The 65,296-nt window shown below is 44.0% G+C and overlaps 4 protein-coding genes across 5 annotated transcripts; 1 reads left to right on the top strand and 3 right to left on the bottom strand.

Annotated features, from left to right (window-relative positions):
• Positions 1-7,456: 7,456 nt before the first annotated feature.
• LOC108942486 (tripartite motif-containing protein 46-like) lies at positions 7,457-8,392 on the bottom strand. The gene is made up of 2 exons (XM_029248515.1): positions 8,302-8,392; positions 7,457-7,889 (listed from the first exon to the last, which is right to left on the bottom strand). Exons 1-2 carry the CDS (start codon positions 8,352-8,354, stop codon positions 7,457-7,459), a joined length of 486 nt encoding a protein of 161 aa, XP_029104348.1. The 5' UTR covers positions 8,355-8,392.
• A 1,124-nt stretch (positions 8,393-9,516) lies between these two features.
• On the bottom strand, positions 9,517-25,434 carry LOC108942474 (tripartite motif-containing protein 46-like). The gene is made up of 10 exons (XM_018765872.2): positions 25,394-25,434; positions 20,248-20,497; positions 19,752-19,902; positions 19,246-19,444; positions 15,790-15,936; positions 15,006-15,101; positions 13,340-13,593; positions 13,010-13,131; positions 10,695-11,009; positions 9,517-10,147 (listed from the first exon to the last, which is right to left on the bottom strand). Exons 1-10 carry the CDS (start codon positions 25,415-25,417, stop codon positions 9,855-9,857), a joined length of 1,851 nt encoding a protein of 616 aa, XP_018621388.1. The 5' UTR covers positions 25,418-25,434; the 3' UTR covers positions 9,517-9,854.
• A 6,660-nt stretch (positions 25,435-32,094) lies between these two features.
• On the top strand, positions 32,095-35,278 carry LOC108942471 (protein S100-A1-like). The gene is made up of 3 exons (XM_018765867.1): positions 32,095-32,189; positions 34,685-34,834; positions 35,022-35,278. Exons 2-3 carry the CDS (start codon positions 34,694-34,696, stop codon positions 35,184-35,186), a joined length of 306 nt encoding a protein of 101 aa, XP_018621383.1. The 5' UTR covers positions 32,095-32,189; positions 34,685-34,693; the 3' UTR covers positions 35,187-35,278.
• Positions 35,279-55,548: 20,270 nt separating this feature from the next.
• Positions 55,549-64,851, bottom strand: chrna11 (cholinergic receptor, nicotinic, alpha 11). 2 transcript variants are annotated; one of them, XM_018765891.2, is made up of 11 exons: positions 64,803-64,851; positions 64,526-64,633; positions 62,976-63,115; positions 62,602-62,646; positions 62,229-62,338; positions 61,340-61,419; positions 59,299-59,466; positions 58,642-58,836; positions 57,923-58,009; positions 57,599-57,708; positions 55,549-56,579 (listed from the first exon to the last, which is right to left on the bottom strand). In XM_018765891.2, the coding sequence occupies exons 2-11, from the start codon at positions 64,575-64,577 to the stop codon at positions 55,869-55,871; spliced, it is 1,698 nt and encodes a 565-aa protein (XP_018621407.2). In that variant the 5' UTR covers positions 64,578-64,633; positions 64,803-64,851; the 3' UTR covers positions 55,549-55,868. The 2 variants fall into 2 exon arrangements, with proteins under 2 accessions (XP_018621407.2, XP_018621405.2); XM_018765889.2 differs by lacking the exon at positions 64,803-64,851 and having other exon boundaries at positions 64,526-64,725.
• Between the last annotated feature and the right edge of the window lie 445 nt (positions 64,852-65,296).

Genomic DNA, 65,296 nt, shown 5'->3' with positions numbered 1-65,296 from the left:
TTAAAGGTAATCAAGTTTAAATCCTGCAAAATACACACATGTGAGCTTTGAATTCATTTTGGCACACAGAACTCGGAGGTATCTGTGAGCAACTTCAGATATTTCAGGTTTTTTTCTTACTTTTCCATCTGAGTCAGGAATGAACTCATCCGATTCCGTCTCAGATCCGTCAACCTCGGTAAAATGGGCCATGCAGGTTAGTAGGTGGATGTGGATCCACCGGACAGTGTCCATTTACATTTGTTCATTTAGCTGAAGCTTTTCTCCAGAGCAACTTATTCTGTTATGCTTCTTATGAAAGTTTATTCATTTTTACTGCAGTCATTTATGGCAAGTACCTTGATCAAGGGTACTACAAAAGGAGGTGAGATCTGAGGGTGGTTCTAACCACTACGCCCCCTGCTGCCCAGTGGTGTCATGGCTGATCCAGGCCAAACACTCATTATGCTTTTAATTCCAGACGCCCTTTGTCTCCCAGTGACTCTGTGAGTCACCAGCTCTTACTGCCCCAAACAGCATTTGACCATTTGAACCTTCATGCAGTAGAGGGGGACCGATCAAGTGCTGGTTCAATAACGTCACCTTACAGTTTGCACTCATTTCGGATACAGGTTGTTTAATCCGTTGTACATCAGCGTTTATACCCTTGCATTTCCCTCCGTTCTGTACCCTGATGTTCCTACTTTAGTGTTTCAGTTCAGCCAGTTTGTTTAAATGTTTCAGTTTAACCAGTTGAACTTCTTTTGACGCCGCAAAACCTTCACCCTGAATATCGGTTTATTTACCTATAGGCCTTTTACAGCTCTGTGTGGGCTGAATCGGTGCTGCAGAAAGAAAAAAAAAAACCCTCTCAAGTTTTCCAAGCCTGCTACAGCAACCTTCAGATTTTAATTTTGTGACTTCAGCAGTGCGCTGCTGGCTTCCCACACACTTTTCAAGCATTTCAAACTCGAAAACAATAATTCTTACCAACACTTTTTTTTTATGTGATTCACTTTTTACAGTAGGTTTCTATAGCAGGGTATTTTCCCACACCATGACAGCTCGGAATAGACAGATGCGGATGTTTCGACAACTAATCATCATTTTGGGTTGATATTAATGAATTATTCCGGAATTGTCAAATGGCACACTCATCAATTTAAAAATGAAATAGTAAAGTTACTGCTCCCATTAATATGCAGTAAGTTAAAGAGAAATGAAAAGATGGGGGGGCAGTGGCACAGCAGGTTTGACCAGGTCCTGCTCTGTGGTGGGTCTGGGGTTCAAGTCCCACTTGGGGTGCCTTGTGATGGACTGGCATCCTGTCCTGGGTGTGTCCCCTCCCCCTCCAGCCTTTCACCCTGTGTTGCTGGGTTAGGCTCTGGCTCCCTGAAAACCCATGTGGGACAAGCAGTTTCAGACAATGTGTGTGTGGAAAGATGGGCAAACACACTGGAGCTGAGCAAAGTAAATACTTTAACTTGTGCAAGACATGCATTTTGTAAAGTTGCCTTCATCAGTGTGCCTGTACATACCATGCAGAGACTGTGTGACTTGTTCACACACACACACACATTTTCAGAACCGCTTGTCCCTTACGGGGTCACGGGGAACCGGAGCCTACCCGGCAACACAGGGCGTAAGGCCGGAGGGGGAAGGGGACACACCCAGGACAGGACGCCAGACTGCCGCAAGGCACCCCAAGCGGGACTTGAACCCCAGACCCACCGAAGAGCAGGACTGCGGTCCAACCCACTGCACCACCACACCCCCCACTGTGTGACTTGTTCATTACCATTTTATTATTGCTCAGTGCGCTCAGTGAAGATACTATATATATCATTACACTGTTTTTTTGTAATCTACACACACACACATTATCTGAAACCACTTGTCCCATACAGGGTCACAGGGAGCCAGAGCCTAACCTGGCAACACAGGGCAAGGGGCTGGAGGGGGAGGGGACACACCCAGGAGAGGACACCAGTCCATCACAAGGAACCCCAAGCAAGACTCGAACCCCAGACCCACCGGAGAGCAGGACCTGGTTCAACCCACTGAGCCACCACACCCCATTTTTGTAATCTCCTTCTTAATTAATTAACTAAGCTCTTCATTAACGGTTTTAAATTTTTTTGACGTCCGCTTTAAATACTTACTATTTTCCAGCTATTGTCTTTTCAATCATTGTCACTGCCTTGTTCTATTATTATTATTATGATTATTGTTATTATTGTGCTCATAATCCTTTTATTACTCTCCTTACGTTTTGTATTACAGTCACCGTTTTACTTTTAGTCTCAATTGTTGGTCCAAGAAGAATAATGTCATAACCTGTCACTTGAACACCGACGAAGGCAATTTACCGAAATGTGTTTTTGTTGTTCAGATTGAAAGTATTAATCTCACTAAGTTCAAGTGTGCTAGCTCATCTTTTCTCCCTAATTTATTTTATAATAATCTTTATCATTACTTGCAGGTACGGGAGGTGTGGCAGCGCAGGGGGTTTGGTCGGGTCCTGCTCTCTGGTGGGTCTGGGGTTCAAGTCCCGCTTGGGGTGCCTTGCAACAGCCTGGCGTCCCATCCTGGGTGTGTCCCCTCCCCCTCCTGCCCTATGCCCTGCGCTTCCGGGTTAGGTTCTGGCTTCCCGCGATCCCGCTTGGGACGAGTGGTTGCAGCCAATCTGTGTGTGTGTCATTACCTGCAAGTGAAGTCTTGTGTTCATTATATTTGGGTGACATGTTTTGTTCTGTTTTCAAGTAAGCGAAGTGAACTGGGAGGGGAAATGAGGCTAAGCACTTCCTCGGCTGCACTGGGCCTTGTCGCTCTGTCGCTCCACACCTGTCAAACTGCTCTACCCAGCAGCAGCAGCAGCAGCAGCAGCAGCAGCAACCAGTCGGACCCTCGTCCCGCTCATCCAGAATTGCTCTGCTTGCCCAACCTTTGCTGTCACAGCACTGCGGGAATGAAATCAAGACCTGTTTCACAATATATGAGTCACTTCCAGTAGTCCGGTCCAAATTCAACATTCACCTCTACCTCATTGCATGATTTACTGTGAACTTTTACACTGTTCACAATAAGTATGTGGCAATAGGGGTTTTATGAGACGCGAGCCAACGGAATGAGCAAAAAGGTGCTTAATAACAACACCAAAGTTTTATATCGTAGAACATAAAATTGTTGCGTTAACCCGTTCTTGCATATCGGTTTATTGCGTCTCAGAAGAAATAATTTGATCGCGGAAACTCCCGCTTAGCGACACGCGTTGACACTTCGAGTGGAGAAACAGCGACATCTTGCGGCGGCTTCTGGAATCGACTTGTGCGCTCGAACCTAGGCTGTACTGTATGTACTCTGATTACCCCGGTACTTTACACCGCCTTTTTACTGTACTTTGCTTATTCAGTTCCGTCATAAATGTACATCTAATTTCACTCAATGTGTGTGTGTGTGACTGGTTTTCTGTTTAGCACTTTCTCTCATTTAAATTAAATTAATACAACTTTAAAATGTATTAACCTTTTCCTGATTCCTAACTGTAATTGTGCAAGAATGTAAATTAAAAGTTATATTCTAATATTATAAAAGTGTAAAACAAAGTGTATTTTCTTACTTTTTTTTTTTTTTCAGCCAGTGCGTAACTCCTCAATTTATGTAATGTTGTGGATAATGGTAAGAATCACTTTGTCATCTTCTGCAGTTATTACATTTTTCATTTTGGTCTATTTTGGTTTGAAATATGAAGTGGAACCTCATGACACTTCTGTGATGCACTGAGGTATTGAATGGAAATGGAAAATGGAATATTATCAATGCAGTGTGTTTTTATACGAACTTCAGCAAGACCTCAAACTTCTTATTTGCACATTTTTACCATATCATAAATGCAAGTTAATTTTTACTTTCACTTTCATGTCTTTATATATAAAGATGTAGACTTTCTGTTTAATATTGGTATGCTGAATTTATATTGTTCTGATGTACAGGTATTATATTTACAAATACAGCCTGGAAATTGAAGTATTTATAACTGAAAGCTTATTTGACTCATTTCTACAAAAATGTATTTGGACTGCATTCCATCTGTATGTCAGTAAATACATTTAGCGTGTAACTGTTAAACAGGGTAAAATTAAGAGAATTAAAACTACTTTCAGGAAGTGGAAATTAAAGTAATCCATTTGTGGTAGTTATACTTACTGGTGTTTGACCAAATTATACTGCAACAGTTAATTTTCACTTTGGTTCCTTTTTTTCTTTTTCGTAACAATGTTTCTGCTTATATTTCGATATTGTATATGTTAATGTTTATATTTTGTTGATTTTTATTTGTCATTTTCTCTGGATGATGGCAAGACAATGCATGTGCTATAACTGCTAATGTTTGCCCTATAACTATTTTACAGTATCACGGTAAGTAAAGGGGGGACACACACATTTGTACTTTTTAATGCTTGTATTTCATTTTACAGTCATTACTTGAGTATATTAATGTCTAAATTAGATAAAACAGTCCAAAAGTCATTCAAGTAGTTTGTAACTTGCTAAATAGCCAAAATGAGTTAAGAAGTTATGAGGTTTAAAGCTACTTTTAAAAAAATACAAAATCCAACTGAAGCACAGACAGAAAACTATGATGGCAGTTTTAAAGCTCAGTCAATTAATTCCACTAATCTGGCTGAAAATATATTTCAAACTTCTGCAAGTTCAGTAAAAAAATGAAATGTTGCACACACACGTGCACAAAAAAGTATGCATACAACTGAATACACATACACATCTGCAATCAAAAATATAGAGGTGACACACAAGCCCCCTTTTTCTGAATATCAAAATAAAGCCAATTGCAATCGATTATATAATGCAACATTTTACACATTTCCTAGAGCGTAATTTAAAAAAAAAAAAAAAACTTTTACAAGCAAATAATTTACAGTGCCACTTCTGGAAACTATTGTATGCACTTTCTTAGGGTCTTATGCAAATCAGTGTAAATATACTGTATCGGCCCTTTCACTGTGCTAGTGTTTTTATGTTGCAAACATTTCGTAAAATGTATATATACCAGTTTTGAAGAAATTACCTTACATTACAATAAGTTAAATACATCTTAATGATAATATTTTAAATGTTATATTTTCATCATCGAAAGTTAAATGCAGTTAAATTACAATAGACTACAACTTATTGCTCTGAAATAGGGGTCCCATACTACGAAAAAAGGACTACAATGGTTTATGAAAACATATACACGTACTCTAGTACCTTGTGTTATGAATGTCAGTTACGGTTGTCGGAAATACTGAGATTTCCCAGTTTATTTCTTTTAAATTTTGTTTTCTTCACCCTTCAGCTGAGAGAAGTTCCCAGCATCACACAGCTTTTTCAGACGGATTTCATTAAGAGTATTTTAAGTTTATTATATCTATACCCAGACATATTTTCCGACCCTTTCCGAGGACACCTTTTTTTATTTACGGTGATTAAGTACACTTTTGTGTTGCCTCATGCTAGTAAAACATGATAAAAATAAATCTGTGTCCCATCAGTGCTGTACTTTGTCTCACACCTGATGTCTGCAGGACACAGAAACACCGAAACCCCGTACTATAGGAGCTGTGGATGAAAACAGAATAAATAAAAGTTTTGCAGTCATTTTTTTTCCACTTTATCTGACCTTTATTAATATAAGCTAAACAATGAATAAATTGACAAGCTGTATTATTAAGCTTCTGTCACTGATTGTGACGGTAGAGGCTACACAGCACCTCTTACAGCAAAGTGTGTGTGTTCCTTCCCGAGAGAAAGACACGGGCAGGGATCTTTTGAACTTTCTGACTTTATATTTGTATCTGTGAGTCAAATTATCACATCTGTTTATCTGTTCATCTATTTAGTCAAATTATCACTTAATATTTACATCTGTGAGTCAAATTGTCTCTATGCAGGACCCCACCTCACAACCTAAGCTTCCTGGATAAACTCCAGCTGTCAATAAGCAGTTATCAGCAAGCAATGAAAATACAAGCTGCAAATAATATATTTAGTTAGAAATATTATAGAATATGTTAGTATTATCATTGCCGTGCACACAAATACCCTTATTTTTGTATTTTAAGTAATTTTACATTATCTCTTTTTCATCGAGGAACCACATATTTCTTTCCATAATAAATAATGGTAATTCAAACCCTTCACACCAGGAACCTAAAGGCACGATTTCACAGAACTAATTAAACATGTTACGAGGGGGATGGCTGTATAAATTTGATTATAATGATAAAAGAACTGATTTGTGTAAGAAAAAAACAAATCCCATATCTAAAAAGGAAACGCTCTTATCATCACATTGAATGGATTAAATACTCAGTTAATCATTCCAGCTGTTAATATTATTGAAGATTAGTTCATTCCAAGGTTAACCATGTATAATATTATTATTAACGGTTACACTGGGTCCTCAGTTTATGAATTCCATGTTCATCTGTCACCCATCCGGTGCAGAAGTGCTGTGTTCGACACCCTATCCTGGAAACACAGGGTTGTGTTGCAGGGAAGGCTGTACATGGACCCACATTCCCACACTGTCTGGGTGCATTTTACTGCCAGCTAATTGCTGGACATGAGAGTGCAAGTGACATCCAGCCAGGAACAAAAAATTTTTGAAAATAGATGAGAAAAGGTAATTACACACATTGTCTGAAGCCGCTTGTCCCAAGTGGGGTCGCGGTGAGCCGAAGCCTAACCCGGCAACGCAGGGGGCAAGGCTGGAGGGGGAGGGGCCACACCCAGGATGGGACGCCAGTCCGTCACAGGGCACCCCAAGTGGGACTCGAACCCCTGACCCACTGGAGAGCAGACCCTGGCCAACCCCCCCCGTGAAAAGCTAATTAAATAAATAAAAATGCAACTATTGAAAATTTACTATTTGAACCTTCATATCATCAGGATTCCGTGAATTTTGTCTGACACCTTTTCTCAACTTACGCTGCATGAGAAACTTTACAATTCTTCACACATTTTATAGCAAGTTATACATACAGGATAAGCACTTTACTCAAGGGGACTACAGCAGGAGGGGAATTCAAACCAGCAGCCTTCAGGTTTAAGGTGATAGCCCAGCTAATTCTAAAATGCTAACTAAGGTACTTATTGGTCTAGATTTAATTGGTTGGAAAAATGCCAACAAACGGCCACAAAAGTTAAAAAAAAAAAAGAAGAAAAAAAAAAAGGTAAACTTGACTGGATATGAAATACGATCAACTTGAATACAAATTATTCTACTTAAAATATAAAAATTAACAGTGAAAATTGCTTATTGTAATTCCATATAGTTGAATATTGCACCAAATACAAATAAAAAGCATGCAAAAATTGTGAATAACGGCAAAAATGTATAATAATATTAATAATAATAATAATAATAGAAAAACTTTGAGGTATTTCTAGTCAAAACCCTTCACTATTTGTCTCATTTACTGAAGCCGGGCACCTTACAATGGATGGTGACCTTCCTGGCTGGAGCCTGCTCTGCACTGCGGCTCGCCACCATCTCCTGCAGCTGTAGAGCACCTCCGCCGATGAAACAGAAAGCTGGGCAAATGGGGCCGGAGCAATCGACCGGCCCATCCCACAGGGGGCGGAGTGACTGTGCATCGTAGTAGATGACACGGCCTTTGTCAAAGTCCAGGCACAGGCCTAGTCGAGGGGGCAAGGGGAGAGCAAGGGTGTGGTTGACAGTGGAGGACGGTGCCCCGGAGGGTTGTGCGCCAGGACTGCTGGGGCTGCTGAGGCAAGCCTGGGGCAGAAAGAGCTTGCCCTGTCCCACGGTGAGGAAACAGAAAGGAGGTGGGCCGTCCAGGGTGTCCTCGGCTCCGCTGTCGTGGCCGCTGTCTGGGTCGTAGCTGGAGAAAAGGAGCAGCAAACAGGAAGGAAAGGAGGTGAGCTGGGGAGGCAAGGACCACCTCTCTGTGGAGGTTGCTCAGGTAACAAAGATCAGCAACCTGTGCGACAGTTACAGTTACCAAGAGCGGTGGACGAACAGGCGCTTACGTTCCAAGCAGAGCAAGGTAAAAGAAACATAACTGATAACATAACTGATGAAGGAAAAAAGAACAATTCAACAGGGGTGTTCAGTTTCAAGTTCAACTGCTTTTTATAGAGTGTTATTCTCAGCAGGTGAGGCAGATCATTGACAAATAAAGGAAGAAATGCCCAAGTTGGTGAAGTAAGCCAATAGGCAGCTGAGGAGAAGAAAACAAAAAGCTCCCAGCCACAATGAAGAGGAGAAAAATAAAGCACTGGGGGTCCAAGTACCAGTGGCTGCCCACTCCTCCGTGGTCTTCAGAGCACAACCATCTCACTCTCATTCCACATGACCTGCACCGAGCCACCCCTGTCCTCTGCGTATCTCACCGTGGGCTGGGCACATCCTGTGGCAAGAGGAACCACTCCTGCAGTTTGGCCTCCAGTCCCACCCCCACCTATGCAGTGAACGAGAGACCAATCAGAAACCACTTCCCCCACAATGTTGGTTCCAGTCCCAAACTCAGTCTGAAAATTTCGTGGGAGGAAGCTGTTGCTGCCTTGTAAACATTATATGGTTCACCAAGCACTGATCATACATGAGGGCCCATGACGTTACTCTGCTGCACAGCATTCTTTCTTTTTTATGCAGTTTAAAGTGCAGAACATATTTTGGTCGAAGTAAAACTAGAATTTCACTAATTTAAGGAACTATTTACTGTCAGTAATAGTAATGTTTAGATTATGTATTTCTTGCCATATTCAGAAAAATTTTTCCAAAAATGTGTGTTTTGTGAGCTGCCTCATAAGAGTTTTACTCAGTAAACCGGCAAAATCCTTTTTCCAGGCTGGGTCTCGTCCCAGTGTTGCCGGAAAAAAGAGTCCGAACTGTGCATCGCTTTAGGAGGAAAGCATCTGCAAAATTAATAAATGTAAATGGAAACACTGTACATACAGAAGGGCCCGGCTAATGTACACCGATCAGTCAAAACATAAAACTCACTGACAGGTGAAGTGAATAACATTGATTATCTCGTTACAATGGAACCTGTCAAGGGGTGGGATATATTAGGCAGCAAGTGAACAGTCAGTCTTGAACTTTATGTGTTGGAAGCAGACGAAATAGGCAAGAGTAAAGATCAGAGAGACTTTGACATTGGCCAAGAGATGGCAGCAGGATGCACTATGGTTAGAAGGGAAGCCTGGGGAGGCAGTGTGATGCTCTGGGCAACGTTCTGCTGGGAAACCTTGGGTCTTGGTGCTCATGTGGATGTTACTTTGACACGTACCTCCTACCTAAAGATTGTTGCAGACCACGTACAACCCTTCATGGCAACAATATTCCCTGATGGCAGTGGCCCTTTTAGCAGGGTAATGCGTCCTGGCACACTGCAAAAATTGTTCAGGAATGGTTTGAGGAACATGACAAAGAGTTCAAGGTGCTGACTTGGCCTCCAAATTCCCCAGATCTCAATCCGATCGAGCATCTGTGGGATGTGCTGGAGAAACAAGTCCGATCTATGGAGGCCCAACCTCACCACTTACAGGACTTAAAGGATCTGCTGCTAACATCTTGGTGCCAGATACCACAGGACACCTTCAGAGGTCTTGTGGAGTCCATGCCTCGACAGGTCAGAGCCATTTTGGCAGCATGAGGGGGACCTTCACAATATTAGGCAGGTGGTTTTTGTGTTTTGGCTGACTGGTGTTTTCATGCGAATAAAAGTACTTCCTGAAGATGTTCTATTTTCACATGATCAGCTAACACTCCAACACTCTGACCACTTTCTCACTCAAATTATGACACCGATGAAGCTGGTATTGTTTAAAAAAATCTTCCAAACTTACTGTTTAGCCCATGAAAGTACCTTCTTCCCGTTCTCCTTCCAAAGCAGAGCTCCACTTACCTTCACTAGGTATGATCCAGGATCAACAGAACATGCCCAGTAGTGTCTTCCCTGGGTGATGGCCACACTGCCCACCAGCAGGTCAGCGGTCAGGGCACAGGAAGTGAGGGTGTGGTCTGCAGCCTGCAGAAGGGAGAGGCCTGGGACGCTGCGGACACAGCGCCGCTCCTTGCTGAACACCAAGCGGTCGGAGTGCAGTGCCCAGCGGGCATCTAGGCTGAAGCTCAGCACTGACAGGGTAGCAACAGGAATGGGGCAGTTGGGCAAACGTGTGGGTTCAGGTGGACGAAAGCATAAGGGGTCGATTGAAAACGAGAGGCGGGGACAGACGAGGGATGACAGGGACCAAGAGAGTGAGGACAACAGGATGAGGGAGGAGTGATGGTGGCAATCAGGACGGTAAGAGAGGGTGACAGAGGTAGAAAGGATTGAAATGAGATATTAGAAGAAGAAACAATAAAGCATAGAATTCAGAAGGTCAGCGGCACAGTGGCGCAGCGGGTAAAGCCGGTGCCTCGCAGTTCTCGGGTGTGTGTTTTTTCAGGTGCAGGTTTAAATCTGGCTCATGGAATTACGTGTTCTCCTCACGGTCGCAGTTCAGACGCGTGGAATGAGGCAATGCTGAAGCACGAAAACCGCGAGAGCGGCCGCTGCGAGTCGAGTAGGACTCCTTTGCGCTTTCCTTACACGATAGCTGGACTCCAACGGAGCGAAGGATCCGAATTTTCCGCTGCGCTGAACCAAAGCGATGTTTATTAGGCGATCCGTTTCACTCACCAGGCGCCGGAGGGGTGTGCAGGTAGACCTCCTCGCTGTACTCCCCGAATCCAGCCTTGTTGCGGCCCCTCACCCTCAGCGCATACACACACCCCGCTTCCCGGATATTGAGGACGACGCTGGTTCCGTCCACGTCCTCCAGCCTCTGCCAGGCATGGGGACCCCGCCAGCTGGCACCTCTGATTCCACCGTCCCGCCTCTGAAACTCCACAGCGTAGCGAGAAGCGGGGGCAGAGCTCTGGGGCATGCGCCAGCACAGGAAGAGCTGGTCGTAGGCCAGGGTGCGCTGGGTGTCAATCACAGGGGCCAGCGGAGCTGACGGGGTAAAACAACAACTGTTGGCTGAGCATGACCTGTTCTCAGCATTACAGCGGCTGTCGGTGGGTATGAATGCTCATCGCTTGTCATCACAAAGCTGTAACGCTCAATCGTGAGTCACTACCTGCAGCCCGTGGCGGTGTGATAAGATGATTTTTTTCTAGAAGTCCTAATAGAAATAAAATTAGAAGTAAATGATGATTGGAAACGCGAAATAAAGGGTACGAGTACTTTGCACCACAAAGATTAGACCCGATCGGCACAAGAACATTAAGCGTAGAAGTCCAGCAGTAAACTGCGTTACTCCAGCAGTGACTCAATTCACTCGCCTTAGCTGTAATTTACATTTAAATTCACATTTATTTATTTATCAGATGCTTTTCTCCAAAGTGACTTCCAATGAACTCTACTTGTTATCAGCCCACACACCTTATTCACCAAGGTGATTTACACTGCTAGATACACTACTTACACTGGGTCAATCATCCATTAATCAGTGGAACACACTCTCTCTGTCTCTCACACACTATGGGTGAACTTGGACAGCATGTCTTTGGAGTGTGGGAGGAAACCAGAGCACCCAAAGACTTACACTGCTAGATATACTACTTACAATGGGTCACTCATCCATACATCAGCAGAACACACTCTCTCTGTGTCACTCACACACTATGAGTGAACCTGAACAGCATGTGTTTGGACATGTTTTTGTAATAAATCTGAACGTCCATGAACATTTTCTTCTTTCATGGGATGATGGAGCTATACACTTGAACCTTGTGTTACAAACAGCTCACACACACACACACACACACACACACACACACACACAATTTCCAGAACCGCTTGTCCCATACGGGGTCGCGAGGAACCGGAGCCTACCCGGTAACACAGGGCGTAGGGCCGGAGGGGGAGGGGACACACCCAGGACAGGATGCCAGTCCGTCGCAAGGCACCCCAAGCGGGACTCGAACCCCAGACCCACTGGAAAGCAGGACCGTGGTCCAACCTACTGTGCCACCACACCCCCTTTGTTACAAACATCCAATTTATGAATTTTCAAAGATACAGGCATTTCACATTTTACTTATTTACATATCCTTCACTGTTTTACGTGCGAACATTGGCCTGAATTTCTGCTTTCTGCCATGAAATTCTAGCGAAATGCAATCAGGTGGCAATGGGGGGGGGGGGGGGGGGGCTGCTCCACAAATTTTTATTGAGAATACTTTCCACTGATTAAAATTATATCCAAGACTTTTACAGAAATTGCCCAGGGAACAGATACAGGTTTAAGTGTGTTATTACACTTTCTTGACCGGAAGCTAAAAGTTACCAAAAACAAACGTGAGAAGCATTTATATGATGGATCTTTCGCATCCCTGTTGCTGGATGTGGTTCTTCTGCACAGAGCAGAACACGGTGAACAGAAGGTTGTGGAGACTTTTTTTTTTGACATCTTAATCTTGGATTGAACTTTAATATTGCTTCATGCTAACGAAACAGAATAAAATAAACTGGCGCCCCATCTATGCTATGTCCTGCCTCGAGCCCAGTGTCCGCAGTATAGGGGAACGGTGAAACGCTACATGAGCTGTTGAAAGAATAAAATAGATAAATAATAAATAACAAATAGAATAAATAAAGTCCGACAGCTAATTTTCTGTTCATTTTAGATTTATGTTATGGTTTTAACAGAACCTAAACTAAGAGATAAATCAAGGGATTAAGTTACACTAAGATTTTATAGATTGTGAAGGGTGTTCTTCGTCATTCTTTTATTATTCCGAGACGTCTAGTTTGACTTTCTATACTTCAACACTTCCTCAATTCTTGCAACCTCGGGTTTGGAGATGCTGTTTCGGCACGAAAGCATTTGCACTGACACATATGGAAAAAAAAAACTGAAAAAGCGGTAGAAAATAAGGCATTTTCCACAAGAGACCTCAACAGCATCACAGAAGGGGAAATAAAGTGCTCTGCTACATCAGTCTCACCTGCGATGAATTCCATGTCGCTGAGGAGCTTGAGCTCACGGGTTACATCTAACTGGAAGTGTCGCAGGAATGGATCAGGAGACAAGGAAAAGCCCTGCAGAGATTCGATGGCCTTCAGCAGCCTATCAGAGTGAAGAGGAGGGTGGAGACCTGAGCAATTACCGCAAAGCAATAAACTAAGCAAGTTACCCATCTAGCGTCAGTTGGGAATTGGGGATTTGGGAACGTTTATTAAATTCTCCAACTGCGACACGCCGAAAATATGACTCGGGGATCCAGAGGTTCCCCTGGCAGAGATGTGTATGGAGCGACAGTGCGGCTAAGGCCCACCTGCTGTGGGTGGGGAGGGCAGCCTGTAGGAAGCAGGGTGGGTCGGTCTCCTTCAGCAGCTCCTGGGAGAAGGCCAGCAGGCCGGCGTGTTCCAGAAGGCTCCACCGCTCAGCCAGCTGAGCAGCCAGGGCCCGCCCTCGCTTCAGCCGCATTCCGTCCACCACTTGCTGTAGCTCCGTCTTCCTCTCTGCCAGCGCCACCCCCAGCTCCTCCATACACCGAGTGAGGTGCTCCAGCGCTGACGCACTGTTCAGCTGCGAGGGGGAGGAGAATATGGACTAAAAACTACCGGAAAACAGAATTCTATGAAAAACTGCTCTCTCCAAGGATTCTCAAGAAGCCTTTATGTATAAAAGACAGGTAGACACCTTGTGTGATCAACAAATCAAGTGCAGTTACCCCCGAGATACACCTGCTGGAGATACATACACACACACACACACACACACACAATGTCTACAACTGCTTGTCCCTAGCAGGGTCGCGGCAAAACGGAGCCCAACCCAGCATCACAGGGCGCAAAGCAGAAGGGGGAGGGGACACATCTTGGATGGCACCCCAAACTGGACTCGAACCGGTCTGCATTAAAGCTTTAATTAATCTTAACATCATGTGCATGTATGTGTTGTTTGAGAAGGTTTGTTAAGTGTATGGTACATAACAGCTACAAATGGCCTTAACAATCACAGGTAGACAGTCATACAGTAATGTAGAGGAACTGATTTGTTATACAGACACACCTATACTTGCGTAAATCTGGAATTATGTAAATAATTCCCCGCATCCGCATTATTTACGGGTAGCACTTTTATTTCACACAAAACATCTGAAATACGTTAAGCGCAAGTCGGCGTAGCCAGACAAGGTAGAAAGCTGCATCTTCCCAGTTCCCACGAGTTTTGAGCCCTTAACACATCTACTCTCATTAGTGTAGTGCTTTTTTTCCCCCCCATATTTTTAACCCTTCTCATTATTCACAATGACTGGTGGTAAATGTGCTCTTGAAGGAAAACGAGAAGCGTCTCGCAAGCGTACGGCAATCGATTTGGAGATGAAATCGAAAATAATAAGGAAGTATGAAGGTGGACAAAGATTATGGTCTATAGCACGGGAACCAAGTTTAGCCGTATCGACTATAAATACGATAGTGAAAGATGCTGCAAGTATAAAGGAGCATGTGAAACGAACAGCTAGCATGAAAACAGCAATAATAACGAAGAAACGTCAAGGTGCAATAAGTGAGGTGGAAAAATTCTTAATGTTATTATGATGAATGGTGGGGGAGGAGGGGGAATCTGACATACGTAACTTTCGACTTACGTAACGGGTTAAAGAACGGTCTATTTGCGCAAGTCGAGGGATGTCTGTAATGTGTTATGATAAAGTAATTTTGTCCCTTTGGATGGGATTTGGTTATAGTTTAGCTTAAATGGAGGTTGGTTTTGAGACTCGGGAATGCATGAAAAAATCAGCTTTTGAAACTAATGGTCAGTCCATCTTTGAGTTATGAGATTTCACCTCATGGAGGGATTTTCAGGAATCCATTAGCTTCGAAAGCTGGAAGACTGATGTCGGAAGACTGTGCATGGAAGCCAAATGTCTGATGGGTTGAGAAAAAAGAGAAAAACTAGAAAGTCTCTGCATGACAAGTATTTTGCACTTTTACCTCTGTCTGTGCAATTGCATTCTTCAGCTGGTTGAGCTGGGTGTGCACTGTTTCCTGGCTGGACAGGACGTAGTTCAGTCCTTTTGTGATTTTGTCCTGAATGATAAAAAAGCTCACGTTTAATATGCAGAAAGAACACTTTTTCAGCATTTTACAGTAAACACAAGTGACCGGCCCAAAAGACACTATAATCAGCGACTCCCAACTACACTCAGTATGGTGGGATCATTCACATACCAATACTCTCCAGATGCCACCCGAAGCTGAGAGGGGATGACTACCCACTACCGCCAGTGGATAAGCCACCTGGACCATGACTTCTGTCATCATGAACTAGTTCTGTGCTGCTTGGTGGACTAGACTTTTAGCTACAGAAATTTCCACACAGGTCTACTGTAATGACATGAGGATACCTAGGAGGGGTGAGCAGCCACTGGTTCTTGGACCCCCAGGGGTTTATTCTTCTCCCCTTCATTGTGCCTAGGAGTTTGTTGTTTTCCTCTCCTCAACTGCCGGTCATCTTGACCAACTGAGCCATACACAATCACTGTTTCTCTGACTGTCCTGCTTTATAGGCTGTTTAATGCTTTGTTTCATTCTGCTGAGAATAGCTCTCGATAAAAATAAATTCAAATTCAAAGCGGCTGCACAACATAACGCAGAATCTCCATACTGCCAGCTGCACACGATCATGAGGTTTTGCCCTTTTGCTCAGGGGAATGACTGGGGTCCATACTGCCCATAGCAATAAGGCACTTCCACTGTGAGAGGGGACACTCCTCACCCTGAGACTCTGGTAAATCTGGCTGACAGCAGTGATCCTGTGGCCAGCATGAGCACGCCGCAGCTTGCAAAGAGAGCAAAGAAGCTGTTGGCAGGACTTGCAGTAAAAGTGCAGGCGCTCCTGGTCATGCTCCGCACAAGTCAGCATCTAGGGAGACAGAGGATTGCAGAGGGACAAGATGGAGAGATTGAACAAAAAGGAGAGAGGCAAGGAAACGAGGTGGAGAACGAGGAGACGACTTGTGAGGGAAACTACCGAGAGGTCAATAATTAGGGCGGCACTGAGTGGTGTAAAAGGACATGAGTTCGATGCCCACTCAGTCTGTGTGGAGTTTGCATGTTCTCCCTGTGTCTGTGTGGGTTTCCTCCAGGTGCTCTGGTTTCTTCCCACAGTCCAAAGCCCATAGAGTGTGAGTGACAGAGAGAGTGTTCCACTGATGTATGGATGAGTGACCCAGTGGAAGTAGTGTATCTAGCAGTGTAAGTCACTGCTGTGAATAAGGTGTGTGGGCTGACAACACTACATAGAGTTCATTGGAAGTCCCTTTGGAGGAAAGTGTCTGCTAAGTAAATGGAATTACTCTGAAGGAGCTACGGCACTTAGTGTCAGAGAGTACATCAGGCAACTACTGTATATCATTTGTTCTGCATAATCAAGGAAAAGCCAAGCAAAAAAGAAAGCCTCGATGAAGAAAAGCCATCTCAAAGCAAATCTGAAAGCTGTCAGACTACACAAGTGTCCAGTTAATAAGTGGGGAAAATCTGACATCTTTGTGCATAACACAAGGTGCTTTGTGTGGTGCAAAAGTTATTAGTACTGAAAAAAACACCATGCCCACAATGATGTACACTTTGTAGGAAATCAAACATTGAAGCAGCTCAGAAAGAAAAAGTCTTGGAGTAGCCCAGTCAAAATCCTGACCTCAAACCCATCAAGGATTTGTGAAATGTTTTCCAAACTGCACTACAGGCACATTCCAAAGAGCTTCCACAAGCTGGAGCAGATCTATGAAACCGGGTCCAACATTACTCCAGTCCAATGAGCTCAACTGGCAAATACCAACTGACCCAAAGCTGTTGTTGAGACTGAGGGTGGCTCAACAAGAGATTAACGGGAAAAGTCCAAATATTTATGTCAGCAGAACATTTAAGTTTTGGCCTTTGTTTATGATCTGCAAAGAAACAAAGAATTTTGGCTTCAGATATTTTCCATTTAAGGATGTGACTGTGGCACAAACAGTAATGGAACAAAGAAGCAGCTGTCTTTTTAGAAATTCAACACCTTTTCAAAGTGTTTAAAGGGTCTGAATGACAAACTGCATTTTTACAGATGTTACACAACTATCACACTCACAGTTTGTCATTCACTGCTTTGGTGGGCAAAGATTTTCTGTTTGCTCTTGTACCTTTGTCATTAAAAAACACTACCTGAGAAAACATAACATTTGCAATCAAGCAACATTTGAAAATGCTTACAGGGTGTGAATATTTCGTCAAGGCACACATATGTGTTAAACTGGTTCGTCAATGGTGGCAGCAGTTAGTGAATATTGCAGTATGCGGCACTCTGGATTCAGATGGGCGAAGGACACGCAGGCAACATTCATTGTGAATGTTTATTAGAACAGCAGCATACAAAAAAATAATGTGCTCAGTCTAAGGACCCCTTTCCTCAAGAACCTAGGCCTCAAGCCAGCCAGCACGCCCAGCCTACTTAGCACCCACCAAACTTTCTCTCTTTATACTGGCAAACACAATTACCCCATTATTTTCCCCATAAGTCCCTCCAATGGTTGAACACTTATTTACATCTTACCCACAATCCAACTATTTACAATAAACAAATTTTCCCACTCAAACACACAGTAATGCGGGTCGTTACATTGCCCCCCCCGTCAAAAAAATAGCAGCATCCCCGCTGCGACCTGCCCCATAAATGTCCCACTGTCCGGTGCTGTCTCAAACGTGCCTCTGGTCGGTAGTGCAGGTCCCGGACGCTCAGTGCTGGTGGTCGGGGCAGGGACAGAGTACCCTGTCATGGCAGCGCGCCTGGGGGCCGAAACGGCCATCCTTGTCCCTTGTCCACCCGGCCTCAGTCCCCGCACAGCTCATTCACATGCACGTAGCCAAGCTTGGTGGTGCCTACGTGGTTTTCGTTGACCCCCCCCGCACTCTCCACAGCTACCCCACCTTTTGTGGACAGTCAGGTCAACTCTCCACCACCGCTCTGTACTGCTCCAGCTCTACCATCGGTGGCAAACATCCCTCTTGCGTGCCTGGCCACCTTGCCGCACCTTTCGACACTCGGTTACTTTTCAGCGGAGGACCCGGGCAGGCCAACCTGCTTACTACTCATGCCCCTGCCGCCTTGCCGCACGTTGAGTCCGCCGCGATGCTCATGAAACCGGCTGCACAGCACTTCTGTTTTTGTGGCGCTATCTCTCGCTCTGCCGCATTGCCCTTTTTTAAGAAAGCTCATCAGGGCTTCATGCAGGCTGGGCGCTATCTTCATGAAAGGGGCGAAATCTTCAACGGTGAGCAAATTTGCGTTTGACGGTTCGCTCACCTCGGCTACAAAGCCTTGCCTGTCCGTAGAGGAGGTACGCTATTCCGCACCATCCAGCACGTCGTCCGATCCCTCCAGGAAAATGTTGCTCTCTGCGGGGCAACTGTCCCCAGCACACGTGCTTGGCGGCGGTTCACTGCCTCCTTCTGCTGCTTGGGTACCCTGGCACACTGAGACCCCACTCGACCTGCTCGGCCCTCTCCGGCAGCACCTCGCAGCTCTTCTCCGCTGTCTTCGCCATAATGTGCGCTTCCTCAGGGTCCCCCTGGATACCTGTGCTCCATAACAACTCCTCTGCCTCCACCTACACCTTTTCAGGCTCTTCTTTCACCGTGCCGGCTTCTTTTTCGCGCTGATTTCCCCTCGAATCCAGCCTCTATCGTCCTGCTCTATCCCACTTCTAACACCAATGTAGCATACAGCACTATGGGCTTGCATGGGGCGAAGAAGAAAGCACAGGCAGTGCTCATGATGAACATTTATTGGAACACCAGCACACAGGGAAATAATGCTCTCAGTCCAAGGACCCCTTTTCCTCAAGGACCTACACCTCAAGCCAGTCCCCCCCCCAGGGCTTCCTCCCTTCTTATTGGCAAATGCAGTCACCGCATTATATTCCCTCTAAGTCCCCCCCACTGGTTGAACACTTATTTACATTTTTCCCATAATCCAACTCTTTACAATAAACATTTTCCCGCTCAAACACACAGTAACGCGAGTTGTTACAATATGCTGAAGCGTATTACTGCGCTGGAATGTTTTTAATGCAGGTTTCATTGCAGAGTTAACCGAACAAATGTTGAATGGAACACTTCCTCCTGATACACAAACACACGTCTTACTTTCTTAACGCAACTTAGCCTCCAAACATCGTGTGGATTTACATCTCACCTTGGGCCTGAAGGAAAGTGTGGGGGGGACCCGCTCATGCTGGGCACGAGGTGTCCCCCAGGGGTGATACAGCTTGAAGCACTCGTTGCAGAAATTTGCCCTACAGTCTGCGCAGCCCTTGGTGGACTCCAGCGCCTGGGGTGGCTTGCAGAACTGGCACATGATGGCTATTCCCCCTAGATTCACTGCATTCCTGTACCTGGCACAAGCAAACTACACTTAGTGTGTGTATTAAAAAAACATGGAAAAAATGTAACTGTTGTTCTCTTCCAAAGACATTTGAAGCTGATGCATGTAAAAGATCCCAAAGATGGTTCCGAAGGTGCTTCTGGTGTCTGTACTAGTCAAGCCTTTCTTTACCTAACTGGATCAATAATATATAGAGGTCTACATGAGGAAAGTGAAGTCAACGGTTTAAAGTAGGTGACCAAATGTGAACTCCTGAGGACGGGTCAAGCAGTGTTCTACCAAAGATAAAGCCCGGACAGCAGTGTGACTGGGGGTACCTCTCTACAATGCGCTCCAAAGCAAGGTTTCGGAGGCAGTCAGCCAGTCCACGCTCCCCCAGCTCCACGTCCTTCTGACACAGCGGGCAGGGAAACAGAACCATCAGGGGTGGGGGTTCCTTTCGCCTGCGGCCAGGATATGTCCCGCTTCCTAGGACAGAAGAAAACTGGAAAAACACTTAAAGCCTACAGGACTTCCAGACTAACCTAACACTAAGATGCCCAAAACAGTCAACCTGACCCAGTGGAACTTGTCCCACCTAACCAGAAAATACACACAGACACAAACACACATACACGCATAGACATGCACACACTTATACATACACCAAACAGCCACAACATTAAAACCACTGACAGGTGAAGTGAATAACACTGATTTTCTCGCTACAGTTGTACCTGTCAAGGGGTGGGATACAGCGTTACCTTGGCGAGTAACGAAATGTTTGCACCAGAAAAGCCGAGCTTGGTGATCATCTAATGAAGAAACACACACCTGCTCGGAGAACACGGTCAGTGCGATCCAATTTGGGAATGGGCCTCCGAGCTTGTCGGGGTGAGCGGGTGTTGGGAGTGGAAGCAGGCGAGTTGGGTTCAGGTGAAAGGTCTGAATAGCCGTTTTGGACAAGAAGCTGAGAGGCGCACTGCAGGCAGACATTATGCTGGCAGGGCAAGAGGATGGGTTGCTTCACCAGCCCTTTACACAGCGGGCACTGCAGCTCCTGCTCCATGCTCCTCATGGCAGTCTGGATGCAGAGATGGAGAAAAGAAGAACAGTATAGGGAAAGTGAGGCCAGGAAAGAGAAATGACAATGGATGACCACAAGTGCCAGCCCTGCAAACATATTACTCCTATTTTAATTAGTGAATCACCAACTCCTTCTTGATGAAGCATATTTCACTACTGACGTCTACAAACACCGGTTCCTCATGTTGCAGATATCTGAGATACACATTTTCAAACATACAAATATTTCCCAGTTTATTTATATATTTTAATTCTATTTTCTTAACTGTTATAATGTTTAAAATTCTCTGCCTCTGTGTGAAAATGACATGCGTTTCCACATGACGTGAATAGTTTCCAGCAAAACACACCGAAACACAACAGAAACACAATGTCACTGTTCAGCCACCTTAACTCCGCAGGCTTCTGCTACCTGCAACTTGTGTCTGAGGTTCCTGAGTATCAGTAAAAGCATAGCAAGGTGAGGAGCATTGCTAAAGTTAATGTAATGTACAAGAAAGCAGTCATATAAAGCGGGGTTTGTAGGGAGGATGTATTTTTAAATATTATAGAAGTAGCTTTAGTTTTAATGTAGCTTAAATTTCATAAAAATGTTAAAATGAAAAGTTCTAAAAAGCATTTTAATTACTATAGCTATATCCAACATTTTTACCCCTAAATAAATGGGACAATCAGGGGGCACGGTGGCACAGTGGGCTTGGCTGGGTCCTGCCCTCTGGCAGGTCTGGGTTTCAAGTCCTGCTTGTGGTGCCTTGTGACGGACTGGCGTCCCATCCTGGGTGTACCCCCGCCCCCCCCCCCCCCAGCATTACACCCTGTTTTGCCGGGTTAGGCTCCGGCTGACCGCGACCCCCGCTTGGGACAAGCGGCTTCAGCCAATGCGTGTGTGTGTGTATGTAAATGGGACATGGGACATCTTTCTTTATTAAGCTTTCATTGAGTTATTCTGTTTGTTATACAAACCCAATTCCAAAAAAGTTGGGACAGAATGGAAAATGCAATAACATCCAAAAAGGAGTGATTTGTAAATGCATATTGACTTGTACTGAAACAAAAACAGGATAAAGAAAAGGTATTGAGGATGTGACTGTGGAATAAGGTTGAAAGTGGCCCAAAAGCTAATGAATGTCAGACATGATTATGGGACTAATCTGTCAAATTGCATGGAATAGGAGGTTGTGGAAATGATGTATCCTTTAGTTGAGTTCAATGTTTTAGTTAATTTAAAACAATGCTTCCAGGATGCAACAGACCACTGCGGCCCTGCACCGGACAAGTGGCTATTAATAATGGATGGAAAGTGTTACAGTGCATTTTTAAATGTATTATTGTCTGTTTTTCAGGACCTAATCAGTTAATAAGTGGTAGGATGTCTGTATTCTTCAGCTTTTATTGATTGTGGGTTAGTGGTACGAGTGACTTTAGAGTTACAAACAAAATGAGTTACAAACAGACTGACGGTCCCAGTTGTATTCCTAAGTTAAGGACCAGTGTTTCTTCTCACCTGCACTCGTATTTTTTCAAATATGATTGTATCTTCTGTTTAATAGACTTTCTCAGTATATGCACTGTCATCTTTGGTATATCTTTTTAGAATCTGCAGGTAACAATAAACAAAAATAATGCAAAATGAGAAAAATTGATTTGAAATGTAAAAACCCACAACCATCTCTCTCCGACAGGACAGAGAAGCGCAGGACACACTTTCAAACCAGGTGATCAAAATCAGAAGAACTTAACTATCTCCAAACTTCCTCTCATGGACCTGGGGCATTATTAAATAAGGAAAAAAAAAAAAAAAAAAAAACACACACAATTACATTCATTCCGAAAAACTCAGTATTTTTTATTGATCGAATTAAATCCAATTAAAACACTTGCGAATACACATCTCTACATGATTTCTCAATAAAATCATCACAATACCAACACATATACAAAATCCTCATCTCTTCCATAAAAAATGCCATGGCATGAAGAATAACAGAAACAACAAAAAATTATCACCCGAACATAAATAAAATACACAACAAAACATGACACACCCTCTATATAACCACCCAGAGGCGTGGCTACGTGGTGGCCGTGGGTGGCCGGTTCCCTGTCTGAAGCTCGGCCACCCCTCCGGCCACCCCTGTTGCGCAAAGCACTCTGACCACACTGCTGACAGGTGACTTTTTTTCGCCGCTCAAGCTTTTATGACGCACATAGTGTTCGGTGCGGCGTTATTAGGCTGAAGAGCTGCGAACCGCCCGCACCGGAACAAACGTCTGTCTGGTTGTGTGTGTGTGTGTGTGTGTGTGTGTGTGTTGGAGGGAGGAGTAAGAGCGGGAAAATTCAATTTTGGTACCGTTACTCCAGCCAAGTCCGATGCAAGTGAGCAACTCAAGAGGATATGGTGATCAGGAGTAAAAACAGTGTTATTTTAGCTACATTCTCTACTGTCCATCGTGAAAGTAACTTTCCAAGTTTATTACTTCGATGTTTCATCATGAGAAACAAATCAAACGTTAGCTTACCATTATTAACTTAGCTAATATAACTTAAGTTACTCCAACTACGAGCTAACTCATTTTTAATGTTAACACATGACGTCACCACATCATCATCATGCTTAAGGTGTAACCGTCTCAAAGACAGGTTTCATACTGAGAGTTTTGGTTCATTTTTTTTTTATTATAAATTTCTTTCATAAGAGTTTGGTCAGTTTTTCAAATCATTCATTTAATCGTGTGATATTAAGAATGTAACTCATTAAAAATGGGTTGTTAAATGTAGAGTTTAATGGATCACGTGATCTGAGTTTACTCGAGAAGGGGAATGTTGAATTGTGGGTAAGATGTTATGGATGCAGAGGAAGGAACTCAAGTTTCTATTCATAAAAATATGAATATTTTTATGTCTTTATTTTTTGTAGTTTTCACGGTGTCTGAATAAATCGTAGAAGACATGGCTATCCTTTCATTGAACCAGTGCAGCTATAAATGAGTCTGTCACAGTTTTTTTGTAGCTATTCATTTTAATAATAATAAAAGTGTTTCTTGATAGGTGTGTGTTTGAGAGCATGAAGGAAAGCAGGGGAGAGGAAGATACTTTGCTTTTTTACAAACTGAGGACTAGTAGTAGCAGTAAAACTGAAAATGACAAAAGGGGCAGGGTAAATGAATGGTAGAGGGAAGAAGCAGGGAAAATGTGTGCTGTTATACAAGGAAGAAGCAGAGATACAGTGGAGAAGAGCTTGTGGAGAAGCTCTACAGACACAACACACATCAGACCAGAATCAGAGATGATGAACAAAAACACTCATGCAGTCACTCATTGCCCACCAGCTATGTAGGTTACATCAATTGTACCTGAAAACAAAAAAAAATTCCAATACCCAATTTGCATCATTAGCATCTAAACATACAAATAATGTAGAATAAGGATCATATTAAATTATATTATAATGTTTTTACAGACATTTCTAAGTACTGGCATCGTAATTTCTTGTGTACATTTTTTAATAAATTCTGTAGAATTTATAGAATTTGTCTGTAGAATTTGTTTTTTGGTACAGCATGTCACAGTCAGTTGTGATTTTTTTTTTGGCCACCCCAATGAAATCACTGGGTCTTATTTGACCACCCCTGAAAAAAAGTTGTGGCTACACCCGTGTCTATGCGTCAAACTGTTACACCAGCATCTTAATCAACAACAAAGATTAAACAAAAACTTATAACACATGAGAAAAACTCTTGAACAAACTCTGTAAATTGCAGCAATAAAAAGCGTGACTAAGATGCGCGATCTATGCTCGCGTCGCGCGGGCCCGTGCAGACACTCGGCGCACGAACGCGCGCGCCACGCGGCCGATGTACAGCGGCGGTCCAGTGAAACTTCAAAGAACCGCTTTAAAAGCCTTTGAAAGCCCGAAAGCCGACACATATCGATCCGTGTGAGCGACGGCCTCGCGCAGAGACGACTTTGCCAATTTTGATCAACTATCCGATCCTCTCCGGCCCATTTTCACTTAGCTCTAATTAATTCATTCCCAGCGACAGCTTCCTCTGAGCGCGTGAAGGGCATCCTTTTCAGTGATGTCTCCTCAAATCATGCAATAATGATCATGATATCCTATGCCAGCTGTGTCAGCCCTGTTTTCTTCTCTACTGTAATATTACGATATATCTGCGCAATAGTGGAGATATTAAATGAGAAATCCAGCGGCTCGTCACGTGTCACGAGTCGAACGCGTCACGACGAGCAGCGACCACGTTTTTGACGGCGGACAACTATAAACAAAGACACGGATGGGATGTGTGGCAGACGGTGACTCTCACACTCCTTTACTTTCCTTTCGTCATCAGTCAGGTGTGTGTATCAGTGTAAAGAAAGGGAATCGATTCAAGGAAATAAAAACGTCTAGTCTATGCTGCTGTGATCGTTCTCATAGTACGAAAAACTGAACACGATTAGGATGATGATGAGGCGGCGCGCCACTACAACCCTGCGGTCCCCCCCCGGTTACTTACTGTGTGGCATCCGGCTCGAAAACCACCAGTGCCCCCCAAAAAACACCCTTATGGTGTGGCGTTGCGAGTGATCGCCGCGCGTGCACAGGTTAAACACGTTCACGCGAAGACCGATAAACAAATAAAAACGCGGAAAACCGGAGGAGCCGTGACCCAGTGTCTGTCCGTGTCTCGCTGTCATTCGGCAATGTCAGCGCCGGCCCGCCGCGGCCCCTTTTTTCCCACAGCACACGGGACGGAAGTACACGCAGCCCGCGCGTCCACGCGTTATCCTGCAGCGCTGCGAGAAGCTCGGCTCCCCGGTGCACGCTCTCCATCTCCGCAACGCGCAGCACGCGCAGCACGCGCCTCACCCCTAGCAGCGCATCGAGCGCCCTTACCTTCGCCTGGCTCCTTGGCGCCATGATGGGAGTGCGCCGCCCGCGCGCTGCTTATGCAGGAATAGTATTGGTGGGGTGGAGTGGGGTGGGGTTCGACGGGAGGAGGAGGAGGATGAGGAAGGGGGGTTATAACGGTCGTCCAGGGATGAGGACAGAGAGCAGGTAGTGAACAGAGTATCACCAGGACTTTTAACTCGGAACGAACGTTCCCTTTATTCAGTCCCTTCTACATGGACATGTGGACATGAAGACAGAATCGCGCGCTCCTGTTTCACTCCAACACTGACATCAGCAGTTACTGAAGTTTATGGACTTGCGTGAACCAGCATTTTCCCCGTCTTCACTGCAGCGCCAAAGCCTGAATGCCGGCCTCTCGTTTCCATAGTAACAAGCATCCTCCTGCGTCCGTAACAAATCCCTCCTTTAAAGACAAAATCCACTGTTGTTACACGGCTGACATCTTTTGCATTTATTTCATTGTTTATTTTTTTCCATTTATGCACTTAAGTCGTACCTTCGATTATATAGTGTAACAAAGGCAACAAAAAAGTTAACAAGGGCTATCAAGGGCTATTTGTGTTCTACAAAGACAACCTGAGTGCAGGACAAAACCTGTACATACGAAGTGGAAAAAAAAAAGTTTTCCAGAGCTGTCTCTTGGTGAAATGCACTTTTGTTCACATTGCTATGTAGAAAAGCATCTGGTAAATGAAGAGATGCAAAATAATTACATTACATGAAAAATTCACTCATTGTCAAGAACAAGGACTGAAGACAGGTAAGTTGTGAGCCCAGTTGCGAGTTGGTCTTTATTCTCGTGAATCGGGTTCAAGGGACAAGGCAAGATCAGGGTCAGGAACAAGCGTGGGTCTTTCCAGGGGTGAACAGGACAAGGAAGGTAATCCAAACTCAGAGGTCAAAAGGAACAGGCAATGGTCAGAAACAGGAACAGTAGAACAGGCAAGGCACTGATGCTGAACCCGCAAGACCACTAGGGCGATTGCAAGAATCCACGTCCAGGCGTGGACGCGGAACCTCTTTTATCCCCGGTCTTCTTGATTGGATGCAGGTGTTGCCGTTTTGCTCGTTCCCGGGGGCATGACACTCACTCCCTCACTCAGTTACTCAGTGTCCTTAACCACTTGTCCAAGTCAAGGTCACAGAAGTCCACAGGCTGTCCTGGGAGGACAGGATGCTAGGCTAGTCAGGGTACACCCTGGACAGGGTACCAGTCCATCCCAGAATTATAATCAGAGTGCGTTTTAAACGTGTCTTCAACTTAAAGAAAAAGTTCCACAATTTTTTTTACTCTAAATGAATGAACAATAATATCATGTCTTTATAAATCAATGTGTTTAATATTGTTGCATAATACATTGTTTTTTTTTTTTATTTGAAATTTAATATGGAGTACATCACCATGATCTTGACACATGTGGTCCTTGAATCAGTACACAATAATTATTTGGACACCCCAACACTAAGTGCGGTACATCTATTTTCAGCCTACACTGCTGTTGGTGGCCATAAAACAAATAGTTTATATGTAGTGCCGAGTAGAAAGCAGTTCACAGTCATAAAAGAGAGAGGTGTTCAGCTTTTTTCACTCACGCATAGTTTTGAAGGCCAGGCAAATGAGAAGGGTGCGGTGTCACAGGAATGTCTGCTTCGGCCAAAAATTCTTGAATGGACATAGCAGTGTGTGAGGGGGTGTTGTCATGGAGATCACATAGCTCCTCTTTTCTATGTATTTTTATTATGGTGGAGATGAGCAATGCATATGTCTGAGCATGCCTTTCTCAACACTGCTATACACCATTGAGTAATGGCTTGTTTCTCAGAGAGGGTAAAAATTCTCCTTTTCACATATCTCCATGTAGCTCATTGCCTCCACATCATCACCTGTAATAGAAAGAGTATGAACTTTCTGATTGGCCTACAGAACTTAGATTTCCCACCGATCACTGCTGACTTATTTCATTACCTGCAATGGTTTTATGTACCATGTAGCACCACAGAATGCCACAGATCAAGAACAGTTTTTCACAGCTCTGTAACAAACACAGGAGTAGCTTTTGCTACATGTATATGTGAGGATCCCAGACATGGTCCTCCTTGATCATGAACTTGATCTCAATGTCATATACCATCAAGGTCCTTCGCATGCTGCTACAGGTCAAGTGGCTTCACACTTTGGTCTATCATCCTGAGGCTAAAGGGCTGGTTGAGCACTCCAACAGAACAATGCTCCAGAGCCCAGTGTAGCAGAACAGTAAGAACTGGGATCAGCTGTCCCACTTTTTAAAGGTTTGTTGTAGGGGAAGAGGCTCAGTCCCCTGCAGTGTACCCTACATTCGAGATCTTCAAAACACCCACTCTACGGGCTCTCATACATCATAAAAGAGACATGGGACACTCTGCTGTTGTAGAACATGTAGCTCAAGTAAGAAATTCAGTGACCGATGCCTGGCAGTTAGTGCAGGAGCACATGCTGCATGTTGGAAAACAGTGTATAATTTACCTGCATAGCCCAGCAGGTTTGCAGTGGAAAAGAAAGTGTTTGTGGAAATTGAACTTTCAGTTCCCAATAATCACACTGGACCATCTACGGTACCTATCAATTACAACATGAGTCAGCTTGAGCACAGCAGGACTGAACATCTATATCATGTGAACCTGAAAAAAATGGACTGAGAGAGACAGAAGAAATACTATTTCAGGATGCTCATGACCCACCTAACAGAAGTGTGGTAAATCACAGCCCAGTAGAGTGACAGGAGTTACTGGGCATCATCAGTGAATTTTAATCTGTGTTTTTTTGACACTTTGGGTTGCACTACTTTATCTCAGACACAATTTGTATCCTCGCGGGGAAGAAATTTACTATTTAAAGCTTTGGGATTCCAGCAGTCCAATGGGAAGCTGTAAAGGAAGAGGTGGAGCCAAGGCTTGCCAGGCCTTGCCGTAATGGAAGAAACCACACACACACACACACACACACACACACACATTTTCAGAACCGCTTGTCCCTTACAGGGTCACGGGGAACCGGAGCCTACCCGGTAACACAGGGCGTAAGGCCGGAGGGGGAGGGGACACACCCAGGACGGGACGCCAGTCCGTCGCAAGGCACCCCAAGCAGGACTCGAACCCCAGACCCACCGGAGAGCAGGACCCGGTCCAACCCACTGCGCCACTGCACCCCCCCTGGAAGAAACCAACAACCCCTAATCCAGACTCATTGTCATGACTCCAAAAATCCAAAACTCACTGGCAGCTGGATATTTTGCAATGACTTCACAGTATGCCACCTTCAAGACTGACACCGATGCACACACCACGCTGTGGGTGGGGGATCTGACTGAATGCTTGGGATGAGTGAACTTTTACACCACCCTGGATCTCACCAAGGGATGCTGGCAGGTGCCCTTGATGCTGAATCCTGAGGAAAGACAGCCTTTTGTACCATCGACAGACCATTGTAATACAGGGTTCTCCTACCCAGACTAAATGGAGCATCTGCAACCTTCCAGCGTTGGACCGACTTGATACTTTGAGCTTGTTGGACCTTTCCAACAGCTTACCTGGATGAGATGATTACCCACAGCAAAACTTGGAAGGATGACCATGGCTGGGTGTCAGCAAAAGTATCCTGCTGCAGGTTACAGAAAAAAGTGTTGGGTCGGGGTTCAAGAAACTCACCATTCTCCCCCTAGTGTGTTATATAGTAATATGAGAAAACACTTATGGACTCATGCTGGATATCAGTATAAACTACCTTCTGCTTGAGGATGTGGAATGAAAGGGCAAAATAACTAAAGGTCAACATTTCTGAAAATGAATAGTGCTCCATTAATCATAAAAACTGAGTCAAACTAATGTGCAATAAAAAATGAAACCCTCAATAACACAGAGGGCATGTTTCAGAACAAAGAGAATGACTGATCATGTTCAGCAGTAACTGATATTATAGTACATTAAATTATGGAGATGTTCTAGGAATACATTACTCACAACAATTTACAGTATTGTCTCAATTTAAATACTGTATTAATCAGGCTATATGTACAGTAACAGCTGTGAGTGTATTTACATATTCTACTGATGTGAATGTGTTCTTAGTATTTATTGAGAGTGTCTATAGATCTATGTGTAATAGATCTATATAGATCTATATGTATTCCTAGTACTTACGGATCTATAATTTTAAAAATGGTTTAAAACAAATGTTTACAACTAGTACAGATTCAGTGTCCTGAAATTTTCATATGTTGCAGCACCTTTTTTGGATAGTTTAGCCAGTACCACTCTGTTAAGTTACTGCTCGGCACACAGAATGCACACAGTTGACCGCCCCAGTGTGAACTGAATAGAAATGGAATGAAATCCCCAATTTACGTGATGCGTATAATCTTTTAAATCTACAAGAATTATCTAATATTCTGATGTAAAACACGGTCACTGTGTCAGCTAAGCTTTCATTACTAAATTGTGCATTCGTTTTCACTTAGTTCTGCACTATGATTAAGAGAAAAGCTTTGATTTGCAAAAAGGTTTAACTGTAATTATTTTCTCATTTTTTAGCACCCAGTTATCTTAATCAGGGGAAACAAAAAATACAAAATCATGGTACAGCCAGCTTGTATTCTCTGCAATTAATGTTGAACTGTTTCGTACAGTGAAGGACTATTATATTCCTTTTGTTTACTACTATCTTTGTTATTGGAATTTACCACCAGATTCTTTTTGGGAGTTGTCTTAACAATAATAGTTACAAAATAACACCTAAAACAGCCTAGATGTGAGACAGAGGGTGCCCTGTATGATGTGATGTACCTTGACAGCTATGAGAGATGAATTGTAACAGTATGTGAACAGGTAATGTCTCTGAACCGTGGACTCATTATTATGCAATCACATATGAACATCACTTAAAAATACTATGGTAAAAAGTTTGAGTTTTTATCATACAGCTGCCGCTACAGCATTCTAATGACAGGTAACCATGTTTTCAGCAGAACTGAGAGGAGATCAAGCAGAAAAGGTATCGGAATCTGATGATTATAATTACGTCAGCTACACAGCCCATAACTATATTTCCATTCGGGCTCCACGTCGTCCTTCAACCTTCGACAACGAGTCTTTCTCAGAGTAGGCAATGAAAATCTAAGCCGAAAAACAGCACATATATTGGAATGAGGAAACTGTGGCATGTTGGGTCTTGCTTTGGAAACCAGGGAGGCTGACATTGATAGAAAGGCATTTTTAATTTTTATTTTCCCTCCCCCCCACAGGACATTTTCTATTGTGTCTTGCAAATGTAACCCTCCATTTATTCTCTTTCTCTCTGTTCTATTGGTATCACCTCTTCTCCGATGCACATATATACACATACACACAGTCTGAAGCCACTTGTCCCAAGTCATGGCGAGCCAGCGCCTAGCCTGGCAACACAGGGCACTGGTCTATTACAAGGCACCCCAAGTGGGACTCGAACCCCAGACCTACCAGGAGAGCAGGACCCCGTCAAACCCACTGAGCCACTAACACCCCCCAGGGCCGCATACATACACACACATCTCTCAGATGATGAGTAGCAGGTTTCTTTCCAGACCATGTTCATCTCTAATATTCCAGCTACAGCACTGATTAAACACACTTCAAAACTCCTGTCCTCGAATCAAACGCACACTATTTTATAATTAAATGGAATTAAATTTCTCACCAACTGGAATGGTTAGGAACTAAGAAATAGCTGGAACTAAAGCAATGATTTTACATTTCATAAATCCTCTCATTTTATTTCTTTCTTTCTCAAGTCATATTCACTGTATATGCAGAAGTGAAGAACAAGTAATTCTCGCACTATTAATGAACTTCCTATAAACAGGTTTATGGAGAGGCGCAGCCTTCAAAAGAGGGAATCAAAGTCTGACACATGGCACTTATTTGCCAGCAGAGGGCGCAACGCTTAACGCGAGAAAACAACATTTAAATAAACTGTACTGTATTATTTAGAGAGAAAACCTGAATATTTACGGGTGATCTGCTGTACCGTTATTATTCCACTGGTTATAAACACACATTTAAGCAATTTTGACCTGGCAAAAAAAGAGATTTTTATTATCAATTTTATTATTAGTATCGTGATGTCGGGGGGCGCAGTGGCGCAATGGGTTGGACCGGGTTCTGCTCTCCGGTGGGTCTGGGGTTCGAGTCCCACTTGGGGTGCCTTGCGACGGACTGGCGTCCCGTCCTGGGTGTGTCCCCTCCCCCTCCGGCCTTACGCCCTATGTTGCCGGGTTAGGCTCCGGTTCCCCGCGACCCCGTATGGGACAAGCGGTTCAGAAAGTGTGTGTGTGTGTGATGTCACTTGCAGTGATGTACCCTGGTATACTTTTCAACAACAGTAATATATGTGGATCCGCCTAACAGGATCAGTCCTTAGTTGTGTGGCTCGTTCAGTGACGTGCAAAGTAATCTAATTATAACGTGTCGTTATTTTTATTTATACTGTTCATCTCCACTGTAGGAAAGGTGAACTGTAAGAGTTACCGCATGCGTTGCTGTGCGAAGGGGCTCCTCACACTCTTTGCGCTGCGTGCGGAGCCAGCTGGGTGCGCGAGGCGACCACCCCGCTGGAGGTGTCCTGCCCACCCTGTCCACGCAGGGAGGGAGGGAGGGAAGGAGGAATGTCCCGCCCAGGGCGGCGCCTCTCTATAAAAGAGTGGCCGCTGCTCTTGCGGCCCGTGCGCGCGCCGTCTCCTCTCAGCAGCCCGGTGTGCGGTCCTGTCCGGTAAGACCCTCCGCCGCCCGCCCGCCCACCCTCCATCCCCTGTCCTCTCGTACCGCTTTCGCTTCTGTTTCGCGTTCACTCGGTACCGCTGTACAGAGGTAGAGAAGAGAAGAAGAGAAGAGAAGAGGGTTTCCAGTTTAGTTAGTTGTGCCCGAAATTTAGCCACAACGATTACCGGACAGTTCGTGACGACTCTCTCTCCACTTCTTCACTTCCACATTCTGGTAAGGGGCTCTGCGCGGGCCTCTGCGCTCCCCTCCCGAGCTCTTCTTTCTTTTCTTTTCTTTCCTTTTCTTTTATTCCGCACTTCTGCTCTGTCCCGCTTTACGCAGCAGTGAGCAGATGTATGTATCCTAGACGCGTCTCCTCTTTCCTCTCGTTTTTACACGTCTTTTCCACGAATCTTCACTTGTACAAGATTCCTTTAACAAGAATGAGTCATCATCTCCGCACACAACTTTTTTTTTTTTTTTTTTTTTTTTTTTTTTTTTTCTTTTGGAAGTACTTTCCCCATCTCCGATCGCACTCTACACTAAGTTGCTAGTCTTGTATGTAAATGTTTGTGAACCCTAAAAACTGTAATCAGGAATCGTATATTCTGGGTTTTAATCATGCATCTACTCGTGCGATGATTGGTGCATAAGTGGAAAGGAACAAAGAAAGTTTAAGAATCACATCTGCGTCTCTTTTTCCTAGGCTAATGTTACAAATTGTATTTTCTCTGAGATGTATGTACGTCGCTTTAGTTTGGAGAAAGTGTCTGCTAAATAAATAAATGTAAGTTACACTACTAAGTAAGGATTTTCTCGATGTTTGGACACACTTCCACCCTTTCGCTCCGCGCTCCGTGTTGATACATCGTGTCGCGGCTCCTACGCGCTTCGTTCGTGTTCCCGAAGTTCGTAGCACAGATTGTGCGCGACTTGCGCGGAGTAGAAAAAAGTGCGCAGTTTGCGCCTCATGTCTCTCTCTAGGGTGTGGTACCGGGCCCATGTTTTACTCCACCGTGTAAAAGTTGTCTGAAGCGCCACTCCTCCAAATTGCTGCGTGTACTTTTCCAGAGGAGCGTGTGTGTGTGTGTGTGTGTGTGTGTGTGTGTGTGTGTGTGTGTGTGTGTGTCTCACTCGATTCAACTGAAAATAGTAATAGAAAACCGTTATTTGGCTCATAGTAACTTACCATGTTGGGTGTCCAGCGCTCCGATTTGTCGCATGTTTCAACAAATAAATTAATGCATCTAAATTAGGTACATATGGCTAAAAATATTTTTCTCATATACATACGGACACATCATGTACAGAAAATAAAACAATTTATAGAACTTACTTTTAATTATGATGACACCCACGTAAATGTTATATAGTCACAGAAGGGTCACACACACACATTTTCTGAACCGCTTGTCCCAGACGGGGTCACGGGAACCGGAGCCTACCCGGCAACACAGGGCATAAGGCCAGAGGGGGAGGGGACACACCCAGGACGGGACGCCAGTCCGCCGCAAGGCACCCCAAGCAGGACTCGAACCCCAGACCCACTGGAGAGCAGGACCCGGTCCAACCCACCGCGCCCCCCACAGAAGGGTCATTGACACTTAAACGACTGAAAACTAAACTTGTTCTCCAAACTGAAGATGGTCAAAGGGGACAAACAGAAAAACAGTATTTACCGTGACTTGTTTCCATAGAAAATGTTGCCGACAAAGATGCAACATTCCAAAGACACCGGGCAGTAATACCATGTTTATTTCATATACAAGGTGGCACATCTTCAGTTTCGTAATAATACTTTGTTTATTCAGCAGTGTTTTTAAAATAAATCTTTTCCCAAAACTACAATAGCTGTCCGTATCCAGAGTTTGCTCCAGGGCCCCACAGGATGGGTGTGACTCGAACCAGTAACCCTCAGAGTGCCGGGAACCTGCTGGTCCATAGTCTTTATGTCCCTGTGTCTGTCTCCTTTCACTTGTCCCTCAGTGTCTCACTGCCTTCATCTCCCTCCATCCGGTACTGAAATGTACCCAAAAACCGCATTTCAGATTAAGTGAAGTAAAAGAGATGCCCCTTCAGTCATCTTTCAGTCTTTTCCATTAATCTGTGCGTGTCTGTTCATAATACTTGTAAATCAATGAAAATAAACAGTTCTCAATGTGCAAGTATGGATTTTAATACTTTGCTGTGTTTCCTGACAGTGTCAGTATTAATGTCGTCTTGTTGCGTAGCTTCAGAAGTGGACAAAATACTGTAGGAGTGAGTGAACTTGGGAGTTACTGAGAAAAATACCCTGCTGCATTAACTCAGTTTACTGTCGATTTTAGCCAGGTGAGGGTGGGTATGATGTTGGTGGAGATCCACCTGGTGGCCACTTTCCTGTCCCTTCCTCTATGGTGTGGGAACCGTTCCTCTATCTCAGTTTCCTCTCTGCCACTTTGGATGGATGAATGTGTCTTCTCTCTGCATGTGATTGGCTGAGCCACTTTGTCTTCTACTTCTTAGTTTGCAATCATGCCATCCGAACTGGAGAATGCAATGGAGTCCCTCATCAAGGTGTTCCACCGCTATGCCTGCAAGGAGGGGAACAGCACCTCCCTCTGCAGGCGTGAGCTGAAGGACCTGATGGAACATGAGCTTTCGGGGTTCCTCAAGGTGAGCTGTCACCTCATTCGAGTGTATTGTGTGGCGTCTCCAGTCTGTTCGTATCCCTGGTGTTGCTCTGTTGTGTTTGCCCTCAGAAGAGGCTGTGTGTGCATCTAGCTTAGTGTGTCTAGGACTGGAGTCATCAGTGACTCTCAGCAAAATCTTCACCTTAGCAAAATCTTCTCTACCCTTCCAGTCCCAGAAGGACCCCGCAGCTGTGGACCGCATCATGAGGGACCTGGACGCCAATGGTGATGGGGAGGTGAACTTCGAGGAGTTTGTGTCGCTTGTGGTGGGGCTCTCCATCGCCTGTGAGCAGTGCTACCAGCTGCACCTGAAGAAGCAACAGCAGCATAAGTAGTGAGGGTGGGGGCCGGGGGCAGAGGGGCCGTGGTCACCTGTATGGAACGTGCACTGCCAATTAAACACACTGGGAAGCCCCAGCCTGGGAAACCTGTGTCCTCTGGTGATTCTGTGTGCGTGCTTGTATGTGTGATAATGCTCAGCTCAGTCCTTAAACATGCTGGCAGCCGTGAGGACACACTGATTCTAATATACACTCGAGGCAACAAAGGGTTTATTACCCTCAAACACGTGATCTGCAGTGTGTACATCTTTGTAAGCACCTTACACTGGTAGTGTCTGTTTGTATATTGCCGTATGTGTGCCTGTGCATGTTTTTGAGAATGTATGCGTTTGTTAGTGTGTTTTGTTTTGGGTCAATGGAAACAAAGTGGAAGGTACAACATACAGTAATGTAATACTAATCAATGTTTGTGATAACTTTGGCACGCTTCGGTGCTCACTTTGTCACATCCACGCCCACAACTCAATCGACAGCACCTACCCTTTAAAAGACACTCCAACGCCCAGACCGTTGCGGAATCTCGTCAGGGACAACCACCCTTTCTCGTGACTCTTCGTTCACAAGCATCGCTAGCTCTTTGTTCACGTCCTCCGGTTTTTGACCCTTCGCTTCATTTCCCGACCACGTCCACGGATCCTCGTTCCTGTCCTGTTCGCCGTTCGACCGACCCTTCGTTAAGTCCCCTGACCTCGCCCGTGGATCTTCGCTCTGACCCTGACCGCCGATCAACCGACCCTTCGCCTGTCCCTCACACCGAGAACTTGCCTCATCCCTTGTCTCTGGACGAACGACACTGCACTTGAGTCCAGCCGTCCCAGGCCCCTATGTTTCGCGTGACACACTTGCGTGCTGGAATTTAATTTTTTTACAACTGCTTGATTAAGAATTCATCAGATTTGATTTCCGTGTCAGATTGTCTGCTTTCTTTTCCACCATAAAATGGTGCAACAACTTTTTACCTGCACCTGACACAGTAGAAAGTACCACAGTGAGTGACTCCATGCCTTAGTCACCTTCATTTGTGTCCAAGTAGAAAGAGACGCTGAGAAATTCATACAATACAGTGTCAATACAGCAGCATCGAGAACGCAGGGCCTAGTTCTGGAGCAGTACCTGGATCTGAAGGTAGCAGGTTTGAATCCCCCCTCCTGTAGCAATACTTTTGATCACGGCATTTTCCCTGCTTTGCTCCAGGAAAATTTACCCAGCTGTCTAAATAGGTAAATCAGTGTAAGTCATCTGACATTGTAAGTTGCTTTGGGGGAAAATGTCAGATCATTGAATTAATGTATATATTAAATTATTTAATATTACCTACAGAAGGGAGCATATACTGTACAGTGCTGCTTGAAGGTATGTGAGCTTCTGGTGTCCCTTAGTTTTACCACAAAATGGTTATTTATTGAGAAGCAGTATATCTCACCAAACATATTAGGTGTGTAATGATCGATTGCATTAAAGGAGATCATGTGTGTAGTAGAAACACGTAAGAAGTGCAGGTGCAAAAGTAAGTGAACCCCAAGTTGCATTGGTTAAGACAAGTAGATAAGTACAATTAGGAATGTAAATCATAATCAGGTATTCTTTTTACACATTTATTTTAAGATTTAACGTTTTAATTTAATAAGTTTACTTTAGTATCTTACACAAGATTAATGACCATCCCTATAGAGTTCATGTACTTTCATGAAGAACTGTATAAAAAAGCGGGCTTAATGTGTTTACCTCAATTTTCAGAGTGTAAATTATTCTTTTTTATTCATGTTTGACACCTCTCAAGGCTAGGGGGGTAGAGTGGTGCAGTGGGTTTGACCAGGGCCTGCTCTCTGGTGGGTCTTGGGTTCAAGTCCTGCTTCGGGTGCCTTGTGATGGGCTGCTGTCCTGTCCTGGGTGTGTCCCGTCCCCTTCCAGCCTTGTGCCCTGTGTTGCCAGGTTAAGGTCCAGCTCCCTGCAACCACACTTGGGACAAGTGGTTTTAGGTGATGTGTATGTGTGTCCTCTGAGTGCTGTTCCTAACATTTCATGCTCCTGGAAGGAAATGTACCAGTCCCACTTTGTGTGTTCACTCATGGTGATGCTTTCTTGCCTTTTTAGCAAGGCTGTGTCCAAAACCTGCCATCCTCATCTGATGTCTTCTTTTGTCTTGCACTGATGTGAATGTAACAAATGGGGATTAAATACTTATGCTTGAATAAACATTAAATGATATGCATGAAACTCACATTGTATAGCAGCAAAAACTGGAATGCGCTATTAAAGGAAGGAGTCCATACAAACATACATACTTTCTGAACCGCTTGTCCCATACAAAGTCGCAGGGAACCGGAGCCCAACCCGGCAACTCAGGGCATAAGGCTAGAGGGGGAGGGGGCCAGTCCATCGCAAGGCACCCCAAGCAGGACTCGAACCCCAGACCCACCAGAGAGCAGGACCCAGTGCAATCCCCTGCACCACCGCACCCCCGTCAAAATCAAATATATTTACTGAAAAAAGCAGAAAACCAACCTCTTATTTACTGACTTTTTAATTAATTATAAAGTATTTGTCATTCAATGAAAGAACAAAGTGAGTACAAAGCAATAAAAACATTTACAATATAATCAGTACATTCAGCATTTTGAACCAGTAATTGAAACAGGAATAGTGGTTGAATTTAATAGTCCAATAAAAATGAATTAAAATTCAAATAATAGTCATTATTGGACATTGCGCTGCCCTTCTTTTTTCCATTTTAATGCTTGCAGATTTAGTTTATAGGCCTTTCTATTCTCTAGTCTTTGCTATTAAAATCAAGCTTCATTTATTACAAACCAAAATGATGTTCTTTTAGAGGGTCGACATGGCATTCGGTAGTTAAGCCAGTGGATTTGTTATTAAAAAAGTCATTGGTTTAAATTGTGAAAGGGGAGCTACTGTTGTATTTATACTACACTGGTTAATAAAATACCCAGCTGTGCAAATGGGTCAGAGTTGAAAAAAAAAATTAAGCTGTATGTTTGGCCTTGTGAAAAAGCATCCATAGAATAGCAAATAATAGGTTTTGCTACCTGGTCTATTCCACAGGTTCAGATACATTTCAATCACTGTTGTGAATCATAATATCACTACCCCCCCAACAGACTGTGAATAAGGTTTAATAGTTTGAGCCTGTCAGCAGGCCAAACCGGCCGTCGGGCTACTCATGTACTGCTCTCCAATACAACTTGCTCCGCTGCCCTCTGGATCTTACAAAGAAAAGTGCCATAGAATATGTGAAATTGCACCAAGGTTAATGAGGAATGTGCAGGGAGTCAGAGGAACAGACAGTCTTGAACACAAGGCAAGCATCTCCAGCACATCATGGATTTTTGGGCTCATGTTTAGGATGTCTGTGAATTGTCCAATCCTGACAACAATGGCATGCCATTTGTCACCATAGAAAATCCTCAGAAAGGTGTGTGAGGGATCAGTATTGCAGCATGTACAGCGTGGGAGATATACGCTTAAAATAAGTGTCCTCTGGAGTAGACAGAAATGAGTGGCCGGATCTCAGGAGACCACAATCTCCAGAGACAGAGACGCACTCAGGTAGAGTTACTGCAGTGTAATACGTGACCTCTCATGCAAATTCTTATTTAAACTAAAGGCCACGGCAATGTGGGGCTTTCAGCAGAACAGCAAAATGCAAACTGAATTATGTGCAAAGGGACCACGTCTCTAACATCACCACAGCAGCGAAGAAAGGACTCACTCTCTTTTCACTCAGGTCTGGTATTTGAATTAATCGCTGACAATTACAGCCTAACATACATATCACACACACATCATCTGAAACCGCTTGTCCCATACAAGGCCACTGGGAGCCAGAGCCTAACCCAGCAACACAGGGCGTAAGGCTGGAGGGGGAGGGGACACAACCAGGACGGCACCCCAAGCAGGACTCGAACCCCAGACCCACCAGAAAACAGGACCCAGTCCAACCCACTGCGCCACTGCACCCCCTCACATACATATCACCTCTGTGTTAAAAAGCTAATACAAGTATCCGCTGTTATACGGACCTAATTTCTTTCTGGAAACAGTCTGTATGCGAAGAATCTGTAAACCGAGAGGTCCTTTCTCATTATTTTAATTGGAAAAAAAAAGATGCATTCCTGGACTTTATGGACATGCCCATATATTTTCACAAACATCCTCCAAACCCTTAAAAACAGTCTCGAGAAACAGTAAGAAAAATATTAGAATGATATGATATTAAACACGATCATGAAAATGACAGGAAATTAAAGACGACTAATTTTGTGCAGAAATTGTATTTTTTACTAAACTACTGTACGGTACACATAAAAGTATGAAGGACACATACAGTATATTTATATTTACATTTATTAATTTAGGAGCTGCTTTTCTCCAAAGTGGCATCCATCTCATAGAACAGAGCAAAGAGTGAATTTTATCAGTAGAAGAGATTTAGATGCAGACACACACACACTTTCTGAACCGCGTGTTCCATACGGGGTCACGGGGAGCCGGAGCCCACCGGCAACACAGGGCGTAAAGATGCAGACACATGATTTTTGAATATAGTGAATTTATGACATTCCACCATATGAACTAGTATACACTGCAAAAGTAGCTCAGTATCAACTTTTCCATTATTAAACCAATTGTTCTTCAAAAATTATTTAGCATAATGAACACATACACATTTATGGATCCCTTATGATATCAGGGGAGAGGTGAGTGAGGAAGGGGATGAGTTTTGAGACCTGTCTTAAATGTAGAGAGGTTCGTGAACAAAGAAAAAACTTAAAAAGTAAAAAAAGGAAAGCATTTCTCAAAACTGAACTTGAAAACAATGCAAAAGTTAAGAAGAGGTTATCATACATTGTTGAAAGGTCTGTGCCTGATTAGCTCATGACTCCTAGGTCGTCGGGGAAAAGTCCTTAATGCCAGGAGTTGTAGGCCCATACCAAACATGAGTACAGTTTTCTAGGGATATTAAACTACTGGGAGTCTAAAGAAACTTCCAGTATTAAGCTACTTACACTTTACTCATTTCAACAGCTGAGCAATCTTTACCAGAGTAGTTTAGGGGAAGCTCCCTCCTCAAGAGCTCTACAGCAGAAATGGGATTCAAACCTGCAACCTTTAAGTGTAAAGCAGCAGCTCCAACCATCATGCAGTGTCTTTGCCAAATAGAGAAACATCCCAACTCTCCTAATTCATAAAATATTCCCCCTCTTTTTAAACACATGATTCCTTGCTGCTGGTAGATGAATATACTGAGGAAAATGTGTCACATTGTGCAATGTGCTGATTTTTTATATTCATTCATGTAGCACTTTCTGCCAAAGCAACTTACACGATTACCTATTTATAGAGTTGGGTCATTTTTACTGGATAAGTTCCTGGTTATACCTTGATTAAGGGTACTACAGCAGTAGGTCAGACTTGAACCTGTGACCTTTGTATATAAAAGGTTCAGTTCTGAAAACTTTACGATCTGCTGCCAAACAGCAGCCTCTTGTCTGATCCAGGCACAAGACTCATGATGTTCTTAATTCCAGATGCCCTTTGACCCCTTGGGCATCTGTGACTCACCAGCTCTCGCTGCACCCCGACAGCAGGAGGTGGGATTCAAACTAGTGTCCTTCAAGTGCAAGGGCACCATTCTAGCCACTACGCCACCTGCTGCCCTAAGAAATGGGCACCTTTAACCTCTACACCACCTCGTTAATGCTTATTCAGTGCTTTTATTAATATTTTCTGCACTGCACCTACTAACACATAACAGGAATATAATCACCATGGAAAGCATTTTATGGAGCAAATAATAGTGTGAATATACACCGTATGTACAGTATATACAACTCTCTTTTTTCTACATCATCTCATCATGGAGGAAGAAAGAGGAAGTGAAGATGAATCATTTTACACAGAATCTGGAGTAAATGTTCCCACATGGCGGTTTGCGGATGTATCTGCGTCCAACTGATTTACGGGTTTCTAGAAAACACGAGGGTTGCTATGGTAAAACGGGTGGGGTGTTGAGTAAACAGCACAGATAGCTTGAAGCTGGAAACAAAGATGAATGTTCTGCACATATAACTTGAGCATTTTTAAAATAGCTTTTCCTATCCGAGTCCCACATTCGATACTTTATGCTTTTTAAACAAGTGATTATGTTGCAAAGGATTTTTTTCATTGAAACTGTAATAAAACATAAAAAGCTAGAGTACACAGCATGAAGAGGGACTTTCAAGTAAGGTACTTTTTTACTTCCAAGTAAAAAAAGAACTCAGAGAGGAATGCAAAAGTGATCTGATGTCATTTAAAAGCCATCTGAAATTAGTAATATGAAATAAGTGCTGGAAACACCCAAAGAAGAACATATTAATATCACAGAAGCCTGAGTACAACTCAGAACTAGTACCAGTATTTTTAATCAGACATTGAAGGTACCTGTTAACACACACACACACCGTCTGAAACCACTTGCGGCAAACCGGAGCCTAATCCAGCAACACAGGGCGAGGGGAAACACCCAGGACAGGACGCCAGTCCATTGCAAGGCACCCCAAGCAGGACTCGAACCCCAGACCCACCAGAGAGCAGAATCTGGTCAAACCCACTGCACCACCATGCCCCTAATACCTGTTTAACTCAGAACATAATTCATGTCAAATTGAAACTCATCGGATGCTCAGGTTGGCCTCATTCAGGAACAGCCAGGAAATCACAGATAAACTGTGGTAAAACTGTGTTGTAGCTTGACTCTGCTGCACATGACTCCAACGCACCGATCTCAGGTAAGCCCATTTCGGGGGAGAGCCGTAAAAACCGCTCCTCAACAGTCCGACTGCACTCTGGATTACTGTGGTTGAAACAGTGGTGTCGAGCCATAAAGTGGTAAATAGGCTGGAGTCCGGAGCAGAAACGGAATTACCGTGTGTACGGTAAATTACTGTGTAGCTCAGCCCAGTATGAAGGCCCGTGTTGTGTCATTTCCTTCGATGTAAACTATAACTGGGAGCTCTGAGCACCAACCCAGTGTTTATTCCAGTGCACCTTGGTGTTCCCTGTACGAGCCCATCCTTTGGACCTCTTAAAAACCCAAGTGCTGCCAGTGGCCATGATCCATTAAAGCAGTTACATCAGCGGGAGTGGACCGAGAAGGAACGCCTTCTGGCCTTTTGGGGACCTGGCTTGCTTGCAGACGGTGGAATCTCATACATTTATGTGTACATTTATTAATTTGCCAGATGCTTTTCTTCAAGGTGACGTACATCTCAGGGTAGCCAAAAGATGGACAAAGAAATACTGAGACGCGACTCGTGAAGTACAGTCACTTAGTCCAATATCACCATTTTTACCAGCATGTGCTCCAGGATAGCTCTATGTAGAATTGTTTAAAGTATATTTTATATTTTAACAGGTAATGCAGTGAAAGATATAGGAATATACAGGAGATGAGGATGTGTTTAACACTCTTCTTGACTGTTGAAAGGGTTTAGCAGTTTTGAGTGGGAGAGGGAGCTCATTCCATCACAGTGGAACCAGAACCATGAATCTTCAGACTAAAACAGAACAGGAACAAACTGGGAACTTAGATGGACTGGAAATCCATATAAATATGTCTGAAATTACCAAAAAAAAGACAAAATGCCAAATTCCACGACAAAACGAGTCTTACAGTGTTCAGCCAAGGTGATCAAACCCATGAAGTCGTATAGACATATAGTTTGGGGCGGTGTCAGTGCTCATAAGTGATATCCTATCTCAGAAGATTGAATTACTTTACAGATGCTAAATTATGAGCTCAGAATATTCTTTATTGCCAGCCCACAATGTTGTTTCATTTGGGGAATAAGATCAGCAGGAATTTAAGAAGCTTCTGCACCGCATGTTGCCTTTCCCTTTCGACAGACACCTTCAAGGTAGTGGGGGGGGGGGGCAATTAATTGTTTGTGGTGCGAAAGCATCATGGATCCCTTCTACTAGCGAACGGAATAATTTTAATGACTTTAAAAATGAATAAATGGAAACCCTTTTAATACCGTTTTAAATGATGTTGCATAATGAGAAAGCTCTTATGTTTTATTTGTGCACATACTACAGCAGTACTGCTCACATCAAGGTTCTGCAGTAAAGTGGCCGTCCACCAACTGAAAGAAAAACCCTGCGGAGCTGGTCAGCGTTCCACGGTTGTACATTGAATAATGCCATATTAAAGTATTTAAGTATTGCTCATCAGTCGATCGATTTTAGTCTGACAGCAGCACTTCCACAGTCCCCCTTCCTCCCTGTTATGACCATTTTCCATTTGCTGACATCATGCTGGCAGGAGACAGTGGAAAAGCTGAGAGGGAACGGCAAAGGAGGCACACAAAATGGGAAAAAAGGGCAGCGTACCATGCCTGGGAGGAGGGAGTCACTCTATTGTACGAATAAGAGTATTTAGTGGGACTGTGACACACAGGGTCGGCACGCTGGGTGGAGGCAGGGCATGTAGAGGGGTAAGTGGAGGGCTCTATAATGGCAAACAGTCAAAGGATATTGTTTTAAATCTGGGAATCTGCCATCATGCATTATTGTGACAGTACCCATTGCTGCAAAAGGTTCAGGAAGTGTAGGTAGGAAACAGAAAAGGAGATTTACTTTAATTAGATGCTTTTCTCCAAAGTGACTTCCAATGAACTCTGTGTAGTGTTATGAGCCCACACACCTTATTCACCAAGGTGACTTACACTGCTAGATACACTACTTACAATGGGTCACTCATCCATACATCAGTGGAACACACACACACACTCTGTCACTCACACACTATGGGTGAACCTGAACAGCATGTCTTTGGAGTGTGGGAGGAAACCAGAGCACCCAGACACAGGGAGAACATACAGACAACATTCAAACTCCACACAGACTGAGCGGGGATCAAAGGCACATGCTCTTGCACCACCCAGGCACTGTGAGATAGCAGTGCTACTCGCTGTGCCACCATGCTGCCCAAGATGCTGATTAGGAAATAAACAGAATCCTTAGAGGTGCAAATTTACATTTTTCAGACACCAAGGCAAGGTACAGTGTTAAGATACCTAGAGTTATTTACCATTTACCCAGCTGGGTCATTTTATTGGAGTAATTTAGGGTGTCTTGCTCAGGGCTACTACAGCAGGACATGGGGTTCAAACCTGGAACTTTTGGCTCTAAACAGAGCACTTCTAACCAGTACAGACCCAGCTGCATCAGAACCTAAATTGCTTGTAAGTTGTTCTCGTCATGTAAACTGCATCAGCTGACTTCACATGGAGCTAGTGGAGCAGAACCACATGAATATTGCTTTGTGCATCCCCAGCTCAAATGATTCCAGGTCCAACACCAGCAGCTATATTGTCATGGCAACCTTAATACAACATAAAGATAATATAACACTGTATATGTACAATCTGGCTTTAGGCTTCAAGAACACATTTTCAATTTTTTTACATGTTGACCACAACGTTAAACTGAATCAACTGATTGGATGGATGGATGGATGGATGGATGGATGGATGGATGGATGGATGGATGGATGGATGGACGTACGGATGGATGGATGGATGGACAACCCATTATATCTCAGTAACAGATAAAGGCTGTGTGGATTGAGAAGTTTAAACTGATCCCACGACATTTTATAATTTGGTCATCGCTCACCTATGGCCTTCAGATGAATGTTCATATGTGACCATCAGAAGTGATAGGATGACAAATCAAGGGACATGGGGTGACCTTTCATAGCCTTCAACTGGATGATTGCTCCAAAATCACTGCGGACTTACCAGACAGTCGTGGTTTGGGATGACCTGACGAAAGGATGTAAAAGTGGAAAAGGAAAAGAGAAACACCAGGAGCTCACTTTACCTAGAGTCCACTTTATCTGCATTCCTGGTGTGGTGAAACCAAAAGTGGAACTTTGATGCTCAAGGGGAATTTCTGAAATGAGCTCATAATTTTTTAACTGGAACATCAATAACTGATAAGTAGGCTTTTTTTTCTTTTTTACCAAGCAATATCAAGATTCAGGCCTCTGAAAGGGGGCAAAAATTTTGTTTCTGATGGTCAGGATGTCTGTTTTGTGGTATTTTGGGCAAGTGGTTAAAATCTTGACCCTGCCATGAACTCTCCCTGTAGAAGTGCACATGTAAGTGACTTTCTTTATTCTTTTTTAGGCCTATAAGAGGCTTCATGAAACATTAAGAGTCTAATTTAAAAGTATTGGATATAGGCCAACAAAAAACTGGGTTTTTTTCCCTGGGCAAAGAAGGTAGCGTGGTGGTTAAGGAGGAGCCTTTCTATCATACCCATGAGAACAGTATTTGACCTGAATTGTTTCAGTAAAAATATCCTGCTTTGGAGATGGTGAAAATGGTAAATCTGGATAAATCAGTATTCAGCCACTGAATAATAATTCTGAATGTTCTCATGTTGTGTTACACTGTTACTTAATCATTTACACTTATACATTCATTATAGCAGATACTTTTTTACATTTATTTTGCATTTATTCATTTAGCAGATGCTTTTCACCAACAAGAAATAAAATTTGTTCACTAAATTAGGAGAAAGAGAGACATAGTTGCAGACGTGTGATTCTTAGGTATGTTCATCGCAAGAGTAGGTGCATAAAACTCAGAAAAGACAATTTTCCTTTTTTTTTTCCTTTTTCCAAAGGGATGTACAACTTGGATTGAACAAAAGTACATTTCAGCAACAGAGGGAGAGATGTAGATGCAGCCACTCTCAAAGTAGATGCATTTTTTTATCACCCCCCCCCCCCCCCCCAGGTAGCTGTACATAGATTTAATATGGAGTATGTCTGTTAAATAGGTAAAGTAGTATAAATTCATGTAACAGTTTGAATATCAGGACAAAAGTGTGTTTGAAACAGATGTGCTTTGAGATCTTGCTTGAATTTCGAGCGGGATTCAGCAGTTCTGAGGACAGAGGGAATGCATTCCACCACACTGGGCCAAAACTGAAAACTTTCAGTCTTCTGGTTTTGAACCTCTTGAGAAGGGATCATCAAGTGGCTAGAGGTGGATTGTAGCAGTCTGGTTGGGGTGTATTGTTACTTTAGTTGTGATATCTGATTATTATTATTATTATTATTATTATTATTATTATACCAGAGTGTTTGGGTGCTCCTTACCTCCGTTGTGCTGGGCCACACATACCACATAGTGATTTGTTGAGAGTGTCAGTGTGATAAGAGATGGAAAGTAATTCTCCCATGTTGCCTTCAGCAGTAGTTCTTGGGTGCACATATCATTCATATCAGCCAGACTTTTTTTAGGATGATTTTCATGTCTTTCTCCATTGTTCTGAAATATGGACATATCGCAGGAGCAGCTTGTCCTTCCTTCTGACTTGTCCTCATCTTGGGTGAGTGGAAGCATATTTTGAAAAATGCAATAATGACAAAACCAATAAAACTGATGTTCATGACTGTTACCCTGCTTGTGTCTCTCTTTGCTTTGCAGTGACTTCCTGCCCAGAAGATGTCCAGCGCCACCTACAGACACTCACCCAGTAATGCTGCCCCCATTATAAAACCATCAAGCAGTTCCTTTGAACTTGAACTCAATTTTAAAGCCATTAGACATAAAATACATACTGAAATGAAAAAATAAAGCACAGAAACAAAAAGGAGGGCCATAAAAAAGTCTCAAAAAGATTTAGCATTGTGGAAGGAAGAGAGTTGGAAAAAAAACAGAGGGGGCAGAGAGCAAGCGGAAATATTTACTCACTTTGTATGAATCAAAAAACATGAGTCACTTGACCACATTGACACAGGGAGTGGCAGCATGGGGGGTTATTCTTACACACTACTGCCAACAGAGCTACTGAAATAGAAAGCACTTTTGGCACTTTTGTCTACATTTACATACATTGACATTTACATGTATTTATTTAGCAGACGCTTTTCTCCAATTCAACGTACATCTCATAGAAAATATGTGTTCATTACATTAGGAGAAAGAGACACTTCGATGCAGATGTGTGATTAAGTGCAGTTAGTTTTTCTTTCCACCGTATGAACCAATGCTCATCACACGAGTAGTTGCATAAAGCTTTTTCAGATTATCAACGATTCCTAGTTACCTTCCTAGTACACACACACACACACATTTTCTGACCCGCTTGTCCCATACGGGGTCGCGGGGAACCGGAGCCTAACCCGGCAACACAGGGCGTAAGGCCGGAGGGGGAGGGGACACACCCAGGACGGGATGCCAGTCCGCCGCAAGGCACCCCAAGCGGGACTCGAACCCCAGACCCACCGGAGAGCAGGACTGTGGTCCAACCCACTGCACCCCCTTCCTAGTATTTTTTAAAATATATATGAAGATCTGGTCCAACAGAGTTGGTCTACTGTCAGTTGTATGTCACTTTGAAAGGAAATTGAACAAATGTAAATATACACACACACACACACACACACATTTTCAGAACCGCTTGTCCCATACGGGGTCACGGGGAACCGGAGCCAACCCGGTAACACAGGGCGTAAGGCCGGAGGGGGAGGGGACACACCCAGGACGGGACGCCAGGCCGTCGCAAGGCACCCCAAGCGGGACTCGAACCCCAGACCCACCGGAGAGCAGGACTGTGGTCCAACCCACTGCGCCACCGCACCCCCTCTGTAAATATACAGGAACAATCAAATTCTCTCATCTATTCGGTAAGAAGTGAAGAATATTTAACATAAGGAGCGTCAGTTTCTGAAACAAACTGCAGAGGGCACTAACAGCCACTTTCAGAATCAGAATGAGTGATGGCCTGAGGGAAAAAACTGTTCTTGTGTCTGGTCGTTCTGGTGGACAATGGTCTGTAACTCCTGGCAGAGGGGAGAAGTGTAAAGAGTTTGTGCTCTGGGTGTGCGGGACCAGTGACGATTTTGCCTTCCCGCTTCCTCATGCTGGACTTGTACAAGACCTGAAGGGTAGGCAGGGGTGCACCAGTGATCCTCTCTGCCGTCTTGACCGTCCTTTGTAATCTGTTTCTGTCCGATTTGATCGCCGAGCCAAACCAGACAGTTGTAGCAGTGCACAGGATAGACTCAATGGCAGCTGAGTAGAGCTGGATCAGCAGTTCCTGTGGCAAGTTGAACTTCTTCAGTTGGAAAAGCAAGTACATCTGCTGTTGGGCCTTTTTCACGATGGAGTCAATACAGGTGTCCCACTTCAGCTCCTGGGAGTTTGTAGGACCCAGGAACCTGAAGGACTCCACGGCTGACACGGTGCTGTTGAGAATGATGAGGGGGGGGGAATTGCTGGGGAGTTCCTCCTGAAGTCCACAATCATCTCCACTATCTTGAGCGTTTTCAGTTCCAGGCTGTTTTGACTGCACCAGCCAACCATCTGTTCAACCTCCATCTTCTATGCAGACTTGATACTGTCCTGGATGAGGCCGATAACTGCAGTGTTATCTGCAAACTTCAGGAGCTTCACAGATGGGTCCTTGGGTGTGCAGTCATTTGTGTACAGAGAGAAGAGTTGTGGAGAGAGCACACATCCTTGAGGAGCACTAGTGCTGACTGTGCGGGTGCTGGAAACGATTTTCTCCAGCCGCACCAGTTGCTATTTGCCTGTCAGGAAGTTGGTGATCCACTGACAAATGGTGGTGGGGATAGAAAACTGCGTCAGTTTGGTCTGAAGGAGGTCTGGAATGATGGTGTTGAACGCTGAACTAAAGTCCATGAGTAGGATGCTCGCATAAGTTACTGATTTGTCAAGGTGTTGCAGGATGAAATACAGTCCCGATCGTGGCCTTGTCATGGTGGAAGGGTTCCATGATCTAGGGATCTCCAGAGCTATATCCCAGGAGCAGTATGTTCCTGGCAGGGTCTCCCAAAGCGACCAAGTCTGGAGTAAAGATCCAAGCTAACACAATCCAAAAAATCCCCATGAAAAGCAGAAACATTATAACGCCGACCCTGCCCGGAAGAGGGTAACCGGGACCTACCCCTGGAGCCAGACGTGGGGGTAGTGTTCCTAGGCAAGAGCCTGGTGGCCGGGCAGCCCACGTAACCCAGGCAGGCTCAGCCCGAAATGGCAACGTCGGGGGGTGGTCATGTGGGCCCACCACTAGCAAGGTTCAACATGGGGGTCGGGTGCAATGCCTTTCAGGCAGCAGGAGGGGGTAGGGTGATGCGTGGTGTTACAGACTCTCGTGGCAAAAACTGGCTCTAGGCATGTGGAATGCAACCTCACTGGGGGGGGGACGGAGCCGGAACTGGTGCAGGTGGTTGAGAAATACCAACTAGATATAGTTGGGCTAACCTCCACTCACAGTGTTGGCTCTGGAACAAAACTCCTTGATAAGGGATGATCTCTCTCCTACTCAGGAGTTGCACAGGGTGAGAGGCGCCGGGCGGGTGTGGGATACTCAGAAGTCCCCGACTGGCTGCCACACAGTTGGAGTTAATCCCAGTGGACGAGAGGGTCGCCTCAATGTGGCTTAAGGTCACAGAGAGGAAAACTTTGACTGTTGTGTGTGTGCTTCTACACCGAACAGTAATTTAGAGTATTCAACCTTCTCGGAGAGAGTGGGTGGGGTTCTGAACAAGGCCCCACCTACAGACTCCACAGTCCTGCTGGGGGACTTCAATGCTCATGTTGGCAATGACTGGGAAATCTGGCAGGGGGTGATTGGGAAGAATGACTTCCCCGATGTAAACCCGAATGGGGAAATGTTATTGGATTTCTGTGCTAGCCATGGTTTATCCATAACAAACACTATGTTCAAACACAAGGATGTTCATAAGTGTACTTGGTATCAGAGCTCCAAGGGTCAAAGGTCAGTGATTGACTTTGTAGTTGTTTCATCTGACTTGAGGCCACTTGTTCTCTATACTCAAGTGAAGAGAGGTGCTGAGCTGCCAACCAATCACCATCTGATGGTGAGCTGGATCAGATGGCGGGGAAAACTCTCAGACGGACCCGGTAGACCCAAGCGCATAATGAGGGTGTGCTGGGAACAACTGTCAGAAGACCCTGTCCAGAATAATTTTAACTCCCACCTCCGTGAGAACTTCTCCCATGTCCAAAACTTCATTGTGGAAGCAGCCAGGCACATCTGTGGGCAAAAGCTTGCTGGTGCCAGTCACAGCGGCAACCCAAGAACCCACTGGTGGACACCAGTGGTGAGGGAAGCCATCAAGTTGAAGAAGGAGGCCTTTAGGACCTGGTTGGCTTTGGGGGCTTCTGGCTCAGCAGATAGGTACCGGCAGTGGAAGTGGCTTGGGATCCCCCAGGCTGAGCTGGAGGAAGTTGTGAGGGACAGGGACTTCTGGGCTCTCTGATCTCCCTATTGCCACGGCGACCCTTGTAGGACAAGTAGGCAAGAAAATGGATGGATGGATGGATGGATGGATGGATGGATGGATAACACTGACAGCGTTCATGTCCCTGTCCCTGGTCCCTGAGGTCCACTGAGAAATTGCAGACACACCCAAACACAATACAAAGACACGCAATCATCATTCTTCAAAGGTCTGGCTATGCACCACAATCGAAGAGGTCCACAATCCAAAAAGGCATCCAGAAGTTCCAGAGTTGGTCTGAATTATTATTTAGACATTAATTATTCAGAAGGAAAAAGGTCAAATCCTTCATTCATCCACTGGCTGTATGTACAGAAGGAATCTCAGGTGTAGATAACAACAGTGTCCTTGCTGTCATACCCTTGAGCAAGGTACTTACCCTTTATTGCTCCAGTAAAAATTACCCAGCTGTGTAAATGGGTAAATCATTGTAAGTAGTTTGTTCATTGTAAGAAACACTGTGCATTGCTTTGATGTAAAGCATGAGCTAAAGAAGGAAATGTAAAGGTGCATTATTGTACTAACCATTGGGGAGCGTAATCATTGGTGACCCCCCCACAGTTCTGCGTGTTTTGGACTTTTGGCCAGCATTTCTGTGCATTGTGTTATGTTTTGCTGCCAAGTCATGGTGATGTGCAATAAATTGTATTAGTTCCATCTCCAGAGCCCCTCAGTAGTAATACTGATCATGCGATCGAGGTGGTATGTTACAATGTTTATCTCCACTGCTCAGTCACTCACGGCAAACTTCTTCGCCGTTCTTCAAGTTTAGCTGTATCAGATGTCAAGCTGCAACATAAATACAGTACTGTGGTGTCATGGGGACATTATTATTATTATTATTATTATTATTATTACGGGGAGCGCGGTGGTGCAGTGGGTTGGAACAGGTCCTGCTCTCTGGTGGGTCTGGGGTTCGAGTCCCGCTTGGGGTGCCTTGTGGTGGACTGGCGTCCCGTCCTGGGTGTGGCCCCTCCCCCTCCAGCCTTATGCCCTGTGTTGCCAGGTTAGGCTCTGGCTCCCCGTGACCCCAAATGGGACAAGCGGTTCAAAAAATGTGTGTGTGTGTGTGTGTATTATTATTATTGTTCTTGTTGGGAATCAAGAATTTAGCCTAACAAATGAACAGTCATATAGTACGTTAGGTATGGCATTATTAACTTACAATGGCTATGAAAAGCACTTAATGAGTGGATATAGCTCTACATTAGTACAGAGTACTATAGGAATACTCTGCTGTTCATTGTTTTTGTTGTTATACATATATGATGCACAGACTGACCCCAGGAGGTCCCATGAATGCTGTTTGGCCTGCGTTATGAAACGAGTTTGACACCCCTGCTCTAGCTGCTGTGGGATGTTGAGCGAGGAACTATATCGCCAGGAGAGAGTGTAGAATTGTGAAGGGCAGCTGGGTGTCACTGCAGGTTGAACGAAGGGATGGATTCCGGTACCGCTGCTTAACAATTGGCTTCTAGGTTAAATTACCCCAGTACCAAGAGCACAAAGGCTGGTAACATGGTGCCAATATGTGTAATATTTGTCTTCTCTGCTCCCCTAAAGTTGAGAACATTATTTTTCCCAACTGTTGTATGCACCTCTGTCCTATGAGGCTGAGTACCATTGTATCTTGTTGCTATGGACACAGTCGTGCGCACGTTGTTGCCCCCGCTGCTCTCATGTTCTCTGTTGTGTATTACGTACAATATCGTCACCTGCAGCTGGATTTATTCCCGTCTTCCATATCTGATGTCTGTCTGACTCTGGTGGAACAATCAGAGCAGAGAAACAAACATCCACACACCGATTACTGTAATAGGATTGGCTCTGGGAGTAATGATCTCTATCTCAGCAAACAATTTTGCATAGTCTCACTGCTTTTTCCTCCTAGCACAACCTTTCAGTCAGGAAAAACGTCATTCTGTCAGCTTAATTTAGTCGACTTTGTGTTTCGAGGTGCAGGAGAGTTATTAATGACTCTCTAAGCAGATCTAACTCAGTCAGCTGTAACTGTCAGGGCTACCTACCGCGGTAATTAAACAGCGATCACAGCATGTCTGCAATATTGTTCACATCTCAAGGGTTTTGTGGGGAATGGATGGAAAGTGGCAGAGTCATGAGAGAGTGAAGCCATCTGTGTCTCTACCTGAGAACATTACTTTTAAGCAAAATGATGAAGTGCAGTAAACATCCATATTCCTTTTTTTTTTTCCAAGAAGAATGGTAAACCTTGAATAAAGATGTTCGTCTTGAGCTCACTACACTGGACAAACCTAATGTCACTTAGAGCACTGCAACCTTGTATCTGTCAATGCAGACTGACTGTATTTCAACAGCTTTATTTATGAACGGAGTCCTTGAAATAGGGTGATCTTAGTGGCAACATCAAGTGGTATTTAAAAGAGAATGAACAGCCCCACACTACAGAAGTTATGTTTAGACATAGACTGAAATACACACATCGGCCGGAGCCACTTGTCCCAAGTGGCGTCGCAGTGAGCCTGAGCCTAACCCGGCAGCACAGGGCGTGAGGCTGGAGAGGGAGAGGATGCACCCAGGACAGGATACCAGTCCATCACAAAGCACCCCAATAAGGATTTGAACCCCAGACCCACTAGAGAGCAGGACCCAGCTAAACCCGCTGCACCACCGTGCCCCCCTCAACTGAAACATTAATAATTTATTTTGTATATACAGTTTGTGCTTTTCTTGATATTAATATTAGTGATTTTATGGGTTTTTCAGCCATGGGTATCAATGAACTTGACAGCATTACATTTCAGATCCAACTAGCACCAGTTTAGTTAAAATTGGATTTGATCAGGGTGCATTACAAGCGGGTGTATTACAAGGGGCTGTGGTGGTGCAGTGGGTTTGACCAGGTGCTGCTCTCCGGTCGGTAGAGGGTTCAAGCCCTGCTTGGGGTGCCTTGTGATGGGCTGGCATCCTGTTTGGGGTGCTTCCCCTCCTTCTCTAGCCTTACACCCTGTGACCCTGCATGAGACAAATGGTTTCAGACAGTGTGTGTGAGAGTGCCTTATGAGAGCAGTGCTCAGAGAGCAGGCATAGGCCAAGCCTGCTGCACCACCATGTCTCTATAATAAAGATATTTTAATCGTATAGTCTTGACCATAGTTTTCCGAAAATGGTAGATACAATCAGACCGAAAAACTACATGATATGCCTTTTTTCAATATTTCCTAACCAACAGTGTAATGAATTCAGGACCTGTTCTGTGCTGTTTTTCAGGTTCAGGCTCTGATTACCTATCCCTAGCATGGTACCCTTCATTTTACAGTAATGCAGGAAATGCTACACCTGTTCTGCATAAATGTTCTACCTTTCACATCCACACCATCTGTTCCTGAATTTATATGGGTGTTTTCTGGTTCATATTAATATTCGCAGGTGTTAAATTTCCTGCACATACGAGTACTGTCTCTATCTATAGCAATGAGTATCACTCTGTGTCTGAACATATAAATGGAGATCTTTTCTGAAACAGCCGAAGTAGGGGTTTGTACCTGGGTCCTTTGAGTAGAATGAAGTGGCACTAACCATTAAGTTGCCTGCTGGGTTACTGTGCTACCAAATGGTTTTTATTCCAAATGTTCATGTACCCAATTTGTACTGTATTTCAACACCACTGTATTTGTACCATACTGTATGTTCCTGTATTTGTTTTTCAAAATTAATTTGTAAGTGCTACATTTAAAAGTTTGCCTCCCGCACATATTCTGTACATTGGTCAAACGGCTAGAACAACTTCAGCAGATTAATTTGTACAGATTGTAAGAGGTCTTGTTTATTTATTGCTTGCAGCCCTTATTTCCTCAGTGCTTAGGTTGGTGGATGTCACATAGAAAGTGCTGAGCCATGGGAACAGCTGATCAAAGTGAAATATGTTTAGAGATGGATTGATTTTAATTTCCCACCCAGAAGAATGTGTTGTGTTGAAAGAACGGCCTTAGGACTCAGCTATTTATTGCTACTCAAACGTCAACCCACACTCCTCTTTCCTACTCGCTTTCCCTTGACCTTCTCTTCCCCTGACTCACAGTCATCTGTACTCACACAATGGCGACAGCGTGTACCTCGCCACTTCAGTGATGTCAGGTTAATGCGTGCAGAACTGTAAAACACTCCTGTAAAGACAAAGTACTTTTTGAAGATTGTGTCAGACCGAACGGTATCGCTAGCGTACATGATAACTGCCAGCATTCTGAGAAAACACACTTATTCCATTAATCACACAATTGTATAACACAGTGACTCCGTGAAAGATAGAATTTTATGATGGATCAACAGTGTAGCTACATAACACATCGATCCCATAACGGATGTATTTTGTTTACTTGACTAATATCACATTTATCAGTGAGAGCTGAGCTCAGCAATCTCACACTAGAGCGTGTGCTTCGTCATGAAGGACTGAGACTAATGCCGTCATTGACCGGTGCTCAATTTTCCCTCCTCTTTCTGTTGTAATGAGTGCACGTTCTCCCGATCCTCCACTAACAGTCTCCTTCACGAGCACCTCATCAGTTATGGCTTTCTCAAAGCGGAACGTCAGCATTTCTGCCATCCTGGCCCAGCGCTGTCATCATTCGCACCCTAGCCTAACTGCAGGGAAATGAGGAAGATGCCCATTTTTCTTCAAAACAAGAGCATTTTATTTTGAGATGCAAATGCAGCAAGGCTGGGAGGTTTCATGAAAACAAATACACAAGTAATGGATTGCATCACAGAAAGACTCAGTGTAGAGTAGAGTGCCAGGAGTTTGTCCTCTTAAAAGGTTATAAACAACCCAACACCCGATTCTTCCCTGACAATAAGCAGTTTATGATATTTGACAGAACCTCAGGACAGGAAGTTAAACTCGTTGGAGAGCCCTATGTAGTGAGAGGAGTGCATTAGAGACAATGACTTGAAGTGCAGAGAACAAGCTGTCTCCGAGCAGTCAAGACGTTGGACTGATCAGCCATTCAAGAATCGTCTTGGGGTTGAGTGAAGGATCCAAAGACAAAGGGAAGTCTGCCCTTAGTCCAGATTTTTGGGATAGAACCAAATCACCGTGAGCATCCTTAACACATGGACAGCCTGTATCAAACGTACATTGTCTTTCTTTTGACATCCTGCCCTTTCATGCTCTTTTGGCAAAATAGTTTTTCAGCTACTCCTACCCCTTGCATGGTTTTTTTCTTGACATATTTCAGGACACACACTCCAATCATCTGTCTCTGAATATTGCAGACACACTTGCGATCAGCCACAAAGCACAAGGAGCTTCCTGCGAAGCACCTGCTCTTGAAGACGTGGTCACTTCAGATGAAGTCCTTGGACACAGCCTCGACAAAGTTTGGTGCAGACATGAGGATGGAGATGGTGCAGATGATGTTGAAAACACTGAAAGCCACCAGGCAAAGGCGGTCAATGACAGCGGCGGCGAACTTCCACTGCTCAATCACACTGTCATTTTCATCCTGCTCACGGAAGTGGTCGGCCACAAAGCGCAGCTCCTCCAGAATGGCTTGAAGTAAGGAGTCCACCCCAACAGCTTGTGGAGCCCCCACTCCGGTGGCCACACTTGACAACGCCCCCATAGGGAGGCCTATGCCACTGGACAAAGTGCTGGCACAGCCTATGCTGTCTACATTTTGGGGTCGCAGGGGAACGTGTGGCGGGGGGCTACCAGCTATTCCTCCTGGAAGCCCCCTCTGAGCCAAGCCGCTGTTCCTCTGGGCTGGGTCTGGGCAAAGAGTTGGGTCATCCAGGTTCTGGAAGCCAATGTAGAGCAGATTGCCATTGTTGGCACTAGCCTGAGCGTGCAGGTGGGGATGGCCAGCATGAGGCAGGTTCTGTGGGTGCATTGGATGCAAAGATGGATCTTGGTGATTGGGGAGGCTGCCACTCTGGGAGCCCGAAGAGCACCGGCGGAGGTGGGGGGTGCACGGAGGGCGCTCGGGGTCCTCGCTTTCTCCTGGACGCTTCATCCTAAGAAACCAAGCGACCCACTGCAGCAAGACCAACTGAACCTGATGGGTACGTAGATAAAGGGAGAGAGTGAGCACATCTAGGGTAAACGTAACTAAACAAATCATGATCCACTCTCAAACCTCATTAGCAAACAAGACAGATTATCCAAGTAAACATACAGAAAGTATGCCATTGTCAGAGCATGACAACTGGACACATTCTCAAAAACAAAAATCAACCAATGAAATATAAGTACAAGCATCCTTCAATTCTCAAAATCTGTTTACCCAAAATTTTTGCATAATTCTCGACATTAGATACCCAATTTTTGACTTACAGAACATAATATGTATTCGAAGGGTGTCCAAAAAACATTGAAAGTCATATGTTAATGCGGAAGTGCGGTAATGTACTGTAGTTGCCATGTCTGCATCCAGATCTCTCTTGTATGTTGGTGTGTTACAAATGAGACAGAGATGCTTTAAGAGAATGGGGCACTATGGTAAGAGTATGAAATTCCACAGAAGTGTCTGTCAGCCAGAAAAAGATCAGCTGATAGTTTTTCAGGCATGCATGCACATTTTGCCAGCACTGCACAGTTTTAGAAAGTTGTTCACAATAAACAGAACATGGTAAGTGGATCCCTGTTTGGTTTATTGTTCATCATGTGTAGAACTGATTAATTTAAAAGAACAGTGAGAATTAACTCAGAACAGTAAGTATGTAAATGTAAATTTCATATAAAGTTCTGAAATTGTGGATTGATAGTTATGTAGGTGTTTTACAGTGTTGTCGTGAAGCTTCGGAAAATTTGTTTGGGATTTTTGGGTGGACTGAGAATGCATTATTATTATGTTCCATTTAAAAAAATGAGAAATAGGATTTTGGTATATGAAATTTCAGTATATTGTTGGGAATGGATTAATTTTGTAAATGCCCGTATAACATAAAGACTGGACAGACAGGTATCTTCAGAAAAGTAGTGTAGTGGATAAGCATAGACATGGGTAAAGGAATGAAGAAAAATGCAAATAAAAGGACAAGAGTGAATGGACAAGAGAGGTAAGACAGACTCTACCCATTTGGGCATGTTTCCTCCGTTTGGCTCGTGATGGTGATACTGGAGAACCACCACTGTGGCAATAACTGACATGCCCACAATGATCATAATACTGGCAAAGTACTGCCCTGGAAAGGAGAGACACAATGACAATAAGAATCATTACCTGAATCTTACATCTGAAACACTTTATGAGGCTACGTGTCTACTCAATAAATCAAGGATGTGTGCTTTGCCTAACAAGCAGCAAGCAGCCATGCTTTACTGAGACCAGAACTTCCAAACATTTTGTCACTGCTCCTTAAATACCCACTCATTGATTCTCATCCATAGGTGACATACCTATCAAAGGTATCGAGTCTGATGTGGCTGGCATGATCTCTGCCACCAGCAGCATAAAGACAGTGAGAGAGAGCAGCACGGTGATGCCTGTGTTTTGGATAGAAAGGACAACATAGGAGACATGAGTTCTCTGCAAAAGGATTAAGGTAGATAGGAGAGTAGCATGATCAAGTTCACTCAGATGTACTGACTCAAACCTTTCCCATAAGTCCTTCCCCACCCATTCCTTTTCCCCTAAACATTCAGTATCCATCTGAATCACCTCCTTTGTCACTGTTAGAAGATGTTTCTTGGCACAAGAAGGTAATTTCAGTGAAGAGCTGCCAAGCCAGCAGTGCAATCAGGAACAAGAGATGGAGAACACACACTGTTGGCAAGGTGAGGGATGAGTGTGCAGTGTTCATCTCCAGATGCTCTGCTTCACTTGCCTCTCTCTTCTGTAACATCTTCCCTAATACCTTTCTTCCTGTGTTACCCTCTTCTTTCTTCCCTCTCAATTCAGTTCACCGAAATTGTCATTATTCAAGTGTAACAAAATTCAATCTCCTCTGGCACAGCTCCCTCCCTCCATTACCCTTTTCCATGATCTCTCTAGACACTCATCTCCATATCTCCATGGTTTCTCTCATTCACTCCCTTTGCTATTCCCTGCTCTACTCCTTCTCTCAAATTCTTTGTCCTTTTCCATTCAACAGTACATTCTCGTTGTCTTCTCTCACCCAAGGAGATTTTTTCCCCTGAGTCGGCAGGCAGCAGGAAAATGAGCAGCGTCATGGAGGAGAGCAATACGCAGGGGATCAGCAGGTTGAGAGCATAGTAGAGCGTGCGCCGGCGGATGGTTACGACAAAAGTCACATCTGGGTACGGCTCTTTGCAGCAGTCATAAAAAATCTCATTCCTGGAGCCCGGAACACCTGGAACAGCGAGAAAGGGATGGGCTGAAACTCACGACAGGGAAGAATGATCTTCTTAAATCATACACACCAGCTGATAATAATGGATGGATCTGCTATCGAGTTGAATCCAAAGCACAGTGACCACTTGTGTCCAAGGCAAGGCAGAGAACAGAAGTGGTTTGTCAGTATCCTTTTCACAGGGAGAACATGAAAACTCCACACCCTGAGCTGTATTCAGATCCCACCGTCACCAAGCATCTCAGGAACTGAATTGCACGCTGTGGAACCATATCTCTTACACATTGGCTAGCAAGGCTTTACTATCGTTTTCAAAAAAAGAAGAAAGGGAGTATTTGTAGAGTTCCTTCCTCCTTCCAAAATCAATTGCTTAGTTTATTTCTCAGAAACTTTTCATTATTAGTGTGAAAATTTGAAATAATCCTCAAGGGACCAGAGGGTCACTGAAAGTAGAATACTCACCAACCAGATCCCACTCGCCATTGGGCATGTACCCTGAGATGTCAGCTTCTTTCATCTGCAGATCCAGCAGCCACCCATCATAGGTCCAGGAGCCAAACTTCATCTCACACTTCTGAATGTCAAAAGGGAACCAGCGCACATCTACGTTGCACGTGCTCATGAAGATGCCTAGTTTACCAGAGAGACCGCAGTGTTGTACTGAGGACAGGCTGTTGGACTGTACTACTAGTGCACTGGAGAGAGAAGAGTTTGTCATTTTGGGGTCTCTGCAAATTGGAAGACAGTTGTTGACTCCAGTTCTGGCACATCAATTAGTATTCTGTTCAAGTAAAAGTCCATTCACTCACTAGCTGTAACCCCCTATCCTCAGGCAGTGTGGCAACAGTCCTAAGCCTATCCTGGAAGCATAGGGTGCTCAGCTAGACAGGATACACTTCAAACAGGAGAGCAACTCATTGCAGGGTAGCTACTCATGTTAGTCACATATCAACACACTACGAGCAATTCGGAGCCACCAGTCTAGCGAAATGCATGGCTTCAGACTGTTTGAGGAAACCAGAGCACCCAGAGGAAACCAGCACAAGAAGAACATGCAAATTTTGCATAAACTTTGACTAAATGGAGATTGAACCCACAGTGAATCACACAACATGGGCACTGTGAGGTACTGGCACTGCCCACTAAGCCATTATGCCACCTGGCTGTACAATCGTACTTAATACCCAGTTTAGGTGTTTTCTGGATGTTTACAATTAAAACAGTCCATAAACACAGAAAAATTTGGCGTAGTGGTTCTACTTTCCTGTTGAATGTTATGGGCTGCCTTGCCAGCTGGCAGGTCCTCCTTTGAGATATTTTGTCCCAGCCTCGAGCCCCTGGTCTTGGTGCCAGAAATAGAGGCCCTCACTGAGTGCTCTTGAGCAGGTGCTGAGGATGTGCTCCAGTGATGCTCTCTTTGAACATGATCAGCACAATGGAAAAACATTTTCTACCAGTTGTACAGATCAGATGGACTTGGCAGTGCATCATAAACTGCATGAATCAAGAACTTGATACACTGAGGCTCTGCTCTCCTCTCTGGAGTTCTGCCAACAAGACCTTATGCTCCAGTGCCTTTTCCTACCTGGCCCATGCTCTCTGCTACCACAACCCCACCACCCTATTCACATGTTCTGCTTGTACTGTTGTGCACATCTCCTCCGGAATCTGCTGTGCTCGTCCTTCCTCTGAACCTCGTCATATTGCCATGATGGAACATTGCCCAGGCCAGCCCTTCCAGATGTCACTGCAGACCACAGTCACACTGAGCTAGAGATGGGACTCACCGCAGTCGGTGCACTCTACTTCCTCCCTGTGTTTACCTCAATACCTGCTCCAGAGACTCTAGAATAACTTAAGTCCTTGTATTGCAGCCCTTTCCTTGCCCACATCCCCCTAACTCCTCCTGAAGGGTAACTTATTCTTCTTAATCTGCCTCTACAAGGTGATGCAGCTCAAGCAATACAGTACAATTTGGGGTTCTTCAAGGCTACTTTAAAATCTTTGTTCTGGCTCAGTTGTGTGATATCCTAGAGGGGCCTCATGTTGGAATAAATTAATGTAAATAATGCAGTGTAAATAAAAGAGCCATTTTTTGTAATTAAAAATATTAACGATTTTTACCAATATCAATGCCATGGTAAAATGTATTTGTGCCTGCTGTTAATTTTGAGACCCTGGTTCACATTTGTTTCGGGGAAAAAAAAGCACTTCTGCTCTGAGAGTCACAAATGAACTATAACTTGTTAGAGGAGCACTTTTTTATTTTTCTGATTTTGCACAATGGTGCCTCTTATTAAAAGACCTGAAGTAATTGGATATTTGAAAATCTAACATCTTCATCACTACTTTGTCACAACCCAATGAAACCCTTTAATTAAGTAGAGTTAATAGGGTTAAGTACTAACCCTTTAATTAAATAGAAATTAGCATTCATTGCCGATCCCTGAAAAGTAAGAATACCCAGAAATATTCAATGAAGGAAGAGGTTTGGGCCACTCACCTGGAGGCAGGTACTGACAGAAACCACTGGAGTTGACCAGTACGTTAGTCTTGAATGTGGAATCAAACTTGTCATCAGCGCTGAAGGTAGAAAACAACAAGCAGAGGAATGGAGAAAATGACCAATATCCATAAATCTGACAATATGCCACTAAACCTGCATACAAAACCTACTGATGTCTCTAATGACTGAGCTTTGCCTCCATGAAAATAATTTCACTAAACTTCACTAACAACTTGACCCTTAACAAATACTTTCTTCCATTCTTTCATTAATTCGTTCCATGGCCAGGGATCATTAATGTACTCTATTAATGGTATATATGAATATCAGTTTGCTTTATAAACCCCATATATATATGCGTATTCTGTTATGCCGTGAAGTTGCATTGGTTCTAGTTTCTGTAGGATGTTCCACACGCTGGGAGTAATGATGGTTAAAGTTCTCTAAAAGTAGGGCTATGAAAGAAGGGTGGGGGAGCATATGTCTAGGGGAATAAGGTGAAACCAGTAAGGTATAAATGACAGATGAGACTGAAATGTTTTTGGAACTTTTTGAGGATTCAGAGTAGAAGGGTAAAAGTGTATGGAAAAGTGCTTTGCAATAAATACCTCTTGAAACGAACTCTCCATTTGTCATCATTGCATCTCCAAAGAGCTTGAATTCAAGCATTAGATAAATCAGTGAATCCAACACTTCCAAGGACAATGAAAATGTTTTGTATGCTAGGAATAAGTTCCAGGATGCAAAGCTAATAGAGAACAGCAACTGATACATATGATGTATAAAATAAGACATAATGGAAAAGGAGGCAAATGTCAGATTTTGCAGAGATTGGATGTGTGCACACACTCGTACGGGTTTGTGTGCTGATCTGCTGGGGAGGTACCTGTTGTAAAGGAGGATGTCAGGCGTCCAAACCTGGTCTGTGGTGAATCTTAGGTTTTTTACTCCAGGGTATTCAGACTGGTTCCACTGCAGATAGTGGTCATACCAGTGCTGGGAATGAAATGCCTTCATCAACATCAACATTTTCAATCGTGTGAACATTTTATTAGTGGTTCAAGTGCTGCCTCAAAACAACGTATGCTCTACCACCATGACTGCAGTCTCTGGAGAACATGCCAGTTTAGCGTACATCATTTTACCACAGCATAAGGCCGTCACCATGGTAAATTCCATACAAAAGCTCCACAAGTCTCAACTTAAACAAATCTATTTACCAACTTGATACATGACAGAGACAGACTTCTTACTCTTACCATCTGAAGCCAGACGTTGGTAGTGAGAACCTGATTCTTTTCATCCTGCAACACACCAGCAGTGACAATTAGCATTTATTTAAAATGCTGGAAGATCAATTGCATTCATGAAAACTTAAAGTCAAGAGAATTTGACAGGTAGGTAGAATTATGAGTTTACTACTACAGCCATGGGCAAAAATCTTGGCATTGTTGCACCTTCTCCAAATAACTCACAATTTTTTCTAGCAGAGAACTCTTGGACCACCATGCAGACAAATAAGAATGTGAATTAGGGATTAGGACAAACAAACAAACAAAAACAATGAGCATATCTGTAAACAACGTAGAATAAAGCTGCACAAAGTGCTAGACGAGTGTACGGGAAGCCCTACCACATCCATGATCTGCACAAGGATCATGGTTAGATTGACAGTGAGTGGGAGAGAGTCGTTGGCCACTGGCCTCTCCATGCGGTTGTAGTCCTTCAGCAGATGTTTCAGCAGGTGCCGTTGATGGGGACCTTGTACTGACACTGGGTAAGGGAGACAAGGAACCATCGTTTCAGAGTGAAACAGAAAACCAAAAGGAGGATGAATGAAAGCAAATAAACCAGAAGGAGAATTTCATGCAACTTCTTCAGGTATGGATACTGGGCAAAACAAAGCAAAGCCAATATTACTGGCTTTGTTACTGAAGAAATGCTCATGATGAAAATTCTCGCAAGACAAACTCTTCATTACTGTCGATTTAAACGGGGCGGAGAGATGCCTTTTGGATACACAAAAGGTTTGTCCTGTTTTCACAAAACTTGCATTTTAAGCACTGACAAAACATACTTCAAAACTCAGTCCAGAATATCATATAATATTAGTTATATCTACACACACCGCAACCGCTTGTCCCATACGGGGTCGCAGGAAGAAGGAGCCTAACTTGGCAACACAGACCAAAAGACTGGAGAGGGAGGGGATACAACCAGGACAGGACGCCTCTCCATCGCAAGGCATCCCGAGCAGGGCTCGAACTCCAGACCCACCAGAAAGCAAGACCCAGTCCAACCCGCTGCACCATCAAACCCCTCCATTATATCCTGAATATCACAACTGCTCTGTACACCTTTAAATACAGCCTTCAGACCCACATGCCCAAATTTGTTCATAAATAACACATTTGTGTGCTGCTTTTCTCTCGTTTTTATTAAAATTATTTTATATTTGGGTACAAGTTGTATTTATTTGTTACTCTGAATTTTCACAAAATTCCCTTCTGTTATACGAGGGAACCTGGAATTCGGCTCTTCTCAAGAACTTTACTGTATGAATGTGAATCCACATATCCATAGAAATATTCTTCCTATTTCCCAGTAGTTCCTCTTAGCAGTGTGTACAGCTTCATTCAGCAAGGTAACATTTTTAGCCTTCCATAGCCATTAAAATATGTTTCTCTGAAGCAGTGTGACACCCTGTGAGAAGTTGCTGTAAAGCTATACCGTGTGGTAGTGATGCTCCCACTAGCAGCATGGCTTTCTGTAAAGCATGCATTTTTCAGCAAGAATATTACACTAAATATGAGTATATCTATCACTATCCTGAACCTAAGAGCTCGTGTGCTGGGATTTCAGAATTATAGGTCTTTCTAGGTTTAGAAAAGCAGAAGAGTGAAAGACAGCTAGATGAGTGCCACAAGCTTTAGAAACCAATGTGGAATAGCAGGTCTCTCTCCGCTGTGTTACCACGGTAGCAGAGAGCAATAAGTGACTGCATCCCATGAAATTGCATAAAACTATAATGAAATTCAGCAATGAGCCCCAGAAACACACATAGCCAAATACACACACACACAATCAGCATTCCCAGACATATGTCACACACCTCCCGGGCTGCTTTACTTCTTCTAGCTTTTGAAACAAGAAGGAGAATGAAAAAGAAGAAGGAAGACCTACCCTGGACCAGAGCTGAGAAACTACAAAGGAGAAACAGCGCGATGCACCACATGTTCCTGTGCGCCGGTGACAGCAGCGGAAGTGGTGCTTCACTAGGGACGGGTCTTCCTGGATATAGATGACAGACAGACAGACACACAGTCACACACACATACATACACACACTCAGACAGAGGCCAGATGACTGATTCTGGACACACAAAGTCTGGTTTCTTTCTTTCTCTCTCTCTCTCTCTCTCTCTCTCTCTCTCTCTCTCTCTCTCCGTGCCTCACTTACTCTAGCCCCCTCCACCTCTTATTCCCCTTCCCGTTCATTTTTCTTCTTGCATTTCAACAACGAACTAGGGGGTGGAGCCAGTGAGGAGAAAGGAGCATTAACTAGTGATGGAAATCAGGGTGACAAGGGAGAGAAGGAAGCAAGGATAACAACTGCCTGAGCTACGGCCAGTGCTGAAGCAGTAGTGTGGAAGTAGAACAGCCTTATTATTATTATTATTATTATTATTATTATTATTATTATTATTATTACTATTATTATAGTCCTATACCTTGAGGAGTGAATCCTCTCTCACATGCCTTACTGGAAAGTCTGCAAAGTTATATCCCTTATAATAATAATAATAATAATAATAATGATAATAATAATAATACACATTGTCAGATACCGCTTGTCCCAAGTGGGGTTGCGGTGAACTGGAGCTTAACTCAGCAACTCAGGGTGCAAGGCTGGAGGGGGAGGGGAAACACCCCGGGCGGGATGCCAGTCCATCG

Source organism: Scleropages formosus, chromosome 23 (genome assembly GCF_900964775.1).
Source record: "Scleropages formosus chromosome 23, fSclFor1.1, whole genome shotgun sequence".
In the NCBI taxonomy this organism is placed as follows: domain Eukaryota; kingdom Metazoa; phylum Chordata; class Actinopteri; order Osteoglossiformes; family Osteoglossidae; genus Scleropages; species Scleropages formosus.
This window is presented reverse-complemented; position numbering and strand designations above follow the sequence as displayed.

Excerpts from the sequence above, each read along its gene's own strand:
- LOC108942486 (XM_029248515.1), bottom strand. The coding sequence starts at position 8,354 with ATGAGAGTGAGATGGTTGTGCTCTGAAGACCACGGAGGAGTGGGCAGC. Across the intron at positions 7,890-8,301 it reads GGAGGAGTGGGCAGCCACTG|CTACGACCCAGACAGCGGCC; the intron begins GTACTTGGACCC and ends CCTTTTCTCCAG.
- LOC108942474 (XM_018765872.2), bottom strand. The coding sequence starts at position 25,417 with ATGGCGCCAAGGAGCCAGGCGAAG. Across the intron at positions 15,102-15,789 it reads AGATTTACCAGAGTCTCAGG|GACAAAATCACAAAAGGACT; the intron begins GTGAGGAGTGTC and ends TTTATCATTCAG. Across the intron at positions 10,148-10,694 it reads GCACACCCCTCCGGCGCCTG|TGCTGAGCTTCAGCCTAGAT; the intron begins GTGAGTGAAACG and ends CTACCCTGTCAG.
- LOC108942471 (XM_018765867.1), top strand. The coding sequence starts at position 34,694 with ATGCCATCCGAACTGGAGAATGCAATGGAGTCCCTCATCAAGGTGTTC. Across the intron at positions 34,835-35,021 it reads AGCTTTCGGGGTTCCTCAAG|TCCCAGAAGGACCCCGCAGC; the intron begins GTGAGCTGTCAC and ends CTACCCTTCCAG.
- chrna11 (XM_018765889.2), bottom strand. The coding sequence starts at position 64,682 with ATGTATGTGTGTGTGACTGTGTGTCTGTCTGTCTGTCATCTATATCCA. Across the intron at positions 61,420-62,228 it reads GACATCCTCCTTTACAACAG|CGCTGATGACAAGTTTGATT; the intron begins GTACCTCCCCAG and ends TTCTACCTTCAG. Across the intron at positions 58,837-59,298 it reads TGGCGAGTGGGATCTGGTTG|GTGTTCCGGGCTCCAGGAAT; the intron begins GTGAGTATTCTA and ends TCGCTGTTCCAG.